The sequence below is a fragment of the Muscardinus avellanarius genome, assembly GCF_963383645.1.
Source record: "Muscardinus avellanarius genome assembly, chromosome: 4".
In the NCBI taxonomy this organism is placed as follows: domain Eukaryota; kingdom Metazoa; phylum Chordata; class Mammalia; order Rodentia; family Gliridae; genus Muscardinus; species Muscardinus avellanarius.
In genome coordinates this window covers 128,114,547-128,186,635 of record NC_137789.1, presented here as the reverse complement: position 1 = coordinate 128,186,635, position 72,089 = coordinate 128,114,547, and the positions used below count along the sequence as shown (strand labels likewise).

General features: G+C 38.1%; 1 protein-coding gene across 2 annotated transcripts; it reads right to left on the bottom strand.

Moving 5' to 3' along the window:
* Window positions 1–44,338: 44,338 nt before the first annotated feature.
* Window positions 44,339–69,525, bottom strand: LOC308261987 (cytochrome P450 2C26-like; the record flags this gene model as incomplete). Of its 2 annotated transcripts, XM_080694226.1 has the most annotated exons (9): window positions 44,339–44,520; window positions 46,226–46,367; window positions 51,896–52,083; window positions 54,815–54,956; window positions 59,044–59,220; window positions 61,032–61,192; window positions 63,680–63,829; window positions 64,009–64,171; window positions 69,358–69,525. In XM_080694226.1, 9 exons carry the CDS (start codon window positions 69,523–69,525, stop codon window positions 44,339–44,341), a joined length of 1,473 nt encoding a protein of 490 aa, XP_080550352.1. The 2 variants fall into 2 exon arrangements, with proteins under 2 accessions (XP_080550352.1, XP_080550353.1); XM_080694227.1 differs by lacking the exon at window positions 59,044–59,220.
* Window positions 69,526–72,089: the final 2,564 nt, after the last annotated feature.

Sequence of the window (72,089 nt, the reverse complement as noted above, 5' to 3'; positions counted from 1 at the left end):
TCTTGTTAAGAAATTTTTACCTGTGCCTATATGATGAACCTATGCCCTTGTAAGGAGCTGCAAGGTCTCTGGTTCTGGCATGTATTACTTCTTTCTTTGCAGTTAATATTTTTGAGAATTTTCTCTAGTGATGGTTTGAAAAACTTAAATTGCTTCAGCTTCTGTTTGTCATGAAAGATTTTTATTTCCCTCTCTAATTTGAGAGATAGTTTTTCTGGGTAGAAAATTTTGGGATACAAGTTTTTTGTTTTGTTTTGTTTTTTAGAGTTTGCAATATGCTACTCCAAGTCCTCCTGGCTTTCATGATTTGGTTTTGGATGTCTGGAGTGATTCTAATTGGTTTGCCTCTGAATGTCACTTGATCTTTGCTTTTGTTGCCTTTAAAATTCTCTCCTTTGCTTCTATGTTAGTTTGACAATTATGTGGTGTGGTGAACATTTACTTTGATCTTGTATAAAGGGGGTTCTATATGTTTCCTGTAACTGTGCATCAACCTCTTTTTTATGTTTGGACAATTTTTTTGACTTTACTTTTATCCTTATTATTCTTAGGATAGGTCATTTAAGATTGGCTTATAGCTCCTCAATATCCAATTCATGATGACAAATTGTTTTTTATAAAATATATATAATACATTCATTTTTGGAATGATCATCTTCTAAGAGCAAGATTCTATTTTTCATGTGGTATAATCTATTGTTTATGGGTTGTACTGATATCTTAACTTCAATGCTTTTATCCTTCATTTCCTTTGGAACTTCTTTCTGAATTCTTGTACAGGGTGTTAGATTCTTTTGTTGTTGTTGCTGTTCTTTTATTGTTTTCATGGTCTTTCTAAATTATTTTCAAAAATTTTGTATAATTTATATTATCAAATTTTTTATTTGTCTTTCTAGCAATCTCTGCAATATTATGTTTTCAGGTTCTGTCATTGTGGGGTTGTGGGAGATCATTGCTTCCTTGTCATTACTCCTTCTCATAATTTCAGATTTCTTAAGGTTGTATTTTTGTTGCTTTTGATAGATTTCTTTCAGTCTTAGATATCAGCTGGTATATACAAGAGCAAGTTGTATTGTATTCAATGGTGCAGGTTGAGTGAGGAGGAAAATGATCAAGTTGTAAATACAAGTAGAGGGTAAATAAAAGATAGGGTGGAATAAAATAAGGGTATGAGTTGATAAGATAACATATAGTAGAGATTAGAGATAGTGAATATGTACTAGGATTTTAGTAACCAATGTAAAATATTTAGTATAGTGATATGAAGTGGATTTAATACAAGACAAATAAAAGAAAAGAATAGGATGGAAAGAAGAGAGTAGATATCTATGAATGAAATAGTATGTGAAAAAGGTGGGAAAGAGAGTAAACAAGAAAGCATACACACAGAGAAAAATAGCAAAAAACAAAATAAAACAGCAGGAAAATAATAAAACTCTACACATATATTAATACTGAGTAGACTTGACCTCTGCAGTACTCCTGGATCTGCTTGGATTCTTTCAGCCATTAAATCTTCACATTCTGTAATAGATTCTTGAGCATGTTCTAATTGCTCTCATTTCCTCTGTAACCTATAGTAATGATGTCAATTTAAATCTATACTTTTTGGTGTCCTTCAATGATTGGGACCCTGACCTGGTGTCTCTCCCTGTGTAGGTGTCAAGTGCCACCAACACCTTTCCTCCTGCAAGACTGGATCTCTGAACTCTCAAAAAGCACCTGTCTCTGTGACTCTCTTAGTCTATGCAGGTGGCCAGTATCACTGGGGCTGGATCTAGATTTAATCACGGGTCTCAACACTGTCCACTGATGCTGAGCCCAAGTCATTCTCTACCTGCATGTGTTGGCTGTGAGTGCTGCTGGGACCAGACCCAGTGTAAATGTAGGAGTTCACATTCTCCACATCTAGGGCTGGGTTGGTCTGAATTCTCCTCATGTCACCATGATTGGTTGGTCTGTGGTGATCTTTGATGGACCTACTAGGGCTCTGTGCCCAGGGAAGTGTAGGCCTTTTTGTCTTATTGACCTTGGAGAATGTCTGCTAAGTCATGCCTCTCCTGTGTCAGACAGCATACTTCACCTTCATATTTACCAGGGTGAACTACAAAGCCTCAGTCCCTGTGAGTCTATTACTTGCTGCAGAAGTTCATGCAGCCACACTGGGTGTTGTTGAGCACTGCTCTGGATCTCTGAAGGGCATGGTGAGATCAGCCACCAGTGCTAAAAGTCATTCCTGTATCTGCTCAGGAGAAGCTGACTACTTAAAATTTCTATGCTGTTTCAAGTTGTTGGCCTTTTTTCTGGGGGTGTCTGGCAGTCCTGGCATGGTGAGGCAAGATGGTACCACCACGGCACCTGTGGCTGCAGTTCTTGGAGTACTTTTCTTCTCTCTGATATTTCTTCTAGCCTTGTTTCAGCTGCCTTTAAATTCTTGATGCTCTTTTTTAAACGTATGCTTTCTTTCTTTTTTCAAATGCTATTTTTATGGCAATAAAGATTGAGTGCCAATAGAACTGATTTCTGCTGCATCCCTTGATTGCTATCATCCTGGAAGTCTCTAGTTTTTAATTTTATAACCAAACCTTGAACTTGATTTGAGTATTTTAAAAGTGGGAAGAGCTTAAAGATGCCTGGAAATTTAATTGTGTACCAGAATAGTTAACTGATTTCTCTAGGAACACACCATTATCATTCTGAGTATGGGATTCAGCAAAGTATTTTTTTGTCATTTATAACACATTTATCTTGTTGCCTATGATCCCAGCTGAAGCATAAAGTATGTCTACCCCACTCAGTGATCCCTATCACTTTTACATCCTAAGTTATTTTTCCTCTTTCAAGAAAGCAATATGTTCTTAAATTTGGGTATTTCTGCCAAGAAATACAATAAAGAAGTGCTTAAGTATTGACTGGAGGATAGGCCATGTGGGTAATAGAACATTTAGAAAGAACCTGAATATGCATTGAATGCAATGGACATCCTTTGGTCAGTCCAAAGTACTTTATAAAAATAGTCCTTTGGGATTGAATGGAAAAATCCATGGATAGTAGTCGACAGACTTGAATGCTAGCATAATATTTTGTACCATAATTGTACTAGGTAAAATGAAGCATTTTCCCAGATATCTCTCAGGTTTTCATCCATAATGTCTTGAACAGGACTCTCGGGTCCAAAATTCACTTTAGCATTTCATTATTTAGGTATGTTGGATGTATCAGAGAAACAGAAATGGCAGAAAATATCTTGGTCTCACCTGTATCCATGGAGTGCTCAGAATATTGACATTTTCATTGAATTTATTCATCATGTTTTCAAAATTCTGGTCTTTATAATCAAAACGATTCTGGAAAACAATGGAGCAGATCACATTGGCAGTAGCACAGTTCAGGATGTAGGTGGGATCACAGGGTGAGCCTAGAGAAGTGGAAAGGATTTAAAACACCATTAAAAATCATAAAATAGCTTTTATTCATTATTAGGTAAAGGTAATTTATAAATTAAAAAATATCTTACCTATAAATTTTCCTACAACTAAATATTCATTATATATTAAATTGACACATCATTTTAATCTTAAACCTAAGTGGCCACTACAACCTTGCTAGTTAGATGGTTGAGTTTAATGTACTAAGTTCACATACACTGCCTTTATGTACACCCTTTTAATTTTAACATTTGCTAAGTTAGAATGAAAAGTGCCATTTTTTCTCAATTTTGAATCCTAACAAATCACAAAGTCACAGCTGAATGACATCTATTAATAAAAGCTGCAAATAATATAGCATTGAATAGAAAAGGGTGAAATAATGAGGACCCAGAAAACTTTTATACAGAATAAATACTTGAAAGAATCAAGCAGTCAACCAGGAAAGAGAAAATGAAATGAGAGATTTAGGATCACCTCAAAGATGAAAACAATTGTAAAAAACTGAATATATCCATGCTATCTGAGAAGAGAAAATAACTACGAAGAACCATAAGTACAACACAGATTTATTCATTTAAGTAAATGAAAATAGGAACTTTCTTCTATTTGAAGTATAAATACCAAGTAAGAAAAACAAAACCAAGGAAATCATAAATGGAAATTTTTCTTCCATTCAACAGTTTGAAAAGGAAATTTCCTAGTTTTGAAATAGATGTTCATCATCTTTAAACTCCAAATACAGTTTATTTGGAGAAAGCTGATCTTTGTGTATGTTGGAGAGGATTGTTCTATATAGCCAGCAACAAAACAATGTCATTAATAACTTAAAAATGTTCATTACTCAGGCCAAGTTTACTATACTATGACTAAAGAAACTAAATTATAGAAAGGATTTCTTTTTTTGAGGGGGAGCAGGACCTCTATCAATGAAATTGTTGTAGTCAAATGATAATTCACTTCAGTGCAGTTCTCAAAATCATTCTCTGGATCCTAAATAAGAATGACTTAAATTGAAAAGTTATGAATAAATAGAAGGTAGAAGGGCATTTGACACTAGAAATCATGTTGAGTTGTCAGCTTGTGTGTCAGTTTCTTTTAAATGTTGCAGTGTTGCATGTTTTTAGAAATAGTTTTTTTTTTGAAATAGTTTTATTTTAACCAAGGAGGTAGAAGGTAGTTTGGGGAGCTGTATGTATTGTATGTATTGTATGAGTGTGTGTGTGTGTGTGTGTGTGTGTGTGTGTGTGTGTGTGTTAAACAGGTAAAGTCAGATTCAGAGCCTTGGCTTTCACATCATTTAAAACATTGAAAAACAAGGTCATTTGTAATTCAAGAAGGTAAATCATATTTATTGTGACAAGAACTTCAAAGGGAGTAGAGCTGTCAGTGGGAGAAAAATAATTACCATAGATATCTAACCCCATATTCAATAAACATTAGGAGAAGAGCAAGAACAAGCTGAATTCATAACCAAAATGCTCTTGGGGAAGACCAGATAATAAATTAAGGTTAACAATTAAAATCTAATAAATAAAATCATTTTATAGATTGTTATTTGTATAATTTGGGAATTTAGGCTATAGCCTATATTTACCCCAAACTCATAAATCAAAATGCTAAATGCTGGGAAGAATGAAAATAGTTCTTTTATTAATAGTATTGCTGTGTTTATAGAAAATAATAATTGATGGGAATTCTCTTAAGATTTAGCTAAAGAAATTAAAATCACATATCAAGCCATTACTAGCCAGAGCTGTATAAGTGGTCCTGGATGAAACCTTGAGCCATGCCAGAGCTTTGGGCACATGAATACAAAAGGAAAGCAGATGTCATTTGGTTTGGTCTCCATGTATTATTGTGGAGTCATTGCCTTTATATTCCTTACTAAGTACCTTCTGGTGAAGAGATCTGGAATATGTGACCACCATTCATGCCAAAGAGGCACAATACCTAAATTCATGAATTCTGATCTGAAAATAAATGAAGTTGGGTACAGAGTAGTGTTAATGGATGTTTGTGCACATAGTACAGGCCAAGTCAGGCCTGTTTACACAAAACAGACACACAAACACTCCCTGGCTCCCAACAATTGTTCAACCTCATTAGTTCACAGCCATGACCCAGAATGAATGATCTAGTTATTTCTAAGATGCTTCCAAGGAGGTTAGTAAGGAAGATAACAGTCTGGGAAGGTCCCTTATACAGATCCACCCACCATTGTTTTTTCTCAACTCCTCCACCAGGCAACAGGCTTCCTCTTGGATACGCTCTTCTAAGCTTCTCTTCCCCATCCCAAAATTCCTCAGGGTCATGAGGGAGAAGCGACGCATCTCTTTCCATGTCTTGCCATTGCTGAAAATGATTCCTACAGGAAGTGGGAACAAATAGCAGAAGGGAGATCTCAGGCAAGGGAAAAGTTGATAGGTTGCAGCCACAAAGATGACCAAGTTCTGCCTGAGAAACTTTTCAAATATGTTTCCCATCCTCAGCATCCCCATAATCATTGCTCGACCCATACAGGGACACACACATATATGCAGAATTACCATGGCCTTCATAAAATTTATCAAACACTGGGAAAGTTCTTCTTCCAGAGAACGCTTCTCCATGGTCGATCAGGGCTTCCTTTATGGCTTCATATCCATGCAAAACCACAGTGGGCTTCCTGTCCAAATACAGGGTGAACAAAGGGCCATAGACCTTTGATAACTGGAAGTGAGAAAGAAAAGGTAAATATTGTTAAAGAAGTCAATATTTCATCTACAGATTTTGCATGATTCATTCTGCTATTCTCATTGTTACACTTTTAGTCTGCCATACAAAGTTTTAAACATTTCTGAATTTGTTTCACAAATTTAATGGAAATTCTTGCTGCCACTTATAGATGGTCTGTGATTTGTCATGCATGGTGCAGACAATTGATTTCTACATCATAACTAATGCTCATAGCAACATGTTTATCAGGCTTATTTGTCCTGTTAATAAGTAAAGAAATTGAAGTTAGAGAATTGTAAACTCTTCTGCAGTGTACCATAGCTAATAAACATAAGATACAAATTTGAACCTTAATTTTTTTCCACTTCTAAAGGTTGAACAATTGATCAGTCCTTGTTGCCACCCACCCTTCGATCAATACCCAGCTGATATCTTGAGAGTCACCAACAGAGCTCTTTACATAGAGATTTTTTTTTTTTTGTTGCTGTTACTGGGAAGTGAATCCAGGGCATTCTAGCTTTGAGTGACACTCACAGTCCTTTCTAGTTTTATTTTGAAATAAAGTCTTCCTAAATTGCTGAGGTTATCCTGAAACCTGTGATCCTCTGGTTCCAGCCTCCCAAGTTTTGGAAATGCAAGTATGCACTACTATGCTTAACCCCATTTATATCTGGAATGGCATAGTCCAGTGATAAATTATGAAAGACTATAATTTTTTAAATCCCAGATTATTCTAACACTTATCCTAGTTTGAGATCACAGATACTATTAACAGAGAAGAGAGAGCTCTGTAGAAATAGTAGCATAGATACAGCATATCCAGGAAGGAAAAATTCTCTCACCATGCAGCATTCATAGAGTACAGATTGCAGCTTTGTGTAGAACCCAGGAGGATTCTGTTACCACTCAGTACACCCTGAATAATTAATTCTTTCCTTTCCCCTCTATGTTGGCTATCTATTCATAGTTATCTTTGATTAACAGCCATGTTAATGCACGAGTGAAAAATAAAAACATTTTCTGAGAATGTAAAATGTGAGTTTTATTCATATGCATATTACAAAATGATTACAACAATTAGCATATACATCTCCTGACAGTGTTGACAGTTTCGTGTATGCAAGGTCAGATCACAGTGAGATAAATGCTTGAGGGTATGAGGGAATAGAAATGTCTACCCTTATTTGAACCTAACACAAAATATGAACTGTATCATAACATCACATGGTACCATTTAAAAATAAATACTTATGTATCAAATTAAAAAGTAAATCTTATCTGGGCATGGTGGTGCATGCTTGTAATCACAGCATTTGGGAGGCTGAGACCAAAGGATGGTGGCTTATGGACAGCCTCAACTACTTAGTAAGGCCCTCTGTAACTTAGTGAAACCTTGTTTCAAAATAAAGAATAAAAAGTAAATTTTTAGGAAAGCATTGCAGAATTCTTTCTCAGTGCTCATTTACCAGTTTCATTTGTGGCACATATTTTTTTTGCAAAAAGGAGACATTGGTCTTACAGAACAACTATTAAGTGTTTGATTTTACCACTTATTCACATTTCTCACAATTTGGGGAATAGTCCAGGATAATCACCAAGGGAGTCGCAGGAACCCTTCTCTGGAGGAGACATGGCTCACTGCCAAGTTGCAGTGGCCTTCGGTAAGGAAAGTGTTCCTCCCCCTCCCCCTAGTGATGATTTCATAAAAAGTGATCGGCAACAAGGGAAGGGCCTAATAAGCACCATGGGGGCCAGAGAACTCCATGTTCAAAGTTATGAAACTTTGGAGAGAAATAAATAGCACCTTGATGGTGAGAAAATCTAGAAGACTGTGTGTGTGTGTGTGTGTGTGTGTGTGTGTGTGTGTGTGTGTGTGTGTGTGTGTTTGAGAGGCATCTAAAGACATCAAGTAAAAAGCGGACTATGATCCATGGTTTTGGTTCTCTACAATGGGCTTGGTAGGAGACCCAGGAAGCAATTTGAATCTGTGATAGGAACAATCTACCAGAGAGCCAAGATTGTTGAAGTATAAGAATCCTTCAGGCAAAAATGGAGTTGAGGCTCTACTTGGAATAGAAAAGAAAGGTACCTAAAATAATAAGATTAAGGACAATTTTTTTCTGATAGTCCCATGGGCCTAATGTTACAATATTGGAGAGATGATATGCAGACTTAGGGAAAAAGAAATGAAGGATGATTAAATGTTCTTTCACCTGGACCCAGGAACCGTATTACCCCTTGCCATTCTTTGTCCTTGCATTATCTGGGAATCCCACCCCTTTTTATGCATAGTGGATTGAGAAGGTTACTTCTGGCTTTCACACCACAGATTAATGAGACTGCACTGACTTGACTATGTTGGAATTTCTTCTTGTTGTCTGAGTCTTCAGTGTAAACTTGGCCCCAAATAGGCAGGGAAATCTATCTTTTCACAGGAAGGCTAGCTGAATTCTTCCAATCCCATTTCTTTCTTAACAAAATACAAGTTACTGAGGATTAAATTTTAATTAATATGTGATTCAATATATAAAAGGTTAAAGAATTTTTAAACTGTGTTTTGATAGAAAAACTATAAAAAAGATAAAGTATTTGATCTTATTGAAAAGTAGCATTGTGTCTAAATTGAAAATTTTCTGTAAGTATTATTTTAAATGTAATAAAATCCATTAAATAAAAGAAGATATTTAAGCCAGGCATGGTGGCACACACTTGTAATCCCAGTACTTGGGAGGCTGAGACAGAAGGTTTATGGTTCATGGACAGCCTCAGCTACTTAGACCCACAAAAATTTAGCGAGACCTTGTTTTAAAATAAAGAATAAGCTGAGTGTGGTGGCACATGCTTGCAATCCCCATGCTTGGGAGGTGGAGACAGGAAAATCACACAGGTTCAAAGCCAGCAGCACTGGCTTAAGAGACCCTGTTTCCAAATTATAAGTATAAAATAGGTCTGGGAGTGTAGCCCAGAGGTAGAAGGGCTTCCAGGAACCCCAGTACCACCAAAATAAAATAAAATTAAATAAATACTAGAAAAATAGGTCTTGGGGGTGTAGCTCAAAGGTAGAATGCCCCTGGGTTCCATGAGGAGGTATTTTAATGAAGAAAATTAAAAGAAAAAGATAAATTCTTTTAGCTGAGAAAGACACTTGTATGGAAAGACTTTTGTTATAAATGAGTGGATGGTTTTAAAAAAGGTGAGAATAAAAATAAAAAAATCAGATTGATAGCAGGTCACTGAGGGTTTAAGGAAATTAGAAATAATATGTAAAATATAAAACTTATAAATTAAATTTTGTATGTGATAAAGCTGCTTAGAACAAAAAGGAATTATTTAAAGAGTTTTCTTAAAGTCACATGTAATACATTGATTCTATATTTAACACAATTAAGTTTCTTTAAGATATTGATCTGAATTTTGGTAAAATTTTACAAAAAATAGCCTATAGAGCAGAAGTTTTCTATTTAATAAGACAATTTTCTGTGTTTTCTTTATATTTAAAACAATTCTTGATGGGAACCTTACGGAAGATGGCAACTGAGGGAAGCAGCACATATCAGTCCTGCTGACACTTGGTCTTTATTGCTATAAAACAGTATTCTGACAAAAGAAAGAAAACAGCATAAATTTAAAAAGAGCACAACAAGTGAAAGGCAGCAGAAAAAAAAGCTAGAAGGTAGATTAGAGAGAAAAAAAGGTGTCTGTCTGCTTGCTTAACTGTGCTGGACTTCCAGAGACCCAAAGGGGAAAAAAATGACTTGAAGCAATATAAGTGACTGCAGCTGCTCAGAGTTGTAAGCCATAGGTTCCTCCTACACAAACACTAGCTACTACTTGCAGCAGAGGTGGCCGAGTTCACCATGCCCTCTAGAGATCCAGAGCAGTACTCAACAACAACATAAGTGAACCCTTTGTCCTCACAGGAGACTGCCCAGAGCAGCCACAGAGACTTGTGTAGCCAGCAATAAACTCACAGGGCCTGAGACTTTGAGGTTCAACACCTAGAAGGTGGAGTGGAGTCTACTGTTGGACATAAAAAAGGCATGGATTAGAAGAAAGCACCCAGGGAAAATCAGACAAAAGGCCTAGAGTCCCCAGGGATCAGAGCCCTAGTAGGACCTTTGAGATCATTACAGACAACCAAATCATGGTGAATGGAGTAAGATCAACCCAGTCCTAGCTACAAAAAAACAGGGATTCTGCCGGGCATGGTAGTGCATGCTTGTAATCCCTGCACTTGGGAGGCAGAGACAGGAGGATCGCGCAAGTTCAAAGCCAGCCTTGCTGGCTTAAGAGATCCTGTTTCCAATAAAAATATAAAAAATAGGTCTGGGAGTATAGCCTGGAGGTAGAAGGGTTTCCAGGTACCCCAGTACAACCAACAAAAAACAAAAAACAAAACAAAACAAAACAAAAAAAAAAACAGGGATTCTTACGTACACACCAGGTTTAGTCTCAGAGGAACCAGCATTTGACACAGGCAGGGAGAGACTCAGGTTCCACATCAGTGGAAAGTGTGGAGGGAGACCTACACTTAATACTAGATCCAGCCCCATTGATAACTGCCATTGCATAGACTGATAGAGACTCAGAGACCCAAGCTTGACGCAGGAAAGATGCCAATAGCACTCAGCATCTGCACAGAAACTGCAGAGGCCAAGTCTACTAAATATTCATATATTTGTAGGTTTGCATTTTTTGTTGTTTTTTTGTATGTGGATGCTTGTTTGATTACTCTCTTCCCCACCCCTTTCACAAGATTCTTCCCTTGTACATACCTATTCTCTTCTCTCTATCCTTTTTTTTTCTCTTTTTGTCTTGTATTAAATCTACTTAATATCACTATCTAAATACTTTACATTGTTTAATAGAATCCTACTATATATTCACTATCGCTATTCTCTTCTATATACTACCTTACCAAAATCATATTCTTATTCTTTTTAATCCCATATATGGCTTTACCCTTTTTTGGAAACATCCACTCATGATAAAAGCACTGCAGAGAATCAGAATAGAAGGAACATACCTCAACATCACAAAGGCAATCTACAATAATCCCATAGTCAACATCATATTAAATGAGGAAAAACTTCAAGAATTCCCCCTAGAACTTCTGGGAAGATGGCAACCGAGAAAAGCGGGGCTTAAGAGCCCCACTAACAACCAATCTCTATTACCACAAAATCAGTGCCTTTCATAGCCAGAAAACACCATCACCAGAAAAACAAAAAAATCACCAGGCTCCAGAGAGAAAGCGGACTGAGAACAGAGTTCAGAGCCACAGAGGAGATACACCGGCCTCAAGCCTGAGGACGCGGCAGCAGCGCCATACTGCCGGTGGCAGCGGCGAGTTCACTGGACGGCTACAGCAAGCCGAGGTGAGCCGCTGTGGAACAGTCAGGTGGGATTTCTCGGCGAAGGGAGCATCTAAAGCTCCCAGTGGCTGAACTCAGCACACGCTGCAGGGACTCAGAGTGAAACTCAAAACCAAGAAGAAATACGCCAGCCTCACGGCCGAGGCCATATCAGCAGCGCCATATTGCCACCGGCAGCAGTAGCAGCGAATTCACCAAGTCCAGTACAGCTACATCTGCGTACTCAAGAACAGTGAGTCAAATTGCAGGCCACAGAGGAGAAATCCCAGTACTGTACTCCCTGGGACTTGACCCAGTGGGGGAGTGGCGGTGGCAGAGATATCACACCATAGGAGAACATGCAACCTGGCACCCCCCACAGTCTAAAGCAGCCTCTATTGACTCTCTGGGTCGGAGACTCTGTGATACAACCCAGTAAAGGAGTAGTGGGGTCTGAGATACCACAGACTCGAGATTCAGAACACCTTAAGTGAAGTCATAGTAACCCAAGGGAAGAACACAGAGAAGGCACAAACTTCCGAAATCATGGGAAAGAGGAATAATACTGGAGCAACCCCATAACATCAGAACCCGATAAAACAGAAAATCAGAGATTTCTAGAAGATCAAATCAGGAAAATAACTGTAGAAATAATAGAGGTGCTTCGAAAAGAACTTAGAGAGAGCCAAAAAGAGATAAAGGATGCAATTAATGAAGTAAAGGCCTCAATTCAAAGCACAAACAACCGATTAGACCACATGGAGAACAGAATCTCGCTCTTAGAAGATGAGCAATCCAAAAATGAACGCATAGTTTCTAATCTAGAAAAAAATATCCGACAGCAGGAATCTGATATTGAAGAAATATGGGCCCATTTTAAGAGAGCTAACCTAAGAATAATTGGAATAGAGGAGGGAAAAGAAAGTGAAACCAAAGGGATCAACAATATCTTCAAGGAAGTAATAGCAGAAAATTTTCCAAACATAGAGCAAGAGGTTGATACACAGATCCAGGAAACTTATAGAACTCCCTTTAGACAGGATCGGAGAAGAGGATCCCCATGCCACATAATTGTCAAAATGGCCAATGTGGAAGCCAAGCAGAGAATCTTAAAGGCAACAAAAACAAAGGGCCAAGTGACATTCAGAGGCAAACCAATTAGAATCACTCCAGACTTCCCAAACCAAGTCATGAGAGCCAGAAGGGCTTGGAGTAACATATTCCAAACTCTGAAAGAAAACAACTTCCAGCCAAAAATTTCCTACCCAGCAAAACTTTCTATCAAATTAGATGGAGAAATAAGAAGCTTCCATGACAAACAGAAACTGAAGAAATTTATGTCTTCAAAACCAGCACTAGAGAAAATACTCAAAGAGATTAACTACAAAGAAGAAATAGGTAACACGCACCAGAACCAGAAAAACAAGATTTTCCATTCAACAGACAACTAAGATCGGTTATCTGTGGAGATGCATTATTTATGTTAGTCTTTTACCTATCTCTAAATGGTATTGTTTGCCTTTATTTTTGTTAATTTTTAGGATTTTTAGTTGGAATATTAATATACCTTCAGATATAGCATTTGGAAATATTTTATCCCACTCTATTAGTAACTTTTAACTCTGTTTACATTGTCTTTGGATATACAATTTTTTTTAGGGAGTTTGTATACTCTTCTGTTGCCTGTGCCATTGAAATCATATCCAAGAAATCACTGCCAATTTCAATGTTGTGAGGCTTTATGACCCAGATTTTTCTAAAAGTTTATAGTCTTAAGATTTATATTTAGGTCTTTTATCTATTTTGAGTTAATACTTGTATATGGGATTAGGTAAGGATCCAATTTTATTATTTTCCATGTAATTATTATTTTTCAACAATATTTAGTTAAAAGATTATTATTTCCCCCACCAAATGTTCGTGGAAACCTTGTCAAAAATAACTTGATAATATATGGAAGAATTTAGCTCTAGGCTTGTATTTAACTCCAATGGTTTATATATCTGCCTTTAGAATAGTACTACACTGTTTCAATTATTGTAGCTTTATATGGTTTGAAATCAGAAAATATATATCTTCTACCTTTGTTCTTTTTCAAGATCATTTTGGGTATCTAGAGTCCATATTCCATATTAGGATAGATTTTTTTTCTGAAAAATAAATATATAAATATATGATAGTTTTACCTAAAAAAATAGAAAAAAATATTCTCTGGTAAGAAAGAAAGTAAAAAGAAATATTGAAATGTTATCTTTAAGTCATCAAAAGCTTGGTATCAGACAAATGAAACTGTTATGTGAGATTATCATTTTTAATTTTGGATAAATTGCTATAATACTAGATGTCAACCACTAAGCCAAGCATGGGAAGGAGGGATGGGGAGGGAATGGGGTGGGGATCGGGTGGGGGCTGACTGGGCGATGTGTGCTGTGCATGTATGTCTACAAAAGTTTGTATCCCACTATGATGTATGAATACAATGCACCAATAAAAAAGTATATATATATATATATATATATATATATATATATATATGACAAAAAAATCATTAAAAAAAAAGAATTCCCCCTAAAAACAGGAACAAGACCAGGATGTTCATTATCACCACTTCTTTTCAATATAGTACTTGAGACCCTAGTCAAAGCAATATGGAAAGAAAAGGAAATCAAAGGAATACAAAAAGGAAGAGAAGAACTCAAACTTTCACTATTTGCAGATGACATGATACTCTACTTAGAAGAGCTAACAAACTCAACCAAAAGGCTTATAGAAATCAATAAATTCAGCAAAAGTGTCTGGATAAAAAATCAATCTTAAAAATATCACAAGCTTTCCTGTATACCAACCATAAATCCACTGAAAAAGAAATTCAGAAAACACTTCCACTCAAGGTCACCCACACACACAAAAAAATAAAATACTTAGGAATAAACTTAACCAAAGAGGCAAAAGACCCCTAAAAAGAAAATTATAAAACATTGAAAAAAGAAATCGAAGATCTTAGAAGATGAAAAGATCTTCCATGTTTATGGATAGGCAGAATATATATCATCCAATTGGTCATACTTCCAAAAGTGATCTACAGCTTCAATGCAATACCCATTAAATTATCAAGATCATTCCACACAGACATAGAAAAATCAGTCCCTAAATTCATTTGGAACAACAACAACAACAACAACAAAAAAAAACCCCAGAATAGACAAAGTAGTTCTTAGCAACAAAAACCATGCAGGAAGAATCATAATTCCTGACTTTAAACTACACTACAAAGCCAATATTTCTTGGTTTCACCAAGTAAGTGACTCTCATGAATTATATTCCAGTGCTTTTTGTGGTCCTCCTACCTCATCATGAAGCCACAGAACAGCCAATCTGATGCAATCTTGGGAACCAGCCGGCAAATCCCCAGTGCTTTTAGTCCACAACCTTTTTACTTTATTAATAAGCTGTTGTTAAAAATGCTACAAATTTTTAAAGTTATTTGTTTATTGTGCCTCTATATTGAATTTACTTTCTGTTTCTGTGGAAGTCTTTGGACATTTTTGCATATAACATCAAGTCCTCTGCAAGCAGACCATTTTACTTCTTCCTTTCTGATTTGAATGAATTTTTGTTTTTTATGTTTGCTTAATTATCCTGGCTTTGTTTTCAGTGCTATGTTGAAAAATGGCAAGGCTGGGCATTATTATCTTCTCCCAAATAAGAGAAGAGAAGCTTTTAACTTTCCATTATTGAGTAGTGCATCATAAATGACTGTTATTGTGTGAGGTGCATTTCTTCTGTGTCTAATGTTGATAGCTTTTATTATAATGAGATATTGGATTTTGTCAACTGCTCTTTCAGCACATACGAGTTGGTCATGTGGGTCTTTTTTAAATAATTTTCTTAATATAATAAATCATATTTACTAACTTACATGTGTTGGATCATTCTCATATTTCTAAGATGAGTCAATTGATCATGATAGATGATCTTGTTAATATTTGTGTACACAGTAAGATGCAGGTAAAATCAAACTCTCTAGTACTTCTTCATTAAAGCAACATTTTTAATTTCTTAAAATGAATCCTCAATCTCCAATTTTCATTCATGGATACCTCTGTAATTCTTATTCTTGGGAAAACTGAGAAGAAGGCTAAGATATCCCATTTCAACATCTTATTGATAGCCTCACAAATAAATATTTATTGATATAAGTCACAATTTGCTTCATCACAAAATTATAATTTTCATAGTTCATATGAGAAAACTCAATAGGTAAAAGAATAAACAATCAGAAAGTACATTATAATTTAACTTTAGAAAATAATACTCCAAACTACCAAACATGCATGAAGGAGGAGAATTTGAGACCATTGCCATTTTATTAACTTACTACAAATATTTAAGAAACTTTAAATGTCTCAACCCAACTGTATCAATTTTGCTACTTCTAATAGCACACTAAAAAACAAAAAATTAAACCAAACAGAACAAACAAACAAAATGCCAATAGAAACATTAAAATCCACAGAGAGTATATACTGTGCAATAATGTCTTTAAATAATTTGCATAAGTTAATTTACTTAATTAAAAACTAGAGATAATTGATTACATTTATATGTTACTGGAGAAGCATGAGCATACTTACCTTGGTTATGGATTTGCTGATATTTTTGTTATCTATCTGTAGAATATTCCCAAGAATTGGGAGTGGAATAGGGCCTGGGGGGAGCTTCCCTCTCCTAGAGCTCTGTTTCCAGAGTGAAAGAAAAAGCAGAAAGAAAAAACTGACCACTAGGACCAAGATTGGATCCATGGAAGCCTTCCCTTCTTACTGACACAAATGTAAAATTGTAATCCAATGTATTTGGAATGCTCCCTGCTCATTCAGAATAAATCCTTTTGTAGTGTAATTTGACCAATAAAAGGCAATACATTAAAAGCACATGATGTACTTAAGCAAATCAGTCAATCAGGAAGCCAAGCATGGGTAGGAGGGAGGGGAAGGGAAGGGGTTAGGGATTGGGTAAGGGTTGGTTGGGTGATATGTGCATGTGTATCTCCACAAGCTTTTATCCCATTAAGATGTATGACTACAATGCACAAATAAAATTTTATTAAAAAAGGTAATATACCACTTAAATGATCTGAGCATACTTTCACTTCTTATAAACATTAAATAAAATGTTTTTTACTCTCTGTTATCCTCTTCTTTAAATTTGCAGTTCAGCCGGGCGTGGTGGCGCACGCTTGTAATCCCCGCGCTTGGGAGATGAAGACAGGAGGATCGCGCAGGTTCGAAGCCAGCCGCGCTGGCGTAAGAGACCCTGTTTCAAAAATATAAAATAGGTCTGGGAGTGTAGCCCGGAGATAGAAGGGCTTCCAGGAACCCCAGTACCACCAATAAATAAATAAATAAATAAATTTGCAGTTCAGCTGTTCTGCGAAAGAGCATAACAGGATATTTACAAAGGAAATATTTACAAAAGAAAGTTAAACACGGAACATCTCTCAGTCCACTTGTATAGACAGGATTAAGCAACAATGAAGTAAATGGCTTGAGTAAATAATTACATAACATTCTAGATAGTGAGGCAGATGATAAATTGGAACACGTGACTTCAGGGGTAATAACTCTATTATATTGGTGCAGAAATCCCCTGGAATAATTGAACCAATGCCACTTAGGGCAGAAAACAGGAAGTTCATTACACCAGTGAGCTGAAGTGAGGATAACTCTTGAAATATTTTGGTCCTGAGCTCCATGTGAGTTATCATTTTATAAATTTGAGAGGAAGTGTGGAAGCAGCTAGATAGGCTTTCCCAAACTGAAATGTGACCATTAATGATTGCAGGCTTGCTAGAGGAAGTTAGGTAGGGGGTGTATTTTAGAGATTTTCCTCTTCCCCCCTCCTCCCTCCTTTCTCCTCCTTTAGATTGCCTTGTTTGCTCCTCTATAGGATTTCCTTTTTCATCTAGAGTTCCTCCTATGACCCATTCTCCCTAACTCTCACATATTAGGGAAAGCATCTGCTTTCTTATTTTGTGACTGACTAATCTCACTTAGTATAATGTCCTCCACTTCCATTCATTCCTCTGAAATTGATGTAATTGAGTTTTTTTTAACTGCTGAGTAAAACTCCACTGTGTACATATCCCACAGTTTTGTAATCCATTCATCTGTTGATGGACATCTTGGCTGGTTTCATAGTTTGGCTATGGTGAATTATGCAGCTATGAACATAGATACACATGCATTAGTTTGGTAGTTTGGTTTCCTTTCTTTTGGGTAGATACCCAGAAGTGGTATTGCTGGATCAAATGGTAGATTTGTTTCCATTCTTCTGAGGATTCTCCATACTGTTGTCCAAAGTGGTTGCACTAATTTGCAGTCCCACCAACAATGTTTTAAAGTTCCCACTTCTCCACATCCTTGCCAGCATCTGTTGTTGTTGTTTGTGTTTTGAATGATTGCCATTCTAGTTGGAGTTAGGTGATATCTCAGGGTAGTTTTGATTTGCATCTCTCTGATTGCCAGTGATGTTGAGCATTTTTTCATGCATTTATTGGCCATTTGAATTTCTTCTTTCATGAAGTGTCTATTTAGTTTGCTTGCCTATTTTGTTTTGGATGCTTTGCTTTTTTATTGTTGAGTTTCTTGAGTTCTCTGTATATTCTAGATATTAGTCCTCTATGAGAACTATACGTAGCAAAAGTCTTCTCCCATTCTGTTGGCTCTCAGTTTAGGTTGTTGCTAGTTTCCTTTGCTGAACAGAAGCTCTTCAGTTTCATGCAATCCCACGTATTGATTCATCTTTTAATTTGTTGTGCCTTTGGGATCTTGTTGAGAAAGTGTTTATCTGTGCCTATGTGTTGCAGTGTTGGACCTATGCCCTCTTCAAGGAGCTTCAAGGTCTCTGGTTTGATTTCTCTGCTGATAGTGTTTTCTGGCTATGAAAAGTGCTGATTTTGTGGCAATAGAGATCAAGTGTTAGCAGGACTCATAAATGCTGCTTTTTCGGTTGCCATCTTCCTTAAAATTACTTCTTTATATTACATTTTTGTTATCCTAAAATTTTGGTATTTTTAAATTTTTTTTTTACAAAAAGTAAAAGAGCCATAGAAGCATTACATTAAAAGAAAAGAAAGTAAAGATATTTACCTCATAGGGAATAAGGTGAATGGTGTATATAGTGTCATTCATTTATTTTATATAAAATTAACAAGTGTGGTTTTATCACTATTTAGAGCCTGACTTCTTTGGCCTGGAGAGCTGTGATAGTTAGACAGAAAATTTCTGCTTTTCTTTATCCTGGGTAAAACATTGATCAGACCTAAGTTTATGCAAGTTTCAAAAGTTAGTAACAAACTTTTCTGACCCTCATTTTAATCAATGGATGCTGCAATTATTAAGTCAATATTTACTTCCAACATCAGTGATTTGATTAATCATTTACTGCTGAGAAAAGTACAACCTCAGTTAACACTGAAATTTCCTGGAACTGGATGTTTTGCTTAAAGGGAAGCCTGTGTGACTTCTAGACTCAGCTGTACCATGTGCAGTCTGAATGTCTGTGGGTGAGGCATTGAATCTCTGAGGCCAGCTTTCTTATCTGGAAAATGGAAATATTTTTACTTTTCCTGTAGTTAATTGAGAGAATCAAAAGTATGGTGGTAGTTGTGAAAGTTGCTTGTTATTTATCAGAATTCCTGAAAACATAGAAGCTAAATGTTGTTTAACTGATTTAGATGATAATGCAGTTGCCCCTCATTCTTACTAAAAAGCTTATAAATGAATTTCCTCACCAATTTAAACAAAATAAATGATATCTTTACAGGGAACACATTTGCATAAACATCACAAAGTAGTGTATGTTAATTTATTAACTACCAGAAGAAAAAATCTTCAGATACAATTTGTATATTGTGGCTGAGTGTGGTGGCACACGCTTGTAATACCAGTACTTGGGAGGCTGAGATAGGAGGATTGCAGGTCTATGGACAGTCTCAGCTATTTAGTGAGGCTCTCTTCAACTTAGTGATACCCTGTTTCTAAAATAAAGAATAAAAAATAGGGCTGAGGGTGTACCCTGGAGGTAGAATGCCCCTGGGTTCAATTTCCAGTACCGAAAAAAAGAAGTATATTGTGTCTCTTTATGGTGGGAGTTTATTTAATGTAGTCCCTTAATCATGTCTACCTACAATTCCATGCCTTTTGTTCTGTCTCCAGTTTCATTGCTACTGATCCAATATTTGATTCTACTCTTTCTAACAAAAAGGAAAATGGTGAACTTCTGGAAAGAAGGTGACTGAAGGAGGAAGCACATATCAGTCCTACTGATCCTTGATCTCCATTGCCTTAAAAACAGCATTCTTACAAAAGCAAGAAAACACCATAACTTTAAAAATAATACAATAGGTAAAAATTCAGAGAACAGAAAAAAAAACCCTGCCTGCCTTCAACAGTTGTGGTCGTGGTCATCATAGAGGCACAATTTTGCCTCACTGCACTGGACTCCAGAGACTCACAAGAAAACAACCAACAATTGAAATGAAGTAAGTGGCCACAGCCCATCGGAAATGTAAACCATCAGTTTCTCCTGAGCAAACACCAGCTACAACATGCAGCAGTGGTGGTTGAGTTCACCCTGCCATCCAGAAATCCAGAGCAGAGCTCAATAACACCATAAGTGAACCTGCCATTTCCACAGGAGAACACCCAGCATGATGTCCCCAAGAACGTATTGCAGCTGTGACCTGGGTCTGAGACTTTGCGGTTCATCCCAGTGAAGGTGGGGGTAGTCTGTTGTTGGACATGGCTGAGGCTTGAACAGACTCAGGCTCTGCATCAGTGGAAAGTGTGGAGAGAGACTTATGCTTAACACTGGATCCAAATAGTAAGATCTCCAGGATCACCACATACCACCCAATCATGGTGAATGGGGAGAAGTCAGGCCAGACCAGCCCTAGCTGTGGAGACAAAGACTCTTATACTAGGTTTGGTCCCAGAGGCATCTGCCACCTATGCAGACAGGGAGAGACTCAGGCTCCACATCTGTGGAAAGCATGGGGGATGACCTATGCTTAACACTAGATCCACCTCCATTGATACTGGCCATCTGCATAGACTGAGAAAACTCAGAGTACCAGGCTTGCAGCAGGAAAGATGCTGGTGGCACTCAGTATCTGCACAGAAAGAGACTACGAAGGCTCAGTCTGCTGAATATTAATTTAATTTTAGGGTTGCATTATTTTGTGGTTGTTATTGTTTTTTGTTTCTTGCTTTTTTGTGAGTGTGTATGCTTATTTGGTGCTCTCTTTGGTGAGGGTTAGTGAGGGGGAGGAACTGGAGAAATGGGTATAGGAATAGAGTAAAGTAAAGCATATGGTCAAGTTGAGTAATAGTTTTAGTATAATAAGTTAATATCTGGTTGAGATGAGAAATAGTGAATATATAGTAGGATTCTTGTAATCAGTGTAGAGTATTTAGGTATAGTGTTATGAAATAGATTGAATATGAGACAAGGAGATACAAAAAGGGAAAACAGTTTTGATAAAAAGAGAGTAGATAGGAGAGAGGAAGGGGACTTGTAAAAGAAGTTAGGGAGGGAAAAACAAACATGCAGTAAATAACAACACAACCAACCAGCAATAACAAAAATGGCAAATCAAAAACAACTCCAGCCAGGCATGGTGGTGCATGCTTGTTATCCCCACACTTGGGAAGCTGAGACAGGAGGATTGCACAGGTTCGAAGCCAGCCTCAGCTATTTTGTGAGCCCCTGTTTCCAAATAAAATATAAAATCAGTCTGGGACTATAGCTCGGAGGTAGAAAGTCCCTGGGTTCCACTCCCAGTACCACCAAAAAAAAAAAAAAAATCCAAATAAAATAAAACAATAAAACACTAAGAATAATGAAAATAATACTTGCAAATATACACATAAAGAGGCAACTTGACCTCTGCTGTCCTCCAGGGTCTGTGTGAATATTTTCAGCTATTTAATGTCTTCTTACTAAAATAGGTTATGAAGCATGTTCTAATATCTCTCATTTGCTCAGTAACCTATTGTCAGTTTGTGGACCCTCTTTTGGTTTTTTTTTTAATCCCTTTTAATCTTTTGGGTTTCCTGCAAAGTTTGGGACCCTATACTGGAGTCTTCTCTGTTGGAGCCAGCACAGAGATGTCTACCCCTCTCTTGCTTCACACTGCTTTGTGCTTAGGTTTCAGGGTGGTGAGTGTCATTCTAAATAGGTCTGTGTAAGTTCAGAGTTCTGTGCTTTTCAGTACAGAGCCTGAGCCTTCCTACCTACACTGGCAGAGGGTGTCCAGTGTAATCTTGAAGCAACTCCTCTATGATCCTGTGTAGGTACCATACCCTGGGAATTATGAGCCTCTCCTGTGTCTCTGTAGGTTATAATACAACCACCTCAGGGGTAGGCCACCAAATCTTAGACCATCAGGGTCCCTGTGGCTTCTCTGAGTGGTCATCCACTGATGACCTTACAGTCATCCACTGATGACCTTACAATTACCTTACAGTCCTGTGGGCCCAGGTCTCTGGATGGTACAATGTGCTGCTGCAGGTGCAGGGTTTGGGTGAGCACATGGGCTTTTGGGTTTTTTTTTAATCCCTGAAGCATGGTGCTGGTCACTTAAGACATTGGAGCTCTCCTGCTGTTTACTTCACCTCAATTCCTTGGCTTCCTTGCTGAGGATTTCTTGGGGCTGCAGAGCCTATGTGGGTGGACCAAGATGATGTGGGACTCCACCACAGTGGTGTTCACAGGTTAGTCATGCACTTGTGCTCTTTTCCATCCCATGTTCTGATACTGAATTTTATTCCACTGTGGTTCTCTTTTTTGTGTGTTTTCATTTGTATGTATCTTCACTTCTTTGTTTTCCTTGTCTGTCAAGGAGCTGCCTTCTCAATAGTTGATTTTCATTTGTTACAGCTTCTGAGATGTGCTCATCCCACAGTCACCAATTTCCTCTTTTAAATGCACACTTATTTAAACACAAAAATAAATATTTGAAATAATAACAACAAAAACTTAAAAATACAGATCAACAAAAAAGCTATTTTTTGAAAAGATAGCCAAGACTGGTAAATCATTACCAAACTAACCAAAAAAAGGGGAAGTTAACCAAAATTACTAAAGTAAGAAATGAATAAGGAGACATCACTACAAATATTGGGGGAACTTCTAAGGATCATCAGAAATTATTTTGAAAATGTATACTTCAGTAATTTAGGAAACATCAAGAAAATAAATTTTCCAACACTTTTTAGGCATTTCTGGTCATTAATTAAACTGATGCTTGTGTTATTTGTATTGTCAATTTCTCCTTGGAACAACTCTGTGCTTTTATTTATGTATTTATTTATTTATTTATTTATTTATCACTGTGCTTTCAACGTCCACCTCAATCTACTTTTACTTTGAATCAGAAAAACTTGAAGAAATAGTAGATTCAGTGCTGCCATTTGTATTCATTTGATATCTTGAAGACCCTGAATCTGGTCCAGTCTCCATTTTAATAATCTGCTTTCCTAGCATATTGCTTAGTAGAAAAACATAACATGTTTATAATTATATTTAATATGTATATAGAGCATATTGTAATATATATTAGATTAGAATGTACAACAATATTATTGTGTGTGTACAGAAATATTTGCATCTAGACACTGATAACTTACCTCATGTTTTCTGAAAAAGAGCCTATGTCTGAGATATTAGCTCATAAACAGTAAGGAGTTATAGTCCTTCCATTCAACACTTTTTAAGACAGAAAGAATAGAAAATAGTAGCTAGAGTTAGGCATGTATTATGTATACCATTGTCTGTGTTGTGATGATAAAATGAGGAATTTCAAATTAGCATCATATTAGCATCATATTTTTGTTGTGTGTAATTCAGTATGTGAAGTATAGAAAAAATAGAAGAGGTGAAAATGTGATACCTTCTGGAACTTTGTACTTGTTGGGGACTAAGAATAACTCTTAGTTTATCAATAGAAAGCATAATTTCATGTTTGACTCTAATTTGCAACCATGAACTAAACAGGCAAAGTTTTATTTACTTTATAAATAAACATAGCCTGTCCCCTAAAGAACTTAGCAATTGGTGTTGGGGGTTGATATAATTGAATCTGGGATATAATTTCATTAATGGATTTATCTGAGTGGTAACCTAGGCCTTGGGGTGTGGTTAGAGAAGGTGGATTCTTGGGGATGTGCCCTTTGGGACTCTACTTTTGTCTTTGAATCCCACTTTTTGTTTTCTTTTGCTTTGTGTATTCATGATGTGAGAAACAGAGCTTGTGTTCTCTCCCTCTCTCTATTTCTGGCCTTCATGATGTGAAATCCACAGCATGTTTAGAATAATGAGGTGAAATTTGGAATGATGATCCCTGGAAGAACCGGGGCCCGGGTCGCAAGGCCCTGGGCCCTGGGCGGGGGTCACGTGGGACACGCCGGACCCCCGGAAAAAACGGGTCCTGGGCCACAGTGCTACCAAGTGCCTGATCCCACAACCTCCTCAAACCACACATACTGTCTTCTCTTATTTAAAAAAAAAAGAAGAAAAAGAAAAAAGAAAAGAAAAATATTGAAGAGGGGTCAAGATGGCTGAGGTGGCTGCCAGGATACTGGAGATGCAGACAGAACTTATCCAACTGAACTGGAACTTTTGAAAAAATTCCCCGCGAAGGAGGACTGCTTCTTTTCTTCATCCTTAAGAATCCTGGACATCACCTGTAAGGAGAGAGTTTAGCGGAGACCTAGGAGGAAGGCAGTGCTGGAAGTGGTCGTCGTGATGGCGGTGGAGACTTATATTTGGGAGAGGCAGAAATCTGATCCTAACCACCTTATCTTCTGGAGCAATTACCCCAAATGTTGAATGGTACCATTGCGCATGCTTAGGAACACTGGACAACATGCAGAGTGGAAAAAGAGCTTGGGAAAGATTTGAAATGATGGAGGCAGTGGCAATGGCAGTGGCCAGTACTCATGGGAGCCAGAGATCTGATGCATTACACCTGGAATTTTTGAAGAAATAACCCCAGAGGCAGAATGCTTCAACCAAGCACCCTCAGGAACGTGGGACAACCTGCTGGGTGAAGAGGGTGCTCAGATTGGAGCCTGCCAAGGGGTGAGGCCAGTGATGAAGACAGAAAAGCCAGGATTGGAGCCTGCCATGAGGCAGGGCTGGTGCTGGGGCCTCCCAAGACAGGATAGGAGCCTACCAAGGGGTTAGGCCAGTGCCGGGACCAGCAAGGCCGGGACCAGAGCCTACCATGAGGCAAAGCCTCTACTGAGGCTTCCGAGGCCGGGATCGGAGCCTGCTGAGGGGTTAGGCTGGTGCCAGGGCTAGCGAGGCTGTGATTGGAACCTGCCGTGAGGCAAGGCCAGTGCTGGGACCTCCAAGGCTGGGATCGGAACCTGCCGAGGGGTTAGGCTGGTGCTGGGGCCAGCGAGGCCAGTATCAGAGCCTGCCATTAAGCAAGGCCACTAATGAGGCCTCCGAGGCTGGGATCAGAGCCTGCCGAGGGGTTAGGCCAGTGCTGTGGTCAGCAAGGCCGGGATCAGAGCCTGCCTTGAGGCAAGGCTAGTGCTGGGGCCTCCGAGGCTGGGATTGGAGCCCACCGAGGGGTAAGGCTGGTGCCAGGGCCAGCGAGGCCAGGATCGGAGCCTGCCATGAGTCAAGGCCAGTGCTGGGGCCTCCGAGGCCAGGATCGGAGCCTGCTGAGGGGTTAGGCCAGTGCCAGGGTCAGCGAGTCTGGGATCAGAGCCTGCCTTGAGGCAAGGCCAGTGCTGGGGCCTCTGAGGCCGGGATCAGAGCCAGTCGAGGGGTTAGGCCGGTGCGGGGGCCAGCAAGGCCAGAATTGGGGCCTCCCATAAGGCTTTACCCTACTATTACATTAACAACTTTATTACTTTCTCCTCACTCAACCTTCACCATTGAATAAAACACAACCTGCCATTGGATATAATAGCTGACACCTACAGATTGAAAAATCTATTAAAAGCAATAGAGAGACTTCCGGGAAGATGGCAATCAAGGAAAGCAGCATATACCAGTCCTGCTGACACCTGATCTCCACTGCCTCAAAAATAGCATTCTACAAAGCCAAAAACTATTATCAGTAGAGAAATAAAATGATAGGTATGAGGGGCAAGGAAAAAGATTAGAAGATTTATCAGGAGCAGAAAAGAAACCACTGGCCTTGTGGTCATGGGTGCTGTGGTGGTGTCATTTTGCCTTATAGCACCCAATTTCAGAGAGGAACAGGAAAAAAACCAAGGACTTGAAATGAGTAGCTGCAGACCATTGGAGTTGTAAACCATCAGTTCCCCCTGCTCAGACACCAGCTACAACTTGCAGCAATGGCAAGCAAGCCCACCATGCTCTCCAGAGATCCAGACCTGCGCGCAAGAAAATTGTAAGTGAAACCATGGTCTCCAACCAGAGAATGACCAGGACGGCATCCCTAGAGACTCTAACAGCCCTGATAAACTCCCTGGGTCTGAGACTTTGCAGTTCAACCTGGCAAAGGAGGGGATGGAGTTTATAACTTGCAGCAGCAGCGGGTGAGCTTACCATGCCATGCCCTTCAGAGATCCAGAGTGGCGCTCAATAACACTGTAAGTGAAGTTGCAGTTTCTGCAGGAGAATGCCCAGGGCAGTACCCCCAGGGACTCATGCAGTCCTGATAAACTCCCTGGGTCAGAGATTTTGTGGTTAAACCTGGAGATGGTGGGGCTTGAGTCTGCTGTTGGACATAGCAGAGACTTAAACAGACTCAGGCTCTGATCACTGGAAAGTGTTGGGGGAGACCTATGCTTAAAACTAGACCCAACTAGTATGATCTCCAGGATCACCACTGACAGCACAACTGTGGTGAATGGAAAGAAGTCAGACCAGACCAGCCGTATCTGTGGAGAACAGAAACTCTTAAAAAACTGAGTTTAGTCTCTGAGGCATCCACCACCTACAGAAGCAGGGAGAGACTGAGACTTCAAATCTGTGGTAAGCATAGAGGGTGACCTGTGCTTAACACTAGATCCAGCCTCATTGATAGTGGCCATTTGCAAAGAAAGATAAAGACTCAGAGAACAAGGCTTATAGCAGGAAAGGTGCTGGTGACACTCAGTATCTGCATAGAGAGACTGCAGAGGCCCAGTCGGCTGAATATTCATTTATTTGGAGAGTTGCATCGATGTCTTGTTGGGATTTTTGTGCTATTTTTGTGTGTGTGTGAGTGTGCATGCCTGTTTTTTTTTACCTCTTCCCAAACCCTCTCTCAAGCTTCTTCCCTTATGCATACCTACTCTATTCTCTCTATCCCTTTTCTTTCTTTTTTCTTTTTCTCTCTTACCTGTCTTATATTAAATCCACTTCATATTAGTATACCAAAAACTTTACACTGGTTACTAGAATACTACTATATTTTCAGTATCTCTGATCCCTAATATATACTAACTTACCAAACTCAAACTCTCATTTTATTTGATCCTATCTGAGGCTTTAACCTATTTTTCTATTTCCAACTTCACTTCCCTCCTCAATCAACTTTCACTGTTCAATACAACTTGCCCTTGGATATAGTAGTTGACACCTAGACACTCAGATAAATCTATCAAAATCAACAGATACAAACTTCTGAAATCAAGACAAGGAGGAATAACAAGTAATCAATGAGGTTCCACAACACCACAATCACAGAACCTGACAACACAAAATTTCAGAGATCTCCAGGGAGGTCAAATCAGGAATGTAACTGTAGAAATAATACAGAACTTCCAAAAATAATTTAGAGAGAGTCTGAAAGAAATAAAGGATACAATCACTGAAGTGAAGGCATCAATTCAAACTATAAGCAATTGATTAGACCTCATGGAGAACAAGAATCTTGCTCCTAGAAGATGATCACTCCAAACATGAATGAATAGAAAAAAAAAACAATTCAATAGCATGAATTGAAGAAATATGAACCCATTTAAAAATAGCTAACATTAGAATAATTAGCATAGAGGAGGGAAAGAAGGTAAAACCAAAGGAATCAACAATCTTTTCAGAAAAGAAGGTGAAGCCAAAGAGATCAACAATCTTTTCAAAAAAGTAATATCAAAATTTTTCCAAACATAGAAAAAGAGGTCAATATATAGGTACAGGAAACATATAGAACACTTTTTAGATAAGATCAGAGAAAAGGTTCACCATGCCACATAATAGTCAAACTGATCAACATAGAAGCCAAGAAGAGAATCTTAAAAGCAAGCAAAATAAAAGATCAAGTGACATTTAGAGGCAAACCAATTAGAATCATTCTAGACTTCCCTATGCCAGAACCAAAGAAACAAAAATTTTCATCCAGCAAACAACTAAGCAAAGAAGAATAAATACTACCTCAAATAGAAGTTAAATCTCAATGTATTAGGAATTTTTAAAAATCTGTAAATAATCCCACTGAACATAAATGGCCTCAACTCCCTAGTAAAAAGACATAAAGTAGTAAGAGGGATCAAAACCCAGTATACATCTATCTGCTGCCAGAAAGAAATACATTTTACAAGATAGTAACAAACTTAACATAAGATGCTGGAGCAAGATAATCCATGCTAACAGTTCTCAAAGACAAGCAGGAGCAGCAACTATGATATCAGACAAATTAGACTTCAAATCTAAGCTTGTTAGATGAGAAAAGCAGGTTAATATTTACTGGCAAAAGGAACAATCTAGTAAGAGGAAATAATGATAATCAACATTTATGCCACAAACATAGGGGCAGATACTTTCATAAAATAAACTCTTTGTGACATTAAGTCACACATAACTCCCAGTACATTAATACTGGGAAGCTTCAACACCCCTCTCACACCATTAGACTGATCTTCTAGACAAAAGGTTAGTAAAGATGCCTAAGACCTAGAAAACACCATCAATCAAATAGACCTGTTAGACACATATAGAATATTCCACCCAACTACAGCAGAGTTCACATTTTTCTCAGCTCTCACAGAACCTTCCCCAAAATAGATCACATCCTGGGCCACAAAGTGAGCACTAGCAAATTCAAAAACTGTGATGTACTTCCCTGTGTCTTTTCAGACCATAATGGAATGAAACTAAAAATCAACTATAAGAGGAGCCAGAGAAACCACATAAACATGTGGAGACTGAACACCACACTTCTGAATAAATAATGGGTCATAGAAAAATAAGGGGTAAAATCATGAAATTTCTAGGAACAAACAAAAATAGAAATACAACATATCAAAACCTCTGGGATTGCCGGGCGTGGTGGCACATGCTTGTAATCCCCGTGCTTGGGAGGCAGAGACAGGAGAATCGTGCTGGTTTGGAGCCAGCCTCGCTGGCTTAAGAGATCCTGTTTCCAAATAAAAATATAAAATAGGTCTGGGAGTGTAGCCTGGAGGTAGAAGGGCTTCCAGGAACCCCAGTACCACCAAAACAAAAAACAAAAACAAACAAACAAACGAAAACCATCTGGGACACTTTGAAGACAGTATTAAGAGAAAAACTCACAGCACTCAGTGTTCACATAAGAAAAACAGAAAATCACCAAATAAATAAGCTCATGACATACCTCAAATCCCTTGAAAAATAGGAACAATCTAATCTCAAATCCAGTTGAAGACAAGAAATTACTAAAATCAGAGCAGGAATCAACAAAGTGGAAAAAAATACAAAAAATCAACAAAACCAAAATGTGGTTTCTCAAAAAAAATTTAACAAGATACATAAAACATTAAGCAACCTAACCAAAAAAAGAGAAAGAATATCAACCCAAATTAAAGAGATAAGAGATGAAAAAGTTTTCACTACCGACAGTGTAAAAATTGAGAGGAATATCAGAAACTATATTGAAAAACTATACTCCAGCAAAATGAAAAACCTGAAAGAAACAGACAACTTTATAGATAAATACAACCTTCCTAACCTTTCTAAGATATAGAAAATTTAAACCAACCAATATAATCAAAGAGATTATGAACCAACGTCTTGAAAATTAGATCAGAGAACTGGAGGCACCTTGAAGAGGGCATAGGTCGAACACTGCAAAACACAGGCACAGATAAAAAACTTTCTCAATAAGACCCCAAAGGCACAAGAATCTAAAAGGCAAATAAAATTGCATGAAACTGAAGAGATTCTGTACAGCAAAGAAAACTATCTAGAACCTCAACTGAGGGCCAACAGAATGGGAGAAGATTTTTGCCACTTACTCCTCCAAAAGAGGACTAATATCTAGAATACACAGAGAACTGAAGAAACAGCACTAAGAAAACAAACAATCCAATAAAAAAAATGGGCATGTGAATTAACTAGACACTTTATGAAGGAAGAAATTCAAATGGCCAATAAATGTATGAAAAAATTCTCAACATCATTAGCAATCAGAGAGATGAAAATCAAAACTACCCTGAGGTTTCACCTAGCTCCAACTAGAATGGAAATCATTCAAAACACAAAGAACAACAAATATTGGTGAGAATGTGGAGAAGTGGGAACTCTAATACATTGTTATTGAGATCACAAATTTGTGCAACCACTTTGGAAAACAGTATGAAGGTTCCTCAGAAGAATGGAACAAACTTATCCTAGAACCCAGTAATACCACTTCTGTGTATCTACCCAAAATAAAGGAAACAAAACTATAAAACTAATGCATGTGTATCTATGTTCATAGCTGCACAATTCACCATTGCCAAACTATTAAACCAGCCAAGATGTCCATCAACAGATAAATGAATTACAAAACTGTGGAATATATACACAATAGAATTTTACTCAGCCATAAAGAAAAACACAATTACAGCATTTACAGGGAAATGAATGGAAGTGAAGAGCATTATGCTAAGTGAGATTAGTCACAAAAAATAAGAAATCAGATGCTAGCCCTAATATGAGAAAGCAAGGGAGAATTTGGTCATAAGGAGGAACTCTAGATGAAGAAGGAAATTCTATAGATGAGCAAATAAGGTGACCTGAGGGGATGGGAGGGTTAAGAAGAAAATCCTTTAATGCACATGATGTATTTAAATAAACATATCAAAGTCAATCACTAAACCAATCATAAGAAGGAGGGAAGGGAGGAAAAAAGGTGGGAAAATGGTAAGGGCTAATTGGGTGATGTGTGCATGTATGTCTCCACCATCTTGTATCACATTAAGATGTATGACTATAATACACAAATAAAAATTAAAAATAAATAAAATAAAATATTGATGTTGAATCACAGAGAAAAGAATTGAAAAGAAATATTGTCATTGAACCTGAACATTTCCTTGAGGAACTTGAGCGTTAGGAGCCCCTTGCTGACCGAACAATAGAGAAGAGAAAAGGAGTTTCCTGAAATTCTGATAGTGGGTTTTCCTCCTCAAGTAAAGTTTTGTTTAAATCTGCATCGATGGGTAACTGAAAGTAATTCCCTCAGCCTGTTACAGCCTTGGTATAAGGTGGCAGAGGTGATGGAGAAACTTGAAAAGGGAGAGTAACTTTAGGAGCTGTTGTACCCTGAACAGGAGAGATAACATTCAACAGGGTAGTTAATTAATTGATTAATTTATTTAAATCAGCCTGTTCCTTCTTCTTCTCAATCTGTTCTTCTTTAAGATCTGGGAGGCTAAAATATAGCCATGGCTATACCCCTTCCTCTAAAACTTTCTCCAGATGTGGTGAATCAATGTCTTCATACCCATTCAATTTCTTTAAGAAATCATCTATCTTTTTAGGAACCTCAGGTAGCTGCCAAGGAGGAGGGCCATCATCAGCTGTAAGATACCCAGCTTTTTTCTTATTTTTATCAGAACTCTTTCATAATCAGAGACTGAAAGGGCTATAAAGCTAAAGTGATTAAATAAAAAAGCAGCCCATAATTTAACATGTATGAGCTTCCCATGTTGATGAGCTCTTCTTAAGGCTTTACCTACTGCCTTCCATACTTTTAAATTAATCTGATTTCTATTTTCTGGAGTAATCCAATCCTTAACTTACCCTCCAGAGCCTTTTAACAAAGATTTCAGTATTGCCACATACTGATCTTGTACTGTTGAGAAATTCCCCATGACTTTGCTCAAAAAAATCTGGATAGTTTTGAATACTCCTGTGCATTCATTAACCTTTTTGGTCTAACCTGATTCCATCTCCTCCTTTAAGTACTATGTTCTGGTGCCAAACACGGGTGGTCAGCAGGTGAATGGGGTCGCTGAGGAAGAGTCAGCAGGCAAGATGTTTTTAAATGAGTGGAGGGCTACAACTCTCAGGCATGTAGCAAAACTCCAAGTCTCATCATAGCTTTTATTCTTACAGAGAACAAATAACAAAGCATAAGCAGTGAAGCATACACCAAGAAATAATCAGTGCAAACTGATGATATCTTTAAATTTTCTGTTTACATTTCTTTTTTTTCTTTCTTTTTTTAGTTCCTTTTCTTTTTAAAAATTTTTCATTGGTGCATTATATTCATACATCATATTAAGGTAAAAAAAACTTGTGTGTACATACATGTACACATCACCAAATTAACACCTACCTAATTCCTACCCCATTTCTTCCCCATCCCTCCTTCCCTTGCTTGGCTTTGTGATTGACTTCGATATGTTTAGGTACATTGTGTGTTTTAGAGAATTTCCTTCTTCCCCCTCCCATCTCCTCAATTAGGTTGTCTTGTTTGCTCCTCTATAGGATTTCCTTTTTCATCTAGAGTTCCTCCTATGACCCATTTTTCCTTAGCTTTCACATATTAGGGAAAACATCTGATTTCTTATTTTTTGTGACTGACTAATCTCACTTAGCATAATGTCTTCCAGTTCCATTCATTTCCCTGAAAATGATGTAACTGAGTTTTTTTTTTTTAATAGCTGTCATGACTGTGGTGAACTCGCCGCTGCTGCTGGCAATATGGTGCTGCTGCCACGCCCTTGGCTGTGAGGCTGGCATATTTCTTTTCTGGTTTTGAGCTCCATTCTGAGTCCCTGGACTGCATGATGAGCTTGGCCACTGGGAGTTTTAGACATTCTTTGCACTGACAAAACTGCTGAATTACACCCAAATGATTTGCAGCTGCTCACTTCAGCTCCTTGTTTACCTTTCTTCTCTGGAGCCTGGTGCTGTGAGGGAAGATGGCGCCAGTGTGGCGTCCGCTGCTGCAATGTGGGCTGGTTTCTTTTTTGGTCTCTGGTTGTTCTTCTAGTCTTCTTTTTTCTCTGTTCCTTATATTTACAGTTTTTATTTCTCTGCTGATAGTGTTTTCTGGCTATGAAAAGCGGTGATTTTGTGGCAATAGAGATCGAGTGTTAGCGGGACTTGTAAATGCTACTTTTCTTGGTCGCCATCTTTGTTTTAAAATCACCATTTATTTTCAATAAAAAAATAGTCATAAAAAAAACAAAACTTGAAGGAAGATGATACCTAAGTAAGTTTCTCTAGGGCTTGTCACACTATAGATAAACAAATTTGAGCAGTTATTCATGCATGAAACTACCTTCAAAAGACCTAAGAAGGCCAGATGAGAGACCATACTGCCTGATTTTAGTGTAATCATAAGAAAAGATATTTAAAAGAAAGGAAGGATACACTTGCCTTTATTAGCCCTTCTCCATCTCCAAGTCAGGGAGCAGGAAGGCAAATATCCCTAACTTAGCAGGAGGAAGTAGTCTAGGCCATGGAGTTGAAACAAGTACTAGGACTGCCATGATAAAAACTCATGCTTAAGAGAGCAGCAGGATCCTTACTCCTTGGCTGGTACCTGCTCGTTGAGATTTTTGGATTCACATAAGTAGGCAGTCAAGGAACTGTCACTGCCACACTTACCCAAACTATGGCAGTAGGTAAAGTAGTAAAGTAGATTGTCCCTGTTGATAACAGAACAGGAAAGCTATGAATCCTATGGTAATAGGATTTCCTTTTGCAACATATTATTTGTCTCACCTCAGTGAAATCTAGTAACATGAGAAACCAAAGGGCTCAGTATAAGCAGAGCTTGCAGATGGTCCCTCGATACCTGCAAGACATCAGTCAAAGCCGTGCACTGTGGAGGGACCAACTCATGTTTGGCCTACATCATTACCAACCTTGGAGGTACTTGTAGCTATGAGACTCACCATGAGGCTCATCGTGGAGGGACAACCTTAACAAATCTATTTCCCCTTCAGTCACCAATACTCATAGCAAAACTCCATTTACTGGGAGAAGGCTAGAATAGCAAGCATTGGAAATTAGGGCCAGGCTGGGGAAATCCTATGTGATCCAGATCCTCATGCCTCTGACTCAAGGCCACTACTGAAGCTCAGAGATTCCATATCAGCCACTGGTACCAGAAGAGACACGTGGCTGCAGTGTAGTCCATTCCTATTCCAGGCCATACCACATGTGACTGCTTGCTGCAGTCTTGAGCCACAAGTCCACCTCTGAGGTAGGCTATCCATAGCAATGTGCTTGATCCTACCCAGTACTGTGCTGGTCTCATCAGGTAGGGAGCTCGTGATTTAGCAGTGTGGCCTTTGTGTCCAGACGATGGCAACCCCAGGCAGGAAAGCACAGAGAGTAACTATTTGGGGAGAAAAAGGGAGTATAAACCACACCAAATGCTAGTGTAAAAATCTGGGAATGGTCCCTCTATAGTGATTCTTCCCAGCACCACTCAGAATCCTACAGTGTAAACACAGGCTGGTGAGTGTACATTATGTGTCTAGTTCTGCCCTAGTTCCCAGGAGAGAGAACTATCCCCTGCTGAAACACACACCAAGACTGGATTTGGGACTAAGCTGGTCCTCTATCTCTCTCTAGTGGTGAGACAACAGCAGGACATCAACCGTGCCCTTGACTCAAAGGAGTGTACCATCTAAGGCTGAGCCAGCAATGCTGAAAAAATTCTCGACATCAGCAGTACTCGGGTAATTTTTATTAAAATCCCAATGAGCCATCATCTCACCCCAGTAAAAATGGCTTTTATCAAAAGAACAAAAAAGAAGAACTTGGCTAGGATATGAAAAAAAGGTACCCTTGTGCCCTGTTGCTGGGAATTTATACTAGTATAGTCATTATGGTAAATGTTCTGGAGAGTCCTCTAAAAGTAAGCATACAATTGATATTTAATATAAAAAACCACTACTGGGTGAATAGCCAGTGGCATTTGCATCAGTCTTTCAAGGAGGCACCTGTACTGCCATGTTCACTGCGGCATTTTTCACAATATCCAAAAAATGCAAATGGCCTAAGCGCTCATCACCTGAGAAATGAATGAAAAGAATGTGGTACTCATATACAATGAAATATCATTCACTCACAAAAAAATTAAATTCTATCCTTTCCAACAGGAAAAAGGGCAGAAGGCATTGTGTGTGTTGTTCAAACCAGGCAGAAAAATAAGTACCGCATTATCTTATTTATGTAAAATTTATATATTTATACTAAAGGTGATCTCATAAAAATTGAAAGGACAAGCCGGGTGTCATGGCGCACGCTTGTAATCCCAGAATTCGGGAGGTGAGACTGGAGGATTGCAGTTACCCGACAGCCTCAGCTACTTAGTGAGGCCCTCTGCAACTTAGTGATACCTGTTTCAAACTAAAGAATAAAAATAATAGGGCAGGAGATATAGCTTGGAGGTCAAGTGCCCGTGGGTTCCATCCCCAGACCTAAAAAAAAAAATGAGAATACAGTGGAAAGTACCAGAAGCTAGAAAGACTAGACTGGAGACAGGCAAAGGAAAGATTGATCAGTATTTCTAATTTTCAGATAGACAGTTGTAAGAAGTTCTGGTCTTCTACTGCACAAAAGGGTGTTAATTGATAATGATAATGTACTATATATTTCAGAAACTTAGAAGAAAGGGTGTTGAATGCATTCACCAAAGAGAAATAAAAAATGTTTCTGAGATGAGTATGTTTAACCTGATTTAAACATTGCACGATATTTTTATACATCAAAACATCAGAAAATATTTCATAGGCTTGAATAATTTTCATGTTTTAATTTATCTGCTAAAATACATAATATGTGAGGCAGGCATTGTGGCACACACCTGTAATCCCAGTACTTGAGAGGCTGAGACAGGAATATCACAGGTTTGAAGCTAGTCTCAGCAACATAAAAAGGCCTCAACAACTTAGTAAGACTCTGTTTCAAAATAAAAAATAAAATAGGGCTGGTAGAATGTATCTGGGTTTAATTCCCAAAACAAAATAAAAGAATAAAAAAAAGAAATAAACAATCATAAAATCACTCTGCTCTATTATCTTGAGAGTTTTCTTGGCATATTACTTGGTAAAAAAAAATTAAGTTGTAGCCAGGCGTGGTGGCGCACACTTGTAATTCCTGTGCTTGGGAGGTGGAGACAGGAGGATTGTGCAGGTTTGAAGCCAGCCGCACTGGTTTAAGAGACCCTGTTTCCAAATAAAAAAAGTATAAAAAATAGGTCTGGGAGTGTATCCCGGAGGTAGAAGGGTTTCCAGGAACCCCAGTACCAACACCACCACAAAAAAAAATTAAGTTGTACAAAATGTTATTTTGATTGAATCATGTATTATTAAGTGTGCATATGCACTATGTGTTTTGTTAGAATGCATAACAATGTACCCATATATGTACAGATACCGGTGTGTCTTTCTCTAAGAGATGAGATTAGAATGGGTAAGTTCCTTCTCATCAGGTACATTATTTTTAAGCTTAATGTTTACATCTTCGTCTGACTAATTCTCACAATATTTTTCTATAGATTGGAGCTTTTGTTGACATTTTGACATGTATTTTGTCAAATCTATACCTTCGGTAACTCTGGGTGACATCCACCTGAAGACCTTATCTACCATCTTCCCCTTTATTCTTTCTCTGCTTATCAATATTAGGACAGGCATTTCTTCTTAGGTCTTTCCTTTCTTTTCTTTCTAAAGTGAATCATGCATAAAAATGAAAGACTGAGAATGGACCAGTAATCAGTCATATTTATTACTAAGATCATGCAGAAGCCAGGTGTGGTGGCACACGCTTGTAATCCCAGCATTCAGGAGGCTGAGACTGGAGGATCGTGGTTCATGGCCAGCCTCAGCTAGTTAGTGAGGTCCTCTGCAACTTAGTGAGACCCTGTTTAAAAAAAAAAAAAAGGACTGACTCAAAAATGGCGACTGAGGGACACAGCACTTCTCAGTAGCTGAAGCAAATAAAGTTTAAATACTTAGAAAGCAGTGTCTAAATCAACAAAATAAATACATACCAGGAACCAAAACACATCCAGGTACCTCGGCAGAACCCTGAACTTGAAGAAGAAGAAGAACAAAGATCGGACACGGGACCGGCTGCAAATACAATCGGAACACTGATCGGAATGCTGACTGCGGGCTGCCTTTGCAGCTGCCCAAGGAGCTGCCTGCCCGAAATTACCACGGAAAGATAATTTGGGACTAAAAACGGGCTTAGGACCGCATCTTAAACAGCGAGCAGCAGCCTCCAGAATTCTGTGTGCCCACCAGCAACCAGATCACAACTGCATAGAGACTTCCACGGATTCCTGCACCAATTCAGGTACCTGAGGGCGCCCTGGTAAGTTGGGGTCCTAGCGTGTGCGCAGCCCCAACCCCCCAGCACAGGCTCAAGCCTCAGACCCCAGCACTCTCCTCGCGCACCTTACCTGTGCCACGGTCCCCTGCTGGTAGTCAGTACCTGTACACTGCTACCTCTAAATTGAAGTCTGCTTGTGTGTCTAGCCCCTGCCACCTTGCCAGAGCCGGCCTTCCAGGCTGCAAAAGCCCTGGGTGACCCGGAAATCTCCGTGGGGCACCCCCAGCTTCTACGTCCCACGGGAGGCAGAGACCATTGCTGGACAACGCGCACTGGACCCTTGAGCACCTACCCTGCACCCCTGGCCCACCGCTGGGTGTTCCCACCCTCCTGGTAACCAGAGGCTTAGTGCTAAGCAAAGAACACAGCTCAATACACCTTGGAAGAGCATACCAGCAGCAATAGACAGCTGCATCCACTCTCACTTGGGTCCAGTATTAGCAGCGCATCCAGCCTGCACTCTTGGAATAGGCAGAGCTCTGGCAGTAAGTGTGGGCATCCAGGAACCAGCACCCATTTGCCCAGGGTACATCTTGGGACCACACCGGCTAGCCCAGCTGGAATTTCTAGAGACACAAGAAAATCCATCGGGCCACAAAATCTGCTCAGGACCTCAGGGGGAGGTTTCAACTATACTTTGGTCATTCTCCACCCCTGCTGTAGGGATGCTCAGGCTGGAGGCTAGGGTGGTGAGTGCAGAGGTGCTGACCACAGGTTAGAATTTCGCAGAACCTGTGAATTGTACAGAATCAAATAACAGTGAAATCAGACATCCGGACACATGAACCTAAAGCAGCTAAAGGAGAGAAAGGTGTCCAAACACCCAGAGTGACTTAAGAAGATAAAAATAGAGTACAAAGAAAACTAAGAGACATTGGATGGTATTCTGAAAGCTACCAAAGCAATCAGATACACACATATTATTTGGACCTGACCCCATACGCGTAAATAAGGAGGACTGTTTGTTTTACTTTTAATGTGGATGTTTTGTTGTATTTTGCTTTTATAGTGCTTTTGTTTTGGTAGGGTTATTGCTGACTTATTTTTTTTTTCTTTTAACCCACACTTCTTTTACTTTAACTTGTTGTGTTATATATATATATATATATATATATATATATATATATATATATATATATATATATATATACATACATACATACATACATACATTGGATAGTTTGCCTTATTTTTTTTATTTCACACAGCTGCTAGTTCCTTTTACTTTTTTCTTGTTCTTTTTCCTCTTTCTTCCTCTTCCCTTCCTTTTTTTTTTCTCTTCACTCTCCTCCTTTTATTGGTTTTCCTTCATTTTTCTTGGATTACATAAAAGTCTTGGTATCTTGGGTGGATTCTTTTTTTTTTTTTATGTCTGTCTGTTCCTTCTATCATCCCTATTTACAAACCTACCCACACTAACCTACATACTTTTCTCCACCAAAACTTTTCCCCATAATATACCTCCTGGTTTAATACTCAAAGTATCTCTTATATCCATAATTACTCTACCAACGACAAGAGTCCTAGTAGTTAACTCTCTCTCATTCCTAACAAGTTATTACCTTATCATACTTAAAGTCTTTCTCAACCTAACATATCCTCTACGTAACCCGACTCCTTTACCAATCACCCCAGCTCCTTGCACATCACCCACCCTCAACACTGGAAAGGCTCTGCTGACTAACCAATACCCCCAAACTCCTAAAATTAAGATTTGACTAAGCACAGTACTCACGAACGATGGGTAGAAATCAGAAAAACAAGACAGAGAACGCTATAAATATGAGAACCAGGAATTATGAAGAGACAGCAGAAATCACGAATACTGACCTACTAGAAATGCAAGAAGGGGAGTTCAGAATCTTGATGTTCAATATGATGAAAGGATTTAAAACGAGTATAGAGGAGGTTAAAGGTGAACTAGAAACACTAAAAAAGAATCAGAAAGAGGTCTGGAACGAAATGAAAGAGGCAATAAGTGAAATGAAGACAGCAATAGAAAGAAATTCTGGAAGATTAGATGAAATGGAAAACAGAATATCAACATTAGAAGACAGTACATCCCAAACCGAAAACACAGTCAGCGATATACAGAAATCTTTACAGCAACAAAACCTAAACATCCAGCAATTATGGGATAATATGAAGCGCCCTAATTTACGGATAATAGGCATCGAGGAAGGGATAGAGGTACAGACCAAGGGCATCTGTAATATCTTCAAGGAAATAATCTCAGAGAATTTTCCAAATATGGAAAGAGACTTGAATCTTCAAGTCCAGGAGGCATACAGAACTCCACTGAGACAGGACCAAAGAAAAACCACTCCACGCCACATAATAACCAAATTGACCAGCATAGAGGCCAAGGAAGGAATCTTAAAAGCAGTGAGAAAAAAGGACTGGTGACATATAGAGGCAAAACAATAAGAATCACCCCAGACTATACAACCCAGGTTAGGAATGCTAGGAGAGACTGGTACGACGTGATTCAGACCCTGGAAGAAAATAACTTCCAGCCAAGGCTCATCTATCCAGCAAAACTATTATTCAAGATCAATGGGGAAGTCAAAGTCTTCCAGGATAAACAGAATCTCAAAAAATTCATGAATTCAAAGCCAACACTAGAGAAAATTCTTAAAGAAATAAATCATAAGGAAGAAAAAAGAAGCAGACTTCAGAATCAGAGAAGAGATGAAGTTAAGAAGTGGGCCATTTAAGTAAAGAAGAAAGATCACACCACCCAAGAGTAGACAGAACACAAAATGACAGAAAACAAAAATCATATTTCAATAATATCTCTTAATGTCAAAGGACTTAACTCACCAATCAAAAGACATAGACTGGCAATGTGGATTAGGAAAAATAATCCAAATATATGCTGTCTGCAAGAAACTCACCTCACAGCCAAAGACATTCACAGGCTGAAGGTGAAAGGATGGAAAAAGATATACCATGCCACCAGTGACCAAAAAAGAGCAGGGGTAGCAACCCTGATATCCAACAAAACAGACTTTAAACTAAAACACATCAAAAAAGACAAATCAGGGCACTTCCTTTTATTAAAAGGAAAAATACACCAAGAAGATATAATGATAGTAAATATTTATGCCCCAAATGTGGGTGCAACCACATTTGTAAAACAAACCCTACTGGACATAAGATCCCAAGTAGACCCAAATACAATAATTCTGGGAGATTTTAATACGCCTCTCACACCACTGGATCGATCTTCAAGGCAAAAGATGAGTAAAGACGCTTTAGAACTAAAGGAAACCATAAACCAAATGGACCTAATAGACGTTTTCAGAGTATTTCAACCAGGAACTACAGAATACACTTTCTTCTCAGCAGCCCATGGAACCTTCTCCAAAATAGATCACATCCTGGGACACAAAGAAAATACCAGCAAATTCAAAAAATGTAATATAATTCCATGCATCTTTTCAGACCACAATGGAATCAAAGTAGAAATCAACAACAGGAAACTCAAAAGAAAGTACTCAAATTCATGGAGAATGAATGATACACTATTGAATGACGAATGGGTAAGGGCAGAAATTAGGGAAGAAATAAAGAAATTTATGGAAACAAACGAAAACAGAGACACAACTTACCAAAACCTATGGGACACCATGAAGGCAGTTCTAAGAGGAAAGTTTATTGCATTGAGTGCCCACATAAGAAGGACAGAGAACCTCCAAGTAAAGAACCTAATGACACAACTAAAGTACCTAGAAAGACTGCAACAGTCTATTCCCAAAGCCAGCAGAAGGCAAGAAATCATCAAAATTAGGGCAGAAATAAATGAAATAGAGAACAAAAAAACAATTTAAAGAATCAATAAAACAAAAAGTTGGTTCTTTGAAAAGATTAATAGAATTGATAAACCCCTGGCCAACCTAACCAAAAGAAAAAGAGAATCAACTCAAATTATCAAAATTAGAAATGAAAAAGGAGATATTACCACTGATAGTGAAGAAATTCAAAATATTATCAGAAACTACTTTAAAAATTTATACTCCAATAGATCTGAAAACCTGGATGAAATTGACAGATTTCTAAGCACAGTTAACCTTCCTACACTCAACCAAGAGGACATAGCAAGCCTAAACCAACCAATAACAACCAAAGAAATAGAAATGGCAATAAAAATTCTTCCACCAAAGAAAAGCCCAGGCCCAGATGGGTTCCCAGCTGAATTCTACAAAACCTTCAGTGAACAACTAATACCAATACTTCATAACATGTTCCAGGAAATTTAAAGAGAAGGAACTCTTCCAAATTCCTTCTATGAGGCCAGTATCACATTAATCCCCAAACCAAATAAAGATACCTCAAGAAAGGAAAACTACAGACCAATATCCTTAATGAACATAGATGCAAAAATTCTAAACAAAATACTAGCTATACGCATTCAAAACTATATCAAGAGAATAATACATCATGACCAAGTCGGTTTCATCCCAGAAAAACAAGGCTGGTTCAACATACGCAAATCAACACATGTTATTCACCACATAAATAGAACCAAGAACAAAAACCACATCATCATAGCAATAGATGCTGAAAAAGCATTCGACAAAATCCAACACCCATTTATGTTAAAAACACTGCAAAAAATTGGGATAGAAGGAAAGTACTTCAACATCATCAAGGCAATATACTGCAAACCCAAAGCCAACATTATATTGAATGGGGAAAAACTGCAAGAATTTCCGCTTCAGTCAGGAACAAGACAAGGATGCCCACTATCACCACTCCTTTTCAATATAGTCCTTGAGACTCTTGCTGCAGCAATCAGACAAGAGAAGGAAATCAAAGGAATCCACATAGGAAGAGAGGAAGTAAAACTATCCTTATTTGCAGATGACATGATCCTTTATTTGGAAGACCCAAAGAACTCAACCAAAAGACTTCTGGAGCTGATCGACAAATTCAGCAAAGTTGCAGGTTACAAAATCAACCTAAAGAAATTAGTGGCCTTTCTTTACGCCAACAACAAATCCACAATGAAAGAAACAAAAACAACAATTCCATTCACTATAACCTCAAAACCTATAAAATACCTAGGAATAAACCTAACCCAAGATGTAAAAGACTTCTACAACAAAAACTATAAAACATTAAAGAAAGAAATAGAAGAAGATCTTGGAAGATGGAAAGATCTCCCGTGCTTATCATGGATAGGCAGAATAAATATCATCAAAATGGCCATTCTGCCAAAACTGATCTATAGGTTCAATGCAATTCCCATTAAAATGCCAGTGACATTCTTCAAAGACCTAGAAAAATCAATCATGAACTTCATATGGAGAAAGAAAAGACCCAGAATAGCCAAAGCAATTCTCAATAACAAGAAACACGCAGGAGGCATTACAATCCCAGACTTCAAACTATACTATAGAGCAATAATAGTAAAAACAGCATGGTACTGGCACAAAAACAGATATACTGACCAGTGGATTAGAATAGAAGATACAGAAACAAACCCACACATCTTTAGTCAATTAATCTTTGACAAAGGGGCCAAACACATATGCTGGAGAAAAGACAGCCTTTTCAACAAGTGGTGCTGGGAGAACTGGCTAACCATTTGTAAAAAGATGAATCTAAACCCCTATATCTCACCCAACACAGGAATCAACTCAAGATGGATCAAAGACTTAGAAATTAGACCTGAGACGGTGAAGTTAGTAGAGGAGAACATAGGTTCAACACTACAACATATTGGCACAGGCAGTAACTTTCTCAACAAAACCTCCAAAGCTCAGGAAATTAAAGCAAGAATAAACAAGTGGGATAACATCAAACTAAAAAGTTTCTTCTCATCAAAGGAAACTATCAATAACCTAAAGAGGAAGCCTACAGAATGGGAAAGGATCTTTACCAGCCACCATTCTGATAGGGGGCTAATATCCAGAGTATACAAAGAGCTCAAAAGGCTCTACACTAGCAAAACAAACAACCCAATCAAGAAATGGGCAAATGAACTAAATAGACACTTCACAAAAGAAGAGATACAAAGGGCTAATAGATACATGAAAAGATGTTCTTCATCACTGGCCATCAGGGAGATGCAAATCAAAACTACACTGAGATTCCATCTAACCCCAGTCAGAGTAGCAAGCATAAAGAAATCAAACAACAACAAATGCTGGCGAGGATGTGGGGAAAGAGGAACTCTTTTACACTGTTGGTGGGAGTGCAAACTAGTTCAGCCACTATGGAGATCTGTGTGGAGATTCCTGAGAAAGTTGGGAATAGATCCACCATATGATCCAGCTATACCACTCCTAGGTATCTTACCAAAGGGGTTGAATTCAGAGAAATACAGCAACGTATGCATACCTATGTTCATAGCAGCACAATTTGTAATAGCCAAAATATGGAACCAACCCAGATCACCATCAACAGACGAATGGATAGCAAAACTGTGGGAAATACACACAATGGAATTCTATTCAGCCATAAAGAAGAACAAAATTACATCATTTGCAAGAAGATGGAAAGCCCTGGAGAACATCATGTTAAGTGAGATCAGCCAAGCACAGAAGGAGAAGATACACATGTTTCCTCTAATATGCCCAAACTAGAAAACACAAAGGATACCAGTAGGACCCCAGATATTAGAGGGGAAATACTAGCTAAGTTTTAATGGAAAGATAGGAGAGGAGAAAGACCGATCTGGATTAATGAGGGTCTACACCTGAACATGTGTAAAATTATGAATAAGACATGGTTAACCTGGACAACCATTGGTGGGGGGGAAAGGGGGAGGGGGGAGAGGGCACCAAATATAGTATAAATGTATACTACTTATGTTCAATAAAAAATTGTTAAAAATAAACAAATAAATAAATAAAATAAATAATAAAAATAAAAAAAAAGGACAGGGGGTGTAGCTCAGAGGTTGAATGCCCCTGGGTTCCATCCCCAGACCCTAAAGAAAAAATCATTCAGAGGAGAAATGGGTTTGAATTGTGACAATTTAAACATTTTACTGTTTGAAAGTGATAACCTGTTAATAACACCATAAGGTAAACATCAACACTTGGTGTCCCAGAGCATGGGAAATGGAGAACATATTGATGCAGTGAACCAGACAATTCTGAATGAAGTATGGTTGTCCTGCATCTTGAGAGATTAGGGTGAGATGAGAGAACAGGTCAGAGAAAGTATCTCTAGTGGTGGAAGTATATGGATGATGTCAACAGAGGAGATTCCAGATAACAGCACAGTAGTGGCCAGACAGTCTGTATTTCTTCAGACAGGAACAAAGCAGATCTGGTACAATGGTGGCACAGAAGCAAATCCATTGGCAACTGGGGTGATATCAAGATCCTTTGGGTCAACCAGAGATTTCAGTTTGAAGTTTTGTAAGATGCTGGTCAGGAATAAAAACAGTTCCATGCGGGCCAGGCCTTCTCCCATACACATTCGTTTTCCTGAAAATAATAACGAAAATCAAAGATTGTAATTATTCTTTGTGTGCAACTGTGAACATGGCAAGCAATGTGTGTCTACCTGGCACAGTGGAATGGACGGTAATTCTTTGGTGAATAATTGAATGGAAGAATGGATGGATGGATGAATCCAGATTTGCTACCTACCTTAAAGATTATCGTATTAAATATATGATCAAAACAATGTATTCATATTCAGGTTCATTCCAACACTTTACTAAGTATTCCAACACTGAAAATAATATTGGACATTTCAAGTTTTGGTAAGTATTTTTCCTGTAATGCATCTATTTTGCTTGTGCTACCTGTCCCCAGTCTGATGTTCATGAACTTTTATTCCATTATTCACACATGTCTCTCAACCTTTTCATGAATCAGTGACACACCCTGAAATTTCAAGTGTTGTATCACGGTATATCATCCTTTTCTTATACAACATCAAAACTCAGGTCAAATGTTGTTTCCACTTTCCACTCTGTGTTTATTTGCTTTTGTTTCTGTTGTGCTGAAATGTGAACTTGGAGGAGGTTGCCCTTGTAATCATGGTCATCTACAGTGCCAGATTCAAAAAGAAATCAAATACGCAGAATCTAGGAAGGAGGTTCCATGGCCAGACACTCACCACTCACATTTCATGTGTGAAGATCCAATATACAAAACATGTGTCCATGACTGGAGGAAAAACAGGGTGCTCTGTACTCATTCAGATTACTTTCCACATTCCCACTGTTTTCGTGACCCAATGGTTATTAAGTAGCATTACTGACATTCCTTACTGAAAGCAAATGTCCTGTCCATACGATAAACTACCCTCATACAATAGCCCTGACTTCTCTTCTTTACACTGTCTCTGCCCCATTTGAAGCAGCTTAAATGTCATTTATTCACTTAGAATGTTGAAAACTGTATTATGTGCTTCATAGTGGAATATGAGAGGGCACAAAGTTTGTACCTTCTGACACATAACTCCTCCAACCTCAGCAATCTGTGCTTTCCTTTCTCATAGCATTCATTCTACTGAATTCAAGTAAGTGTTTACTCAGCTGTCTAAGTGGGTGTGTTGGTTTTGGTGTCATTCTGTTTTTGCTGACTTGAATGTCCATAGCTCTGCCTGGATTGTGAGTAACCACATAATGGGCATTCCCTCATGCTGTGCAGTGAGTTTGCCTTTCTTATGGTGGGTGAAGAAAGTTCATATGAGTTTTGTCTTTAAAAAGAGATCTTTGTTAATGGAGGATCTACATCTGAATATGTGTAAAAGTATGAATGTAGCACGGTTAACTTGGACACTCATTGTTGGGAGGGAGGAAAGGGAAGTAGGAGGTGGGAGAGGGCACCAAACACAATCTGAATGTATGCCATTTTCAATATGATCCACATAAAAATAAAAAATAAATAAAAAGAGATCTTTGGCACCTTCATGATGCACCTAGATCAGGAATGCAAATTACCAATACCCTTGCTTTTAAAATTTGGAACAAATGGGTTAGCAAAGTAAAATGCCCTAATTCTAGCCCCAAACTGAAGATGAATCATGATCAGGAAAATTTCATGGGCGCTGGAAGTATCTTCTCATCATGTACAAAGGAAAAATCTACCAGTCCCAGGGGAGGCATCATGTAAGGTTAAAATTAACCCAAAGGGCATCCTGTTCTCTGTAGCACTTACAGAAATCATTTTCTCTTACCTGCTGAGAAAGGCATGAAGTAGTCACTCCTCTTAAAGTTGCCACTCTCATCTAGAAAGTGACCAGGGTCAAACTTTTCTGGGTTGGGGAATTCCTTGCTGTCATGAAGCACAGATGTCAAGGATGTTAGTACGGTTGTGCCCTGAAACAGACACAGATAAAGCAAGTCGTAGAGAAGTCATGGAGCTGCAAGATCCAATGGATGTCACTAGGTTCACTCTTCTTGTTTATAGAAGGAAAAACAAGTTTGAGGAAGCACAGTGACTTTTCTAGCCAGACAGGTCATGTAAACAAATAGGAATTAGTGAGGTCAGTGGCGGTGAATATGCTAAAGTGGCCTCCAATAGCATCCAAATTAATGAGTGCTTGGGCACTTCTTATCAGCATGCTTGGACACTAGTGCCTGTCATCACATGATACTCTATTTTATCTCCTCAGTTTTCACACATCTTATGGGGAATCATGGTTTGAAAGACTCTGCTTGAATGTGAAAAGGTCATAATCAACAATGCCATAGGTGGCATCCGTGATCCCAGCTCACCAGCATGGTTCAGTGGTACACACATGGCTCCAGGGCTGGTTTCTTGCCAAAATTGCATCTAGACCCTAATTTCTAGAAAACAGTTGCACAAAACCAGTCTGAGGAACATGCTGAATGACTGCTGGTCTGAACTCCTCATTATGGTAAAAAAAAAAAAAAAAAAAAAAAAAAAAAAAAACAAGGAGGGAGAATTGCTTCTGATTACTAAGACCAAAGTGACAATAAAACTGTATTGTATGTTCATTCCAGGACTGGACAACGAACTGCAAGCAGAATAGCTATAAAAATATTTGAAAATGTTGAGAAAATTTAAATATAAACCACATAATATTGTTGAATTAATGAGAGCTCCTGCAGTGTGCATGTAATTATCATTAAATAAGAATAATATCCTCATTTTTGGTCACACATACTAAAAGAAAGAGTTGTATTTAGATAGATAAGTATTATATTACTTATATAAACACTTTAATTTCACTTAGATTTAAAGACATTTATCCAGGTGTTGTTATGCAAGCCTGTAATCCCAGTACTTGGGAAGCTGAGACAGGAGGATTGCAGGTTCGAAGATAACCTCAGCAAAGAGTGAGATTCTCATCAACCTAGCAAGACTCTTTTTCAAAAATTAAAAAAAGTAGGGCTGTGGTGTAACTTGTAGATAGAAGGCTGCCAGATTCAATCAATAGTAACACACACACACACACACACACACACACGCACGCACGCACGCACACACACATTTAAAGAAAAATTTTCACCCTTATATTTATCATGTAAATAGCTTAAAATTTTGTTTTTCAAAAGATTTCAGTCAATGTTTTTAAACAAGTAATTTATGTAAATATTTCATGAAGATATACAATAAGAAATACTTTTGGTAAATATTACCTAAAGAATTGGAAATCATTGTAAAATATGAATGATCACTACTACTCTACACCATAATAAAGAGTTGTTGAAAAAAATCCTGATTTAAATGTAAGAAGTAAAGCAATAAACTTGTAGAAAATGGTATGGATAAACTTTGGGACCTGGAGATGAAAAAAATTTTCTCAGGGTACAAACATGCAATTTTCCTCACATCCTCCCAGAAAGCTTCACTGGACTGAACCTGCCTTTGACAAGCCTGCCATCTATTTTGGCATAGGTGGAGGCATGTTTATAAATACATAAATATTTTAAAAATTAATTAAGTAATTGGCATGTGAAATATCTACAAAATTTAAGTTTGAGTTTCAATAAACACTGAACATAGACATCCTCATTTTTTTTCTGGTTTCCGGTGACAGTTTCCAGACTTCAGTGGCCAAGTTACAAAGTGGCAATAGAATCCTTTTGGTCTGTAAAGTCTGAAACACTTACAATCTGGCCACATACAGAAAAAGGTTTTTTTTTTTTTTCTCATGTCATCATTATCTCCGACGTGACCAGTGGCTCTGCCATGAGATGAAATAAATCATTGGCCCTATTCCCAAGAGGGTAGAGGCAGCCACATGATGCCACTTGTTTCTATACCAGGTTGTTCCATGCAGGAGGGGAAGAATGGCTGATTCTAGATCTCTAGACTCCAAGAGATCAGCAGGAGCCCCCAAGCAGAGAGGTGAGTGTGTAGAAGCTCTGCAGATACAATGCTTCCCAACCACTGATGTGGTAGGTCAGAGAAATGGACAATCCCTCTCTGATTCCTTGATCTATGTATCCCATTTAGTTAGGTATAGTGAGACAGAAATTCACTAATGTTACCAACAGATCTCAAGACTAAAAAAGTGATATTCTTGACGTGTCTTTGGTGAAACAGTTATACTGATGTTCTAATCCTTATTCCTGATATTGTATCACCTGAACAAGCCCCATCGCCAAAGAGTAGTCAATTCCATCCTCACTGTGACATTATCAGTTACCTCCTTCCCATCTCATGATTTCCCCCCATGAAAATGGAACTTTATTATATCATTTTTAACTTACTGACATGTTCAGATTTCAAGTGGAATAGAGTTGCTTGTCCTGTAGCAGCCGAAACATTTGGATTAATGCAGAAGCTCTACATTAGACAGCATTCTAAAGCCACTAAGACAAAATTTTCCTAAGTATTGCAGAGATGGGAAAAGAGCAGAGCTAATTTGATCCTACATTCAGTTTTCAACTGTGTTTGCCTAATTCTGCATCAGGGCCAGAAGCATGACCTCATTCTTTGTGCCCTGGGAAGAGGGAACATAACTTTCTGTAAAGAGATAAATGTAGAGTCTGAAATAAATAAAGGATGCAATCATTGAAATGAAGGCATCAGTTCAAACTAGATTAGACCAAATGGAAAACAGAATCTTTCTCTTAGAAGATGATCACTCCAAAAAAGGAACGCATAGCCGGGCATGGTGGCGCATGCTTGTAATCCCCGCGCTTGGGAGGCAGAGACAGGAGGATTGCGCAGGTTCGAAGCCAGCCGTGCGAGCTGGCTTAGGAGACCCTGTTTCCAAATAAAAATGTAAAAATAGGTCTGGGAGTGTAGCCCGGAGGTAGAAGGGCTTCCAGGAGTCCCAGTACCCCCCCCACACACAAAATAGGAACACATAGTATAAAATTTAGTAAAAACAATTTGAAAGCATGAATTGGACATTGAAGAGATATAGGCCCATCTTAAAAGTGCTAACCTAAGAATAATAAGCATAGAAGAGATAATAGATAAATGTCATCTAAAATACCACATTTTAGCCAGGTGTGGTGGTGCACACTTGTAACACCAGCATTTGGGAGGCTGAGACCAGAGGATCATGGTTCGCGGACAGCCTCAGCTACTTAGTGAGGCCCTCTGCAACTCAGTGAGACCTGGTTTCAAAATAAAGCATAAAAAATAGGGCAGGGGTTGTAGCCCGGAGGTCGAATGCCCCTAGGTTCCATCCCCAGACCTGCAAAAAAATAAAAAATAAAAAATACCACATTTTTTCTTATATTATATATGCTACTACACCAAACATTTTGGAGCATCTCAAAGATACTACTAAGGGGACACTAGAAGGAAAGAAAGAAAAGCAGAGTTTATAAGGGGGCATTTCACACTTAATTTTATGAAGCAAGCATTATCTTGACACAAAGAAATCTGACAAGTTCAGGAAGAAAAATTTGGGACTGAAATTTCTGGGGAAGACAGTTTTTATGAACAATGTAACAAATCAAATTCAACTGCACATTTAATCTTATATGTATGTTTGTTGAGAAATGTTATAGTTGTAATAATGCTATGGGCTCATCTTCCTCTATTTCAACTAGGATTTGTTGAATAGGAAAATTAAAACAGCTTGGTGCAGCTTTAGCAAGTCTTTATTACAGAATTAATAGGAAAGAGAAAGAGAAGGGAAGAAAAAGTAGCATGCCTAGGGCACACTGGAGATCCTGAAAATGGAACTGTGTCCCTCTCTCTATCCCCAGCCTTTAAATAGATTTTGTACTGGTATGTTCTTATCAGTGTTACCAAGGCAATGGGCTAGTAACTTATTTCTTAGCTAATTTGTACCTATTTGTCTCCAAGCAGTACACTTACAAATTGCAAGGATCAATAATCTACTTGGCTTTTGCTTTTATCATATTAGGCAGTATTGTTGCTCATCAAATATGGGTGCGTTGAAGTAACACTGAGTTTGCATTTATGGGTCCCAAAGAATAGAAAAGAAACAGCGGTGCTGATTAGAGCCAGTGTGCTATCTTTATGCCTCTGAAATGCACCAGGCAGAGTCACTGTGATCTTAGGGTTTTCAATTGTCTCTACATATTTTTAGGTCTAAAGGCTTTACTATGGGTAAATGTTAGGACGAAGGCGAGAGAGAGAGAGAGAGAGAGAGAGAGAGAGAGAGAGAGAGAGAGAGAGAGAGAGAGAGAGAAGAAGAAGAAGAAGAAGAAGAAGAAGAAGAAGAAGAAGAAGAAGAAGAAAAGGAGGAGGAAGAGGAGGAGGAGGAGAAACACAGAGAGAGAGAGAGAGAGAGAGAGAGAGAGAGAGAGAGAGAGAGAGAGAGAGAGAGAGAGAGGCAGAGACTCTGCATTGTAACTGCTGCCACCCCTTCCTGCCTGAATACCTGCACAGCAACCAGGCTCTGACTGCTTTTTAAATTTTGGAAATTAATACCAGAAAAATAATACTGGCACAAGGAAAGCCAGCCAATATAGGCAATCATGCTAACTGATTTAGAGAATACATTTCTTGAAACTGTACACATATTCATGACCAGAATTTATATAAAGTTAAGAGAACGGGGCAGCCTTTCTTACTCTGATAAAGAATGTCTACCAAAACCAACTTAAAAATATCATATTTAACATTGAGATATTAAACGTTCATACCTTCCCACAGATAAGAAATGAAACAAGGATACTCATGACAACCAACTATGTTAAATGGTATCCTGGAATTTTAACCAGTGCTATGATGCCATAGAGAAATTCAGGACACAAGAATAAAGAAATAAATAATTAAAAAATATCACCCAGAGAGCAGGAAATGCACCTGACTTAAATACAGATATGTCATTGGTAATGAGTAGCGAATTTTGTCACGTTATTATGCATATGACCATCAGAATGATCAAATCAAATATATTCCATATAGCAGGCACTGAGAATGGCATGAAATCATAAAAAATATAACAATAGTGCAAAAGGTCACTATTCAGGAAAACCTTAAAAAATTAACAAGCCTTTCTACTGAACATTAAACATGGAAAAAAACAAGGCAGAGTCTGAAACAAATAGGGACAAAACCTTACCCATGAATTGAAAATGTCATGGGATCAAGAAATCAATCCTTTTACATTTTTTTTTACCATGTATTGTCACTATGATAAAAGTCCAAGAAACATGTTTAGAAATTGACAATCTGGAACTTCAGTATTGACCTGAAAATGTATATTGCAAGAATCACCAAGGCAATATTAAAGGCATAGTACAAATTTGAAAGACTGCACTGCCAGAAATTAGAACTTGTTACAAGGATTTATAGACCCAACTAGAAACAGTGCAAAGTGCATTAAGCAGCCAAATGTAAGATTTTTTTTAATGTCTCCCATCTTTTGTTAGTCGAGCTTCATGATGAGAACTTGGAAATATTGAGAAAACTGAGATGCAGCAGAGAAGAAAGCACCCACCTTGGGAATGAGGTAGTTTCTGAATTTTACATCACAAGTCACAGAATGGGGCAGGTTGGTGGGAATGAGATTAATGTATCTTTGGATCTCATGCAACACAGCATCTGTGTAGGGCATATAACTCCTGTCCTGCATGGAGGGGCTGCGGTGGCTGCCAATCACATGCTCAATTTCTTCCTTGATTTTGGCTGGTAAGGCACACATAAGAAATGATTGAATAAAAGGAAAGTGGTACATTTTTCCTAGCAATGTAATGATTCATGGAAAATGATGGTGTGTCAACAGCATTATAAGTATAAATTAAGTGCCCAGATGCACAATTAGACCTATAAGAAGACTTGTCATAAAACTGATACATACTACTTTTCTATAACCTGAAGTTCATATCAGCAAATGATCAGTCATTATCAGCATTCATTATGAAGAATAGAAATAAAACTTATTAAATATGTTACAAAGGAAAAAGAGTTTAAACAAGTCATATCATTACAGGCCAGGTAGGAAGCCAAAGAGAAACAAAACATTAAATTAATATAAAAATAATATGAAAATTATTTGAAATGAATGAAAAATATGTATGTGTTTTGTGTTTGTGTGAGAAATTTGCAGTGAAACTTTGTTTATACTTTCACATCCTCAAGGAGGCCCCTGAATATTCTTCAACTTCTGAAAATTTCTAATTTCATATTCATATTTTAAATACCAATTCTATTTCTTAGTTGTTTACTTTTGCTAGAAATTTATTGATTTTCTGGGATGTGAGAAGAGAATTTTCTTCTCTAAATTGATTCCACCTATAAATACATCTACATGCGTGCACATATGTGCATGGAAATACACACAAATACACATTTCCAGAAATGCCTTCTCTTTCTTCACTTAGTCTGTAGTTTTGGTTATAGCAAGCTTCATTATTTAAATGGTAACATAGAAATATTGTTCCTAGGAAAGAAAACTATGAAATAATTTTATTTGCATTTCTTTGATGAAAGTGGTCTGTTCATTTCATTTTGTAATTTTCCATTCTTGAGTTAGATTTATTTCCAAATCCTCAAGAAGATGTTGAAACTCCTAGGGCTAATTCTAGCACTGGGGACACCTCAGACTATGGACCACTTTCCTTTGGTTCTTGGCAACTGCCCCCACACCTGCACCAGCCAACTGGTACATTCTGAAGTGGGCTTTTTCCAGGACTGGTGCTCAGCAACCTCCATGACACTCAGCCTCCCCCATGGTATCTCTCCATCCCAGCATCCCTCACTTTCCTCTGACTGCGCTTTCTACAGTTGGATGCAGCACATTCTTCAGGAATTTTTTTGAGATAGGGAATAAAGAGGTAAAATTCATACCAAATATAAAAATCTGACACCATCCCATCTTTCTTTGAGTCTCTAGAAGTTTTTATGAATTTCTTTTTAATTCAGGTGATAGGTGCCTGAATGCATACTTATTTTGTATTTTGAGTGGATTTTTTATTTTATTCACTCTGCTGGAGAGTAGGAGAGAATGGTCTATTAAGATGGCACACATGGGGGGGAGTCTTTATCCATAGTTCTTTATGCTTTGAAGAATACATCTGGCTGTTGAATTTCATGATACAAGATGGGACAAAATATGAGTGTCAGTTTTCAAGGATTTAACTTTTTCAAACCTTCTTTAACTGCTCTAAGCCTCACTCTTTCTTAATATCTCTTCATTGGTGCACTGTAATTACACATCATACTGAGGTTAGAGTGATAGGAATATGCATGCACACGACACTTGATATAATTTCCTCCAGGTTGCATTCCACTTTCTCCCCTTCCCCATACATGTCGCCAAAATTGGTATTGATAATTTTGTGTACATAGCATTATTTAAGCTGTTACCTACACCTTCATCTTTCTGTCACCTCCGAAGTTCTCTCATTACAGGGCCTTACAGGCTCTGTTTCTCTGCAAAGCAAGCCTCTCTTCCCTGGGATTGAAAATCAGTCACCTAATGAAAGATGTGGAGGCAGCACTGGCAGGGAGAGCCGCCTTTTCAAACTTGTCTCTATATCCTTTAACACCTTTTAGTTCCAAGCAGAAATCCTCCTAGGAATGGTAGAGGCACAGCTTGCTTTTATTTTTTCGGTAAGTCTTCCTCTTACGACATTGAGGTTACACTGTCAACCTTCTCCACTTTTAGAGATCATCCTTGTTTTTGCCATTTTGTATTTCAGAAATTGGGTGAAGATTGTTGTTTGTTTACTGTTCTCTGCTCCTGCCTAAAATAACTAATTCTCATTGATAGTATGCTACTGTCATTTCACTAGAATCCAGAGAGATGGGATGGAAAGAAAATATGTTTCATATGCACTGTACCACTAAAACTCTAAAAAAGAAAAATTATGTGGTAATGTTGTTAAAGATAAATGAAATTACTGATTTCCTCTCAAAAAATAAATTTGTGAAGCAAAATCTTTATGGAAGCATATTTTGGACTACTAAAATTCCTTTTTGTATACCTCTGACCATGTGAAAATACCTGTATAATATATGTATAATATTTTTTTATTTTCAGAAAATGTGTCAGAATAGAATTGAAATCAGGCAGCATCACTATACTTAAGGATTTGCATTAATACTTAAATAGTTTCCTTTTTACTACCCAACAATTACAACTACCTGAATGAAGAATGGTATCTACAAAATGTATCTTCTATATACACAGATCATTTCAGAATAAAACTAGTATAACCCATGTCTATTTTTACTGTCTGAATTATCCATATATCACCTCCCACAAAATCCAGAACCCAGAGTTCATTGCTTCTCCTCAATTCTCTCAGTCATCTGCCCATTTCAGTTGATAACACAAAAGCTTCTCTAAGACAAATACACTAGTATCTCTTCCCATCATTTCTGAAATTAAGATACTCTTCATCTCTGGTCATACCTGTCACATGTGGGTGCTTTAAGAGGAGCAAGAGGCCATATCTCAGTGTTGTGCTCGTGGTCTCTGTCCCAGCGCCAAATAAATTAACTGCAGTGATGGCCAGGTTTTCATAAGTAAACTCCAACTCTTGATTGTCCTTTTCCTAAGAATAATTTTATTATATTAACTCATACATTATTTGCCAGCAAATGTAGGGAAAGTGAGTCCAAAATAACTCACAATATTATAAGATTTTATAGCATAGAAGTTAAGAGTACAGCATTGAAAGAAATGGCTGCAGATTTTGTAGAAGAGTTGACGTGAACTTCTTTTCCTACACACTCATTCCTTGATTTCCAAAAGAGCTCATTCTTGAGGCTCTTGGAAGATACACATACCATGCAAGACATTGTATCTTTCCAAAAAGATTAAACAGAAGATTTGCTGCTCTTTCTCTATTTTCTCCCCTTAATTGAATCATATATGTGAGAAAAGGACATAGGGTAGACATTATGTTGGAAAGTGAAGATTAATGATAAAAGTTAAGGCCTATACATCATTATGTGTATATGTATGCATGTATACATACACATGTATTTATACATGTATTTTCTTTTTTTCTTTTTTGGTGGTACTGGGGTTCCTGGAAGCCCTTCTACCTCCGGGCTACACTCCCAGACCTATTATATATTTTTTATTTATTTGGAAACAGGGTCTCTTAAGCCCGCGAGGCTGACTACGAACCTGTGCGATCCTCCTGTCTCTGCCTCCCAAGTGCGGGGATTACAAGCATGCACCACCATGCCCGGCTTATACATGTATTTTCTTATTTGCAAAGTAACACAGACTTAATAGAAACAATTAAATGAGAGACATAATATCATTTTTTTAGGTTCTTAACAAAATCAACATGGCAAATGATAAGGAAATGACTTTAAGAGATACTGAAATAAAAAAAGATTCACTAGGAAAAGAAACAAACAAAAAAATAAGGTAATATAAGAGTAAAAGAAAAGCCAGTCATGGTGGCACATGCTTGTAATCCCAGTACTTAGGATGCTGAGACAGGAAAGATTACAGGTTTACAGTTGTCCTCAGCTACTTAGTGAGGGTGTCCGCAACTTAGTGAGTCCCTATTTCAAAATAAAGAATTAAAAAATAGATGTGGGAGTGTAGCTCAGAGGTAGAATGCTCCTGGGTTCAATCCCCAGTAACACACAAAAATTATATATATATGGCATATATATTAATGTGATACAGTATATATGATATAATAATGTGTTCTCATATATATATATATATATATATATATTACTTAATTTCTTCAATAGAGTTAATCACTTGGAATGTAAAAGAATGAAAATTACCATTCAAAAATAATAAAATTATTTGAGAAGAAAACTATATGTAGTCTATTAGATACTCACATTATACCTCAAGACATATATATGTTGAAAGTAAAAGAACAGCCGGGCGTGGTGGCGCACGCTTGTAATCCCTGCGCTTGGGAGGCGGAGACAGGAGGATCGCACAGGTTCGAAGCCAGCTGTGCTGGCGTAAGAGACCCTGTTTCAAAAATATAAAATAGGTCTGGGAGTGTAGGCCGGAGGTAGAAGGGCTTCCAGGAACCCAAGTACCACCAAAAAAAAAAAAAAAAAAAAAAGAAAGTAAAAGTAAAAGAACAGAGAATAGTTTTCTATGCACAGAATAGACAACCATGGGATGTTATTGTAGTTTTTATTTTAAATGTCCCCCAAAAGCATATTTCTTGAAAGTGTGTTTTTATTATAGCAAACTTCAGAAGTGGGGCATGGCTGGAAGTGTCATATTTCTAGAGATGTGGCCTTTGAGGTTAGATAGAAGACATAAAAGAGACAGGTAGAAAGAGGACAGAGAAGGAAAAAGGGAGTGGGCTTTAAATCCAAAATATTCACGATCATTTTTACTTTAATACTGATATTCCCTCAGGCATGAATTCTTAAAAGGCCTAATAAGTTGTAGAATACATAAGTCCAGTTAATTATTACTTCTATGCTTATAAACTTAAAAGAATGTACTTTTAGACTAATCAAAAGAAGTTTAGAGGAAAATATTGTTAAAAGCCCAATGATATGGCTACAGTTCAAGTGGTGGTATCCATCAACTAGATAAAGTAAACAAAAGATTCTGAAGGCAACCAGTTCACCATCACCTACTCTGTGCTCCACAACCAACAGAATCAAGCTCATTAGGCTGAAACTATTCTCATACCTCTCATGCTCATTATTTGCAAAGTTTCCAAAAACTATGAAGAGCCAGACACCTCCAAAATGCACCTCACTCATCTTGTGATGGCCCACATTCCCCCTTTAGTGTGTATTCCTTGATTTTCTAAATAAAACCTTGTGTGTCTCTAGTCTTTGTTATGGAAATTATCTTTCAACTCGCATCTGTGCCACAGCAGTCTTGGGGACAGTATATGTCAGTGAGTCACCTCTTATCTTTCTTTCTACTTTCCATCACCATGATGTAAGTGATACAACCTTTCATGCACCCTGCTGCATCGGAGTTAGCTCTATGGACTAAAATTTCTGGAACTGTGAGCTCCAACATTACTTCTCTCTTCTCAGATGTTCTTGTCAGGTATTTTGGTCACGGTAGTAGGAAAGCAGACTAAAACAGAAATTGGTATCAGGCAAGTGAGATTACTGCTGTATCTAAGCCTGACCATGTGGCTTGAAAACATCTGGAACTGATTCATGAAAGGAAGTTGGAATATCCAGAATACCAATAGAGACTATGCTTAGGAAATTTCAGAGGGTGAAGAGGCAAAAGGGCAAAGAGAACTCTATAGGAGACTGGAGTAAAAGCCATATGTGTGGCATTCTGGAAAGAACTTATCAGTATTCTGCCTGTGTCCAAAACTGTGTGAGACTGAATTGAGAGCTAATGAACTGATTGACTTGCAGAGAAAATCTTGAGACAAATAGACATCCAGACTGTATTATGGACATTAATGTCGTGTGCAGTCAAGTACACTATGAATAGCAGAAGGAGAAAGCAAAGCAGAGGGACTTTAGAATTTCTCAATTTGGTCAGAAAGACATGTTTAAAATTAAGACACAGAAGGAAGGAGTTAAGGGGGGAGTGTTATAATTTGGACTTAAAATGTTCCCCAAGAGGTCATGTGTGAAAGCATGTTCCAGTGTAGCAAGTCTCAGAGCTGGAACATAACTGAAGGAGAAAGATCTCTGGGATGTGGTCTTAGGAACTGTATGTGTCCTCAGGCATCCTCCACTCTTCACTCTGTCTCTGTTTTTGGCCATCATAATGTGAGAACCACATGTATTTTGAGTCAATGAAATTCACTCTTTTTGGCAGTAATGAAATACATTATAGGTTATTGTGGATTATAGTTTTGAAACAAAACAAACAACAACAAAGAAAAGAACAAAGACAGTGAGAGAACTAACACTCCTTGGTTTGAAAATGTGACACAAGGCTATGGTAATGAAGACATCAAGATGTTGACTACAGATATAAGCACAGACCAATAGATTGATCATTGGAACAGACTTGACAGACTACACACAGCCCATAGATGTATAGTCAACTGAGTTTGAAAAAAAACATCAAGTAAAGTCAGTAACAAAGAGTAGTCTTTTGAAAATAATTAGACAGTGGCAACGTAGTTTATGCTTTCAAGTCCCTGATACACATCCATCTTTAACTCCATATTTGTGCAAATTCATTTTCAGTCACACTCAGTTTAGACTTCTCTCTTCTACCCTCCTAATCTTTCCCACCAAAAAATCTACCTACACTGTCCAGTCTACCTGGAATTCCTTCTATTGTCCATTACTAAAAATGTTTCAAGGTCAGTTTCAATCTAAGGAAGTCCTGCCTGGTTTAGTTTTTTTTTTTTATCCATCATGGAAGCCATGATGAACACCATCATTATACTATGCCATAATATTTTGTTTTCCAACTTGCTATACTTTGTTTACACTTTCACTGCCCTGTGCACTCTGCTTCTCTTCAGTCAGATTTTTTTTCTCTATGAGAAGGATCAATGTGTGCTCAGTATTTAACTATTTGATTTATTAATTAAGGATGGTTAGTGAAGATTACTGCAAACAATAGAAACTTAAAGTGCTTTTCAAGCATTACTGTTCTGACCATTTAAACATCTCTAGTAAATAAAGAATGATTCAGTACACTGTAGAAAATATTTGAGCAGTCACATAATTCAGCTGACGTTAACATTTTACCTGCCCCATTTTTATCAGGAAAAAATCAATGAAGTCCCGAGGATTGTTAACATCCAATGATTCTTGGTGTTCCTTTATTTTTTTCATAATATATTTTTCTATATATCTAATATTTTCAAATACTGTGTTATGACTTCCTGGGAGATAATCTATGACATCAGGGAAAGAGTTGTAGACCTACCAGAAAAAACAATAATTCATTAGGTCAAATAAATAATAAAGAGATGCATGCCATATAGCAATAATAATACAGCAATAATATAATGAAGAGATATATGCCATATAGGAAGCCCTAGTTAGAATATAGACATTATATTTCTAAATGAATAAAATATTGTGTCCACCTTGGTGTAGACATTTTTATTGCATATAATAACTGTCCATGTTGGTCGAAAGATTTGAGGGAGAACATTCTGATAAGAGGACAAAACTGATAATAATTTTTCAGATAAATGCATCATTTTATAGCATAAAATATTTTAAAATCAATTCACTAATTCTTACAGTCATTTATTTCTATTATCTTGAAATAAATGATGACATGAATTAATGTTCATATTTTGTAGATGACAGGAGAGGTTAAGGAAGCTTGGGTACCCTGGTTTAGAGAAAAAAGTTAGTTGTTGTAGTTTTTATTTTTATTGACCACCCTTGGACTTGTAATAAGTATTTTAGAAGTAAGAAGGCTTGAAGATTCCTTGAAATCCAGTTGAGCACCAGAGCAGTTAAGTGATTTCTCTAAGATAACACAATTTTTTTTTTTTTGCATTACTGGGGATGGAACTCAGGGGCACTCTACCTCTGAGATACACCCCCGGCCCTAATTTTATTCTTTATATTTTGAAACAGGGTCTCACTGAGTTGCAAAGGGCTTCACTAAACAATTGAGGCTGTCTGCAAACTGCAATCCTCCTGTCTTAGCCTCCCAAATGCTGGGATTAAAAGCATCAGCCACCATGCTCAGCTAACACAATTACTTTTTAGATAAATTTTAGGAGCCAGGCATAGTGAGGCTCTCAGCAACTTAGTGAGACCCTATTCCCAAATAAAGTATAAAATAGGTCTGGGAGTATATACTGGAGGTAGAAAAGCCCCTGGGTTCCAGCCCAAGTACCACAAAAAAAGAAGTAAAATTTAAAGCTTCCCAATTCAGCACAGGGATAAATTGTGATGATTTTTATGGTTTATATACCATAAAACCAATAATTTTGTAATTCCTTTTTTTCTTGTCTTTTTGCCATACTAGAGATTAAACTCATGGGCATTCTACCCCTGAGCTAAAGCATCAGCCCTATTTTTTATTCTTTATTTTGAAACAGGGTCTCACTTAGTTGTTAAGGGCCTCACTAAATAGCTGAAGCTGGCTATGAATCTGTGATCCTCCTGTCTCAGCATCCCAAATACTGGGATTAGAAGAGTGTATTACCATACCAGGCTCATTTTATAATTTCTAACGCAGTTACCTTGTCAACTAGAAGCCCAGATGAATCCCAAAGCATGCCTACCCCACTCAGTGATTCCTGCCCATTTTTTCCCCCAAAGTTCTTCCTCCTTGAAGAAAACATTTATTTTTAAATAAAGGTATTTCTGTGAAGAAATATGAATACAGTGAAGATGTGTGTAAATGTTGATAGGAGGACAGCCTTGTAGGTAATGGAAGCTTTCATAAAGGACCTGGATGTCCACTGAATTACACAGTCATCCTTTAGGCAGTCACTAAAGTACTCTATAGAACAGCCCTTTGGTATTTAGTGAGAAAACCACTGGACAGGGACCTGATAGGCTTGAAGGACAGCAATATAATTTTTTTGCACATTAGTTGTTCCAGGTAAAATCCAGGGTTATGACGTTTCACAATTGTTCACCCATGATGTTCTAGACAGGACCATCTGACAAACATTCACTTCACCACTTCATCCTTTAGAACTTTTATATGTGTCAGAGAGAAAAACATTTTTTTTTTCAGGGAGAAAGAATCTTGGTTTCACCTGTATCCACGGGGAGCTCAGTATTCTGACATTTTCATCTAATCTTTCCATAAGGCTAAGAAAATCCTTATCTTTATAATCAAAACGATTCTGGAAAACAATGGAGCTGATCACATTGGCAGGAGCACAGCCCAGAATAAACGTGGGATCACAGGGTGAGCCTAGAGAATTGGAAAATATTTCAAATACAAAATTTAAAGATACGCATACAAAAATTCTATTCTTAAGCAATTAAGGTACTTTAGAAAAATTTAGCTGAATATTAATTACAGATTCCTTTTACAGCAACATATTTAACACATAAAATCAGCATATAGATTTTACTTTGAACCTGAGTTGGCCACTATAGCCCAGCTAATTAAATAATAGAGTTTAATATCTCCAGTCACATCCATTCATCTTACACCATTTTAATCCCAGGAGTCTGCTAGTTTAGAAGGAAAAACACTTTTTTGTTGTTGTTGTTGAAACTTCATAATTAGTAGTCAGAAGAGACTGACATCTGTCTGTGATGCCTGTAGATGACAGAGCATTAAAAAGAAAAAGAATTGCAGTACCTGGGTACTAATTATACTGAATGAAGAGCTAAAAGAAGCATGTGCTCAACCAGAAGAGAGATTTTGGATAAGTTCATATATTTAAACAAATAAAAAAATAAAAGCCAAAAGAAGAGATTTTGGATAAGTTCATATATTTAAACAAATGTGAAAAGTAGATCATATCTACCTATATGAAAAGAAAACTATGAAGGGCTATAAGTATAACATAGATTTATTAGTTTAAATAAATGAAATGAAAACTTTTTGTTTCACATATAAACCCAAGGAAAGGCAAACAAAAACAGGGAAAATTACAAGAGGAGATTTTTCTCATTTCAATGTTTTAAAAAATAAATTTCCCAGTTTGGGAAGTAAATATCCATCACCGCCTATCTCCAAATATAGTTTATATAAACAAAGCTGATCTTTGTAGATGCTGGGGAGATTGTTCTATATAGTCACCAACAAAACGCTGTGCTTAATAATTTTATATCTGGCCACCATTTAGGTCAAGTCTATCATATTATTGAAAAAGAAATTAAATTACAGAAAAGGTTCCTTACCCAATGTGAAATCTGTAAAGTAAAACAGCTATAATCAAATGATCAATACACTTTATGTTTCAGAGTTCCCAAATTCACATCTATGGACCCATAATAAGGTTGATGGGAATAAGAAGTATGCTGAATAAATAGCAGATCATTTTAACAGTAGGGAACCTGTTGAATTAGCAGCTTGTGTACAACTTTCTTTTAAACATCATAGGGATTTAAGCTTTTAGAAAATTTATTTTAGCCAACGGTGTGAAAGTAACTTTCAAAATACTGAGAATTGTATGCATCCATGTTCTGTATCATGCACAGATAAGATCTGATTTCCAATCTCTTTTCACTTCATTTGTAGATTGAAATTTTAAAATGATGGCATTTGGAGTTTAGGATGTTAATTTAAGCACACTTTATGACAAATACTCATTGGTGACTACATTTGGCATCGAGGAGGAAATGATTACCCTAAATAACTAACCCAACATTCAGTAAGCATGAAAAGACAGGACAAGTTGAATTCAGGACCAGAATGCATTTAAGGAATACCAGATAATGGGTTATTGATAAGCATTAAATTTTAATTCAGGAAATTATTTAATAAATTTGTTTTGTGCACTTGGTAGATTTCCATTCTAGCATATGTTTACCCCAAAACTTATAAGTCCCAAATAATCCTCTAAACCCCAATTATTGGGTAAGAAGAAAAGTACTAATATTTTTTAAATAGTTCTATGTTTACAAAGAAATAATTGATGAGGATTCTTTTAAGATATAGCTAACCAATTAAAACTGAACATCACCCCATTATTAACCAGAACTGTACCCATGGGCCTGGAAGAAAGCCTGGGCCATGTCAGTGTCTTGGGCACACAAATACAGCCCAACTTAGGCTAAGCAGATGTCACCTGTTTTGGATTCCATGCAGTGTGTTGGGGTCATCTCCTCCATATTCCCTTACCAAGTGTTTTCTGGTGAAGTGACATGTAAGAGATGACCCACATTCATTTCAAGGGAGAACAAATTGCTCCTTAACTCAGAAAAGAGACACAATACCTACATTAACTACATTCATGGATTCTGACTTGAAAACAAAAGAAATAAGTTGGGGACAGAATAGAGTTAATAGAGGTGTACACCCACAGTGCAATCCAAGCCAAACCTGCTCACACAGGACAGACACAAAAACATTCCCTAACTCTGTACTTCCAACCTTCCCTTTTCTGCATGAGGTCACAGTCAAGTCTTAAACTTATTTAGTATTTTTTATTATTATTTTTGGTGGTACTGGGGTTCCTGGAAGCCCTTCTACCTCCAGGATACACTCCCAGGCCTATTTTATATTTTTATTTGGAAACAGGGTCTCTTAAGCCAGAATGGCTGGCTTTGAACCTGTGTGATCCTCCTGTCTCCGTCTCCCAAGCGCGGGGATTACAAGCGTGTGCCACCATGCCTGGCTGTCAAGTCGTAAACTTAAAGATGAGGTTATCCCTAGAATGCTTTGAAGGAGGTATATAGAGAAGAGAGCCGTCTGAGAAGGTCCATGATACAAAGAACCACCTACCATTGAGTTTTCTCAACTCCTCCACCAGACAGCGGGCTTCCTCTTGAATTCGGTCCTCGATAGTCCTCTTCCCCATCCCCAAATTCCGCAGGGTCATGAGGGAGAAGCGGCGCATCTCTTTCCATGTCTTTCCATTGCTGAAAACAATTCCTTCAGGAAAAGGGAACAGAAGTAGGAGGGAGGTCTCAGGCAAGGGAATGCTGATAGGTGGCACCACACAGATAGTCAAGCTCTGCCTGAGGAGCTCTTTAGATTTCTGTTTTCCATCCTCCTCTTCCCCATGACCACTGCTCAACACACACAGGACTCACATGCACATGCAGACATACCACTGCCTTTATTGACTTTATCAGCCACTGGCAAACTGCCTCTTCCAGCAAACTTCTCTCCATGGTCAACCAGTGCTTCCTTCACAGCTTCATATCCATGCAACACCACAGTGGGCTTCATGCCCAAATACAGAGTGAACACAGGGCCATAGACCTTGGAGAACTGGAAATGAAAAACAAAGTGAAAAATATTAGTAAAAGCTTGCATTTGATCTACAAATGTTATGTGATTCTGTACATTTTTTCTTTTTAATCTGCAATATGAAGTTTCTAAAATTTCTGAGTTTTGCTCGCAAATATGAGGATAATTCTGTCACAGTGGTGATCTATGATGTACCATACATGGGCCAGGCAGTTGATACATATGCTAGAGATAATAGTAACACCAAGGCATTTAGTGGATAGTTAGATCTGATTAATAAATAAAGAAAATGGAAGCTGGGCATGGTGGCACACGCTTGTAATCCCAGCATTCGGCGGGAGACTGAAACCGGTGGATCGTGGTTTGCGGACAGCCTCAGCTACTTAGTGAGGCCCTCCGCAACCTAGTGAGACCCTGTTTCAAAATAAAGAATAAATCTCAAAAAATTGTTATTCATTGAGATAAAAATGAGCAAAGGACAGCCTTAAATAAAAGTATTATTAAAAAACTAAAAAAAAAAATAAAGAAAGAATAAAAATAGGACAAGGGGTGTGGCTTGGAGGTCAATTGCCCCTGAGTTCCATCCCCAGGCCCACAAAAAAGAAAGAAAGAAAGAAAGAAAGAAAGAAAGAAAGAAAGAAAGAAAGAAAGAAAGAAAGAAAGAAAAGGAAGTTAGAAAGTTACAAACTTATTTTCAGTGTACCATGGTTAATAAACCAGGTACCCAAATGTACATAAATCTTTATTTTGTCATTTTCTGAATACTGAACAATTTATCAATCCCCATTGCCACCCACCCTCAGACTAATACCCAGCCCACTTTCACAGAGTTGCCAGTAGAGTTTCCTATGCAGATTCTGAGTGGTTTTCTCCAGTGGTAAATACTGAAAATCTTATTTTAACAGTGACCCCAGAGTATCCTATAATCATCCTAGTTTTATATTGCATTTATTACTAATACAAGGAAGAGAGCCCCATTTAAATAACAGCAGTACACACTGCATCTCCAGGAAGAACAATTTTTCCCACCTGCAGCATTCAAAGACAGATATTAGTGGATTGTTAGCTCTCATTAACAAGTAAAGAAAATGAAGTAAGGAAATCACAAATTTATCTGTAAGCTGCATTCTTCAGCTTTATGCAGAATCCAGAAGATTTCTATTACCACCCAATGTGCCCTGGATGATTAATTCTTTCCTTCCCTCTCTTATTGTGCTTCTCTGTCCATAGGCAAAATTGAAATAAAAATTATATACATTTATTCTGTAAAGTGTGACATTTATATTCATGTACATATTGGTTTTCTTCATGTGCATATTGGTTTGCTTCTGATGATGTCTCTTTGGGTATGAAATGTCTTCAGGACATGAATGTCAACCTAATTCCTAAAATTTGGAAAATTTTCTGCTATTATTTCATGGAATAGGTTTTCTCTGTTATTAACCTGTATATTTCCTCTTTACACAAAATTTAGAATCTTGAGTTTGGTTTTTTATGTTGATAAAAGAATTTTGTTATTCTGTTTATTGTTTCTTATTTTCTTTAATACTGTCTAATGGTCTAATCCACCCATCTTGCTTCAAGTCCTGATATTCTTTCTTCTGCCTCATCTTGTCTATTGGTGAGACTAGATTTCACCTGAGATTTCTTTTGAATTATTGAGTTCTGCATTTCTATCATTAGTGTTCTTTCTTCAGAATGTCTATCTCTTTATTGAGCTGATTTCTATAGCCTTCGTTTTCTTCCTTTCTTCATTCTACTGTATATTTGTATTTTTTAAGTCACTGATTCTTTTGACAATCAGATTTCTTAATTTATTGTATGGCATTTATTCTACTTTAATATCTATGGATTAGTTTTTGGATGGTTATGAATTATTAGAACTATATTATAGCTTTGTTTCTTTATTGAGATTGGCATTGCCATTGGAATGCCAATATTGTCTGCTTTTATGTGAGGGTGTGTTTAGTTCATATCTTTCCATTTATTATTATAAGCTAGGAATAAAGGTACATCCCAATTTCAAAACATCTACCCAACATTTTCAAAGTGAGATATTCCAAAATTCCCAACACTGCTTTTCTTTCCATTCCCAACCTAAGAATTAAATTTGTGAAAATAAATAATAAATGAAAGCAAAACAAAAGCAAAAGGAAAAAACAAAGAGGACTAATATTATTGCTTCCTGAGATTTTTTTATTTTATTATTTATTATTTTTATGTGGTTCATTTTTTAAATTGGTGCATTGTAATCATATATCACATTGAAATATAAGACTTGAGAGGATATACAAACACACATCATCCAATTAGCCCTCATCCAGCCCCTATCCATTCCCTCCCCCTCCCTCGATCCCATGCTTGTTTGGTGATTAACTTTGATATATTTGTTTATGTACCTTCTGCGTTTTAAAGAGGCTCCATCCTCCCCTATTCCATACCCTCTGATTGGTCACCTAAGTTGCTTCACTATAGGGCCCTTTCTATAGCTCGATCTCTTCCTGTTGCCCCTTTCCTCCTAGTTATTGCTGATTAGGGGAAGCATCTGGTTTTTATTTTCTGCGATATTTCTCTGTGCATGCCGCGTTGCAAGTACTGATCCTACTCTTGACGACCCCAGTAGTGGCCTGGCTACCCGGTGAACTGATCAGACCTCGCTGGCTCAAGCAGCGGCCTTGCCTCATGGGAGGCCCCGATTCTGGTCTCGCTGGCCCCGACACTGGACTAACCCCTCAGCTGGCTCCGATCCTGGCCTCAGTGGCCCCAGCACTGGCCTAGCCTCAAGGCCGGCTCCGATACCGGCCTCGGAGGCCTCAGTAGTGGCCTTGCCTCACGGAAGGCTCCGATGTCGGCCGCTGGCCCCGGCACCGGACTAACCCCTCAGCAGGCTCCGATCCCGGCCTCAAAGGCCCCAGCTCCAGCCTTGCCTCACGGCAGGCTCCGATCCCAGCCTCAATGGCCCAGACAGCGGCCTGACCCCTCGGCAGGCTCCAATCCCGGCCTCAGAGGCCTCAGTAGAGGCCTTGCCTCATGAAAGGCTCCAATGCTGGCTGCTGGCCCTGGCACCGGCCTAACCCCTTGGCAGGCTCCGATTCCGGCCTTGGAGGCCTCAGTAACGGCCTTGCCTCCTGTCAGGCTCTGATGCTGGCCGCTGGCCCCAGCACCGGCCTAACCCCTCGGCAGGCTCCGATCCCGGCCTCGGAGGCCTTGGAGGCCCCAGCACTGGCCTAGCCTCACAGCAGGCTCCGATCCCAGCCTCAGAGGCCTCAGTAGCGGCCTTGCCTCACGGAAGGCTCCAATGCTGGCCACTGGCCCCGGCACCGACCTAACCCCTTGGCAAGCTCCGATCCTGGCCTCGGAGGCCCCAGCACCAGCCTTGCCTCATGGCAGGCTCCAATGCTGGTCGCCGGCCCCGGCATCGGCCTAACCCCTCGGCAGGCTCTGATCCCAGCGTCAGAGGCCCCAGTCGCGGCCTTGCCTCACGGCAGGCTCCGATGCCAGCCATTGGCCCCGGCACCGGCCTAACCCCTCGGCAGGCTCTTATCCCGGCCTCGGAGGCCCCAGCACCGGTCTTGCCTCACAGCAGGCTTTGATCCTGGCCTCGCTGGCCCCGGCACCCGCCTAACCCCTCAGAAGGCTCCGATCCCAGCCTTGGAGCCTGGATCCTTTTTTTAATGCGACACATTTTTCAGGGAATTTGACTTTGGAATCTTCTAGGCAAGGGGATGGGACTTTGTGGATTTAACTGCAGTTCAGTTTGTTTTTTCTCAGCACTAGCCCAAACAAGCAAAACGAGTGAAGTTAGTCTATAGCCTGAGCTCTACCTCTTCTTGTCCTTGTATATGTAGTGCACAGTTCAACCCCTAAGCCTTATCCCTAGTGATATTATGTTCTTATTTTGACCCAGGGTTTTGCTTAGTTCCCATGGCTGGACTTGAAATTTTTCCTCTTGCCTCAGATTCCCCAATTGTTGGGGTAACTGGCATTCACCACTGCACTCAAATGGGACCCTTCTTTAATGGCTTCCCTTCAGGACACCATCTGAAGCTTCAGGGAAGTGAAGGGAACTTTTCCATGTCTGTTCACTGTGAAAGATACAAGTCTCCTCTCTGTTCAGACAGTAGTGGATTCTGCATTTCTAGAGACACCGTGATTCCCTCTTTCAACCCACTGAATGTTAACATTCTTTCTCAACAGGCACCTGCCTGTTAGGTACTAGTGCACTCTATTTCTTTTCTTCACTCAATATTAATGGAAAAGCTTTTAATAGTTCACCACTGAGAATCATGTGCACTATTAGATTGTCTTAAATGTCCACTACTGTGCTGAGGTGCATTTCCCCTGATTTTGATATTATTAATAACTTTCATCATGACAGATTATTGAATTTTGTCAACTTTTTCTGCATCTGTTGAATTAGTCATATATTTTCTGTCATTCTATTATAATGGACCTTAATTTATTGATTTATATGTATTGAATCACTGTCACATCTCTAGGATAAATCTCACTCTATGATAGTAGATGATCTTGTTAATGTGCTAGCGCATGGGAAGAAGGAAGTAAAATGAAATTCTCTTTCTAACATTCTAAGGAGTTATGCTTGAAGTTTTCATGCATAGTATTTCTTTAAGTTCTTCATTAACTTCTTAATATCCTAAAGCATTTCCATTCCTTGATAACTCTCCAATTATTGTTTTTCAGATGAAATATATGAAAGCTGGAATATCCTATTCCACCATCTTACTGGCAGCCTATCATATAGCTATTTTTCACATCAGACACAATTTGCTTCTATAGAAAACCAAAATAATTATGGTTAACATGAACAAAAGCTATAGTTTGTGCAGTATATTTCTCCTGAATAAAATCTTTAATTAGAAGAATAAAATCTTTAATTATTATTTAACATCAGGAAAAAACTACAGTAAATGTCTATAAACATTGAAAGGAAAAACTTTAGACCTTTGCAATTTTATTATTTTTATTATTATTAAAGACAACATAAATGTTTCTTTTCCTAAACACACTAATTCATCCTACTACTTCCAACAATGTCATAAAAAGTGGAAATAATAAAATCCATACATAGTATTTACTGTGTGGCAATTTTTTAAATAATTGGCTTAGTGAGCACATTTAATTAAATATTAAGGATTAATGAGTTCACATTTTGCACGTCACTGGAGAAGCATGAGCATACTTACATTGGTTAAGGATTTGCTGATGTTTTTGGTATCTATCTGCAGGACATTCCCAAGAATTGGGAGAGGAATGGGACCTGGAGGTAGTTTCCCCCTTCCGGAGCTCTGCTTCCAAAGTGAAAGAAGAAGGAGACAGGAAAAACTGATCACCAGGATCACGACCAGATCCATTGAAACTTTCTCTTCTTACTGAGACAGATGTGAGAATCTAATGAATTTGAATGCTCTCCTTTTGATATACCAAGTGATCAACTAATGGCTAGGCAATCATTTATCTCTACTAAGTGTACTTTGACCCTTTATAAAGATAAAATGTTCTTTGCTCTTGTTTTTCTTTACAAACACTGACCTTGACATTCTAGTTCAGATATTTTGAGGTAGATAACTTAAAACAAATAAGCGAAAATGTCTAGTCTTCCCATTGTGCTGATAGGATTAAGCAATAATGAAATAAACAACTTGGTTTTTTTGTGGGTGGTACTGGGTTCCTGGAAGCCCTTTTACCTCCGGGCTACACTCCCAGACCTAATACACACACACACACACACACACACACACACACACACACACACACACACACATATATATATATATATATATATATATATATATATATATATTTTTTTTTTTTTTTTTAAACAGGGTCTCTTATGCCAGAGAAGCTGGCTTCGAACCTGCGCGATCCTCCTGTCTCTGCCTCCCAAGCATGGGGATTACAAACATGCGCCACTACACCTGGCAAACAACTTGATTTAAAAAGTGCTCATTAGCCGGGCGTGGTGGCACACTGTAATCCCCGCGCTTGGGAGGCGGAGACAGGAGGTTCACGCAAGTTTGAAGCCAGCCTCGCTGGTTTAAGAGACCCTATTTCCAAATAAAAATATATAAAAAAAAAATAGGTGTCTGGGAGTGTAACCCGGAGGTAGAAGGTTTTCCAGGAATCCCAGTACCACCAAAAAAAAAAAAAAAATTGCTCATTATTCTTGATTGTCAGATACATAATGAGTTGGAAATATATGACTTCAGGAGAATTCAGTGTATTCAATGACTTTTACTTCATCAAACATAAGGGTATATTTTCTTTACAAAAGGAAATCTTTAAATATTTTAAATATATGAATAAACATCACATCTGCCTTGACATAAAATAACTACAACAAAATACTTTTGAAAGATCAAGTATGTATCAATAACTTGCCAAGTAAACATACACATATTCTACTTCTAACCTGCCAAAAAATAGAGGGTAAAGGTTATTTTTTATATGCCAGATGAAGAAAGTTTCTGCACACAGATCATAGGTGGCAGAACTGCGTGTTATGCCCACTTTGTTTTATAGCTTTCACAAAAAGCTATTTTAGAATAATTTAGCAAGACCCCCTAATGGTTACTTCAAATGTACCACACTGACTGTTCATAGAGCAACAGACTTCCTATTAAAACAATACTATTATTTCACTCCACAAATAACTAGATCATAGCTTAAGAATGAGGCAGAAACCGGGCGTGGTGCTGTACGCTTGTAATCCCTGAGCTTGGGAGGTGGAGACAGGAGGATCATGCAGGTTTGAAGCCCACCTTGCTGGATTAAGAGACCCTGTTTCCAAATAAAAATATAAAAATTAGGTGTCTGGGAGCATAGCCCAGAGGTAGAAGGGTTTCCAGGAACTCCAGTACCACCATAAAAAAAAAAAAAGAATGAGGCAGAGATGAGGTTTCTAGGTTTCTTTTCTTCATCACTACATGGTGAAGTATGATCAATACAATGGAGGGAAGAGACAAGGTTAGAGAACTGAGTAGGGAGGACTTAAGAAACCTTGGCTTTCCAATCCCTAAGTCACATGCAGACAAGATTGCTTCTGTTGCTGTTTAGCATATTTTTCTCAGAAATAATGCAATCAAATATTGAGCAACCAAAAAAGAAATTGAAGACTGATCAACGAACATGTGTATTGGAGGAACACAGGATGCAGTTTCTACATTAAACCAACTCTCAGTATTAAAAAAGCACAATATGCAATCCTAATTGAAAAATTCTTATGGTAGTCACTTTATTAATAATTACTTCTTGATCCCTACTGATGAGGCTTATGTAAATATATACTGTAAAGATATAATTTTATTCATTTTTAAATTGGAGAGGATATTTACTAATAAGCTCTATAGTAAAGGAAATTAAGATATTGTCTAAATCCTAGTTAAACAGCATTTAACTTTCATATCTATAGATACCCTGAAAATTAACAGACAGTATTCACAACTAATATCTCTATATTCTCCCTATTATGTTTGATTAAAATAAAATTATTCCCACTTTAGGGATGAGGAACTTGTCCTTAGAGATTTAATGCCTTGTTGAAGAACATTCAGACTGCATGTAATAGAGATGAGTCTGGACTCCACTTGTCCTGAGTCTCATAGACTTCTTTCCCTTCAAGCAAATTATTCATTTAAAGAAAGGCCAGTGTTAACTGAGATTGTACTATTTCTTAGAATTTTTATATTATACTAATCAGTAACTTTTTTTTTTTTTTTTGGTGGCACTAGGGTTGGAACCCAGGGGCTTTCTACCTCCAGGCTATACGCTCAGACCTATTTTATATTTATTTGGAAACAGGGTCTCATTAAGTTGCTGAGGGCCTCACTAAGTAGCTGAGGCTGGCTTCATACCTGTGCAATCCTCCTGTCTCAGCCTCCTGAGCGTGAGGATTACAGGTGTGCGCCACCACATCCGG